Source organism: Staurois parvus, unplaced genomic scaffold, assembly GCF_062004578.1.
Source record: "Staurois parvus isolate SC_StPar_1 unplaced genomic scaffold, SC_StPar_1.0 ptg001919l, whole genome shotgun sequence".
Taxonomy (NCBI): domain Eukaryota; kingdom Metazoa; phylum Chordata; class Amphibia; order Anura; family Ranidae; genus Staurois; species Staurois parvus.
The window spans coordinates 212692-284780 of NW_028319715.1; the positions used below are offsets into that span (position 1 = coordinate 212692).

Sequence of the window (72089 nt, forward strand, 5' to 3'; positions counted from 1 at the left end):
CTAGTCACTGGGCTGATGAATACCTGAAAAACAGGAGGCTAACTGAGCCCGCCATTCCCCTTGCACCTCATCCACAACCAGTGGTGCCCACTCAGGTCACTCGAGAATGCCTCAAACCACACATACCTTCTGACCCAAAGCGGTCGGGCCCATGCTGTTATGGCTGCAACCAAACAGGGCATATCCGCATTCATTGCCTCCGGAATCCACCAGACCAGTCAACCCCCTCGGGGCACTTCCAACTGACCTACCACTCCCTATGGCCGAGCCTCTGCCTACTCCCTACAGGACCATCCCAGTGACACAGCCTCTTCATGGAGGAATTTTACAACTGAGGATGAGGACATCGGGGTCTTTCACGAGGCTAACCCTCTCCAGACTGCCACCCCAGACAATCACCAACATCACCAACAGGTTGTCCATGTTAACGGCCATCGGGTCAAAGGATTACGGGACACTGAGGCCACACTCACCCTAGTTCAGCCCCAACTGGTACCAGACTGGGTCAGGACTGGTGGTCTGTGGCCATATGGGTAGTGGGAGGGCATGTCTACCGGATTCCTACCGCAAGGGTTCATCTGGACTGGGGGGCTGGGGCCAGGGACGTTGAAATTGGAGTAATGCAGAACTTGCTGGCTGAGGTTCTCCTTGGAAATGATCTGGGAGTCCTGGTCTCCACTTTTGTCACCGAGACCCCTGCTGAAGCTCATCCAGTCACCACTCGCCACCAAGCTAGAGAGCATGCTGCCGCTTCACCTGCTGAGGTTGCTTCAAGAGTCGAATACCCACCCTGCTGAGCTTCTCCCTGCCCTGACCTGGGATTCCCCCGCTGAATTCGCTAAAGAAACAGCCAGTGACCGGACCTTAGACCCCTATAGACAGAGGGCTGGGAGTGATCCTGGGGGAATGGGAGATGTGAGGTATGAGTGGGACCAGGGCAAGTTATACAGGGTCCATGGGGGAGCAGGGGTTGGTGCTGCCCAAATACCTCATCGGCACATGGTAGTACCGAGGAAGTATCAGCGTGATCTCCTCCAGATTGCGCATGATATTCCCCTTGCTGGGCATTTGGGCAAGCGACGGATCCTGCATCGCTTAACACAGAGTTTCTTCTGGCCAGGAGTATCGGGGGACGTTCGGGACTACTGTCGGTCTTGTGAGGTCTGCCAGAAGGTAGGGAACCCGGGAGACAGGCCCAGGGCCACTCTGAGGCCCCTACCTATAGTCGTGGAACCTTTCAGTCGTATCGCCGTGGACCTAGTAGGGTCCCTGAAATGGCCTAGTCCCATGGGCAAGAAGTATATCTTGATCATTGTCAACTACGCCACCCAGTATCCGGAGGCCGTAGCGCTGAGAGATGTGCAGGCAGAAACAGTTTCTGAAGCCCTACTGCAGATCTTTACTCGGGTAAGATTTCCTCGGGAGATCCTGACCGACCAAGGCACGCAGTTCACGGCCGAGCTTACCCAACAACTTTGGAAGTTGTGTGGGATCAGACCGCTGTACAGCTCTCCCTACCACCCCCAGATCAATGGGCTCTGCGAACGGTTTAACGGTACACTGAAACAGCTCCTCCGAATGTTCACCATGTCCCATAAGGACTGGGAACAGCATCTACCCCATCTCCTGTTCGCCTACCAAGAGGTACCACAGGAGTCCACTGGGTTCTCTCCCTTTGAGCTGCTGCATGGCCGGAGGGTTCGGGGACCCCTAGATCTCCTACGCAAAGCAAACACTGGGAGGGAGCAGTGGCCGACCTTGGTGGTGGCCCATGTGCTGGAGCTCAGGGAGAGGCTACAAGGGTTGAAGACCCTAGTACGGGACAACCTTGAGGCCACCCAGAGCCGACAGAAATGGTGGTACGACCTGTCTGCTCGAGACCGAACGTTTCACTTAGGACAGAGAGTGTTGGCCTTGAAACCAGTCAGGCATGACAAATTACAGGCTGCCCTGCGGGGCCCGTACCAAGTGGTGGAGCAACTCTGTGATACCACGTACATTGTAGCTTGCTGTTCGGATGGAAGGATCCAGCTGTAACGGAACCAGACCCGCACTAGGGTATTTCCTCCCGCTTCCCTGTTCGAACACGGCTCCACGGACACCACCGCTGGCCATACAAGACGAAACAGCACCAGGTTTGTATTAAAACAGGAAATGGACTGATTTACTTTAACATAGATACAAGATATATACACAGGGTGGGGAAATACACCCAGTAACAAGAAAAACATCGGCAGGCCGTCCCATCAGGGGGAAGGGCTGCTGGAAACACCCCCCCCCACCAAGCCAGTACAAACACATATATGCCATAATAGTTTGCTCCCAAGCAAGACACACAGTAGAACAATGGGATACACCACCTGGCAGTAGACAATACACAAACCCATACATCTCATAATAGTTTACTCCCAAGCAAGACACACAATAGATCAATGAGATGCAGCCACATGGCAGTGAACAATGAACACCCCCACCCCAATATTAGAACATTCCACCCTGTACCCCTAACAGGCACAGAGTGACATACACATAAGAGGGATATGGGGAGCTGAGATGGGGGTCTCCCCACCTTTCCAAAGGGGACTGTGTTCCATGGGCCCCCACCCAAAGTCACTCCCGTCACATATCTCCCCTTTTGGCAGGAGACTAACGCAGGAGTAAATCCCAGGCGGATGGACTCCAAAGTTAGTCTGTACTTCCAGTCTCCCAATGCCAGTGTTTGCAAAGTAAGGCTGACATCCTCTTGTCTCAATGCCAGACCGTTTTCTGGGAATCTGTCAGTGGAGACTGAAGTCCCATCCATGGACATCAGCTCAAGCTGCTGTTGTGAGGTGTCGATTGCATGCCCTTCCTGTAGCTTCTGTGGTGCTGATTGTTGTGGGCAGAGGTCAACCACACCATGTCCTGATGCCAGCTCTTCTGCTGGAGGCATGCTGGCTGGTTCCTCCTCAGCAGAAAAGTCAATCAAATCCCCAGTCTCTGGAACTGGTGTCTGGGGATAGGGGTTCACCATCTCCTGTCCATGGAACTCAGAAGATGTTAGCAGTGCTGGGCAGAGTTCAGTAATGTTTGGCCCTGTTGCCAGCTCTTCTGCTGGAGGCTTACCAGGTTGTTTTTCCTCAGCAGAGAAGTCTATCAAATCCCCAGTCTCTGGAATTTCCACTGCTGATTCTCGGGCATGCTGCCGAACATGTTTTAGCAGTTGCCTGTATGCCCTTTCCAGATGCAGTTCTTTCTTCAGCAGGTATTCCAGATCTGGTACAAGCTCTGAGACCCCTTTGAGACCGAACATAGCCTCTCTGTCTTCTCGCAGGTCCTCAAGGGTAGGTTCTCCTTCATCGCCAAACACAAAAAGATCTGTAAGGCTCTCCCACAGCAATTCAAGGCCACCAAAGTCATATCCCTCTGGAGAGCATTCTGTTGTCACCCCTAAATATTCCTGCTCTGCGTACCATTGCAGAGCCCGATATCTGTTGTCCAGCTCTATCTCCTGCTGGACCAGTCTGTCCAACTCAGTCACCCATTGCTCCTGGGGTCGCTCTCTCAGGATGTCAAGGTCCTACCTTTCTTGTGCATCTCCATGTGCTGGCGTCCATCTTGGGTTTCTGCAAAGCATGGTGGGAACCTTTATGCCTTCAGGCTTTTGCGGCTCCTCCTCAGAAGGGTGTGGCTGAGCACATTTAAACCTGCTGTCTGCAAGTGCCCTCTGCATTCGTGTCCTGTATGTTCCCTTGTGTCAAGTTCTTGTTCTGTTCTCGTTGCTCTCCTGGTAACTGACTCGGCTTGGACAAGACTATTCGTTACATTGACCCTTTACTTGACCTCCCGTTGCTGAATCCGGCCCGTGACCTGATTATTCTTTGCCTACCTAGTGCTGTCTGCTCCGTTGTTATTGACCCGGCCTGTCTGACTACGCTACACGTGTTCCCATCTAGCTCCCACCAGCTGTACGCCATTGGCGGCAGTCGTTACCGCAGCTGGAGTCACTCGGGGGCTGCAACCTGGTCTCAGGCTGCGTCCATTCCATCCCCACCATCAGGGGCCCTGGTGAAGGGTAGCCTGGGGCTTAGACTCCACGCCCTGAGGGACTCTGGTCTGTGGGTAGTGGCTGTCGTCAGTCGCGGCGTGACCGTACCATAGGCCTGCCTGCCCATTCCATTGTTCCTGCCCTGACACAGGACTGGCATCCGTAACTTCCGATGGTCCCTGGCCCATTCCCCTGGGGTTGGATAGCACTTGCCCTTGTCCATACCAGCAACCTGGAGGGCTCCTCTCCAAATCATCTCCCAAATCCTCTGCCTGAGCTCCAGGTACTGATCCGCAGACACAGTCCTGGGGTATGTTGCAAGAACAGTCTGCAGCAGCACTGGGAACTCTGATGCCAGGTCCACATCTCCACTGGGGTGACTGATGTCTCCTTTCCTCATCTTGAATCCCGGTGGTGGCTTGGACGTGTTCACAGCTTGGAAGCACAATCCCACCGCTTGCCACCAATGTAACAGAATTGGACCCCAACTGCACTAGGTTATTTCCGTTAGAATCCCGATGTGGCAGAACCGTTCTGCCTGGGCTTCCTCGAGCGGAGCGATGCATCTCAGTCAATGGTCCCCTTTTCCGGCAAGTCTTGGAGTCAGCGCTCTGCCAAGGCAGGTATTAGAGCTCAAAAACAATCCTTCCCTGATATCCCAAACCACGAGTCGAAACTTCATGTAGGGTGAAATGAATGAATCTTTATTGAACACAGCTCAGTATATACAGCTTCACCCCCACCAGACAGCCTGGCATCTGGTTTTCCCCACCCACAATAAAACCCTACAACCAACAATACAGTATGAACTCTATAGAAGTGAAAGACTACAAGTTCAAATTACCGTAAACAAACAGTGTAGAATGTCTGTCTATATAACAGCTGCTAAACATATACAGCTTTACAAAGGGGACAAAACTGTAACAGAAAGAGCAAAATGTTATCACAAAGGGACAGTTCATCACAAGGCTCCCCCGTTGCATAACACCCGCCAGACCCGGCGAGACCTTTAAACGGGTCCGCTTGGGGCTGGTCGCTTCAGAGGGTTACTTCTCCAACTCGGTTTGCCGGGACAACCCATCCACATTGGCATTTTGCTTCCCGGTCAGTACTGGATGGTAAAGTTATAGGGTTGGAGGGCCAAGCTCCACCTCAGCAGACGGCCATTGTCCCCCGAGACCTGGTTTAGCCATACCAGGGGGTTGTGATCGGTGAAGGAGTGCCCATACAGGAAGGGCTGCATCTTCTTGAGGACCCATACCAAGGCAAGATACTCTTTCACCACAGCAACGTAGGCCAACTCCCGGGGTAACAACTTTCTACTTAGGTAGGCCAATGGATGGTTATTCCCGTCGTCCCCGATTTGGCTCAGAACAGCGCCCAATCCAAAGGTGGAGGCATCGGTGTGAACACAAAACCGTTTGGAAGGTTCAGGGGCAGCCAAAACGGGAGCATGGATCAGATAATGTTTGAGCTTTTGGAAAGCCGTTTCACACTCTGGGGACCACACAACCTGTCGGGCAGATTCTTCCGGGTCAGATCTGTTAGGGGTTTAGCAATGGCGCTGTAGTTGGGGATGAATTTACGATAGTACCCCACAGTGCCTAGGAAGTCAAGGACCTGGGTCTTGGTTCAGGGAGTGGGTCAATTTGCTACCGCTTCCACCTTTGCCGGTGCCGGTCGTTGCTTCCCACATCCTACCCGATGTCCTAGATATTGGACCTTGGACACCCCAACATGGCATTTGTCAGGTTGGATGGTCAGCCCTGCTTCCCCCATGCGATCAAGCACTTCCCAGAGGTGTCGGAGGTGATCCTCCCAACTATCACTGTAGATAGCTATATCGTCTAGATAGGTGCAGGAGAAGTCCTGCAGTCCATCCAACAGCTTATCTACCATTCTCTGAAAGATAGCCAGGGCATTCTTTATCCCAAACGGCATGACCCTGGACTGGTACAAGCCGAACGGGATGATGAATGCCGACTTTGGTACCGCGTCTTCATTCAGTGGAATCTGTCAGTACCCCTTGCAAAGATCGATAGTGGTAAGAATATTACCTCTGGCCATCCGGTCCAGCAGCTCGTCTATCCAGGGCACGGGGTATGCATTGTCACGGTCCGATCATTGAGCGTGCGGTAGTCCACACAGAACCGGACGGTTCCATCCTCCCTGGGTACCAGGACCACCGGGGAGGCCCAGGGACTGTCAGAGGGTTCTATCACACCTAAATCCAGCATTTCCTTAATCTCTGTTCTCATCCCTTCTCTGACGGACTCGGGCACTCGGTAGGCCATCTGCTTCAGGGGGGCCTGACCCTGCATGTCTACCCGGTGGGCAGTTGTGGTGGTGTAACCGGGCAGAGACGAGAACAGCCCTCGACGCTCTTGGAGCAGTTGGCGGGCCTGTTCCTGGGCCTTGGGAGGCAGCCGGGTGCTGATATCTACGTTCATTATACTCAGCTGGGACTGTCCATCCCCCGGCAGCCCCGGCAGAAGAAGCGTTTCTAAGTCATCGGTAGCCGGAGCGCAAATAGCAGCTACACTCTTCTCCTGTCGTTCGATGAACGGTTTCAGCATATTCACATGGAAGGTTCGCCGGATCCTTCCATCCAAACAGCGAGCTACAATGTATGTGGTATCACAGAGTTGCTCCACCACTTGGTACGGGCCCTGCCAGAGAGCCTGTAATTTGTCATGCCTGACTGGTTTCAAGGCTAACACTTTCTGTCCTAAGTGAAATGTTCAGTCTCGGGCAGACCGGTCGTACCACCATGCCTGTCGGCTCTGGGCGACCTCAAGGTATTTCTGTACTAGGGTCATCAACCGTTGTAGCCTCTCCCTGAGCTCCAGCACCTAGGCCACCACCGAGGTCCCCTCCTCGGCCACTGCTCCCTCCCAGAGTTTGCGTAGGAGATACAGGGGTCTCCGAACCCTCCAGCCGTACAGCAGCTCGAACAGAGAGAACCCAGTGGACTCCTGCAGTACCTCTCGGTAGGCTAACAGGAGGTGGGGAAGATGCCGTTCACAGTCCATATGGGACATGGTGAACATTCGGAGGAGCTGTTTCAGCGTACCGTTAAACCGTTCGAGTCCATTTGTCTGGGGTGGTAGAGAGAATTGTACAGCAGTCTGATCCCACACAACTTCCAAAGTTGTTGGGTAAGCTTGGCCGTGAACTGCATGCCTGGTCTGTCAGGATCTCCCAAGGAAATCCTACCTGAGTAAAGATCTGCAGCAGGCATTGAGCAACTGTTTCTGCCTACACATCTCTCAGCGCTACGGCCTCCAGATACCGGGTGGTGTAGTCGACAATGGTCAAGATAAACTTCTTGCTTGTGGGACTAGGCCATTTCAGGGGCCCCACTAGGTCCATGGCGATACGACTGAAAAGTTCTCCGACTATGGGTAGGGGCCTCCAAGTGGCCCTGAGCCTGTCTCCCTGCTTCCCTACCTTCTGGCAGACCTCACAAGACCGACAGTAGTCCCGAACGTCCTTTGATACTCCTGGCCAGAAGAAACTCTGGGTTAAGCGATGCAGGGTCCCTCGCTTGCCCAAATGCCCAGCAAGGGGAATATCATGCGCAATCTGGAGGAGGTCATGCCAATACTTCCTCGGTACTACCATCTGCCGATGGGGTATTTGGGGAGCGCCCACCCCTTCTCCCACTTGGACCCTGTACAACTTGCCCTGGTCCCAATCATACCTCGCATCTCCCAATCCCCCAGGATCACTTCCAGCTCTCCGTCTATAGGGGTCTAAGGTCCAGTCACTGGCTGTTTCTTTAGCAAAGTCAGTGGGGAATCCCAGGTCAGGGCAGGGACAAGCTTAGCAGGGGGTGGGTATTCGATTCTTACCGCAACCTCCAAAAGTGGAGACCAGGACTCCCAGATCATTTCCAAGGAGAACCTCAGTAGGCAAGTTCTGCATTACTCAAATTTCAACATCCCTGGCCCCGATCCCCCAGTCCAGGTGAACCCTTGCGGTAACAATCCGGTAGACATGGCCTCCCGCTACCCGTACTGCCACAGATGGCTCGGTCTTGGCCCCTTCTGGTACCAGTTGGGGTTGGACTAGGGTGAGTGTGGCCCCAGTGTCCCGTAATCCTTGGGCCCGATGACCGTTAACATGGACAACCTGTTGGTGATGTCGGCGATTGTCCGGGGTTGCAGCCTGGAGAGGATAAGCCTCATGAAAGACCCCGATATCCTCATCCTTGGTTGTAAAATTCCTCCATGAAGAGGCTGTGTCACTGGGGTGGTCCTGTAGGGAGTAGGCAGAGGCTCGGCCATAGGGAATGGTGGGTCGGTTGGAAGTACCCCGAGGGGGTTGGCTGGTCTGGGGCCTTGGTGGATTCCGGAGGCAATGAATGCGGATATGCCCTGTTTGGTTGCAGCCATAACAGCATGGGCCAGACCGCGTTGGGTCAGAAGGTGTGGGTGGTCTGAGGCATTCTCGGGTTACCTGAGTGGTCACCACTGGTTGTGGATGAGGTGCAGTGGGAATGGCGGGCTTGGTTAGCCTCCTGTTGTTCAGGTATTCATCAGCTCAGTGACTAGCGTCGGCTAAGGTTAGGGGGTGTCTGTTCCGAACCCAATGTCTAACATCCCCTGGAAGTCCATTGTAAAACTGCTCCAGTAACAGCAGTTGCAGCAGTTCCTCCAGCTTGGTGAACTGACACCCTCGGACCCAGCTGCGGGCAGCGTGTTGTAACTGAGGTCCCCATTCAGTGAAGGTGTCCTGGGGTTTCTTCTTGAGTGCCCGGAACTTTAAGCTGTACGCCTCTGGGGTGAGAGCGTAGCAGGCCAGCAAGTGTTCCTTAACAAAGTCATAATCCAAGGAGTAGCTGTCAGGTACAGTCCTGAGTGCGTCTTCAGCCCGACCGGCTAGCTTGCTGCTCAAAATGGGGACCCGGTCTTGGGTTGCCACACCATGGATGGTGCACAACCATTCAAAGTCCTGAAGAGAGCTGTCAATGTCCCCATCCACCTCTGAGAAAGTTTTAAATGCAGCGTAGGGAATTTTCTTTGGTCCAGATGCAGTCTGGAGAAGGCGGGAGGTAATCCCCTCCCAGACCGAGCCCTCGGTTGATGACCGGGAGTGACTAAGCTGCAGTTGGGTGGCATCATCCAGGAACTCGGAATCTGTTCGGAGGTGGGAGCGCTGCCGAACAGAGCCAAAACGCCACTCCACCTCTTGTCATAAATCAGAATGGTATAGGGGTCTCCCTATGGTGCTAGGTGGACCTGGCATTTCAGGGGCCGATGAGCTGCTCTGTTCCTCCAACTCCTTCTGTGAAGCAGAGTTCGCTTCTGGCGGAGCAGTGTTCGCTTCAAGCGTAGCGGAGTGTGCATCAGGTGAAGTGGGGTGCACATCCACTTGGTCCAGGGCCATAATCTCATCCAACAGTTCCTCTCTGGTCTTGGAGAGCGATATGTACCCGAGCAACAAGCAGGCTTTGGAGAGCTGGCTTCCGGAGGTCCCGTATATCCATCTGGCTGAGCAGGGACGTCTCCGTGAAAAAGATGGGGTCCCGGTTGGTGGTTTGGACTTTCTCCGAAATGAGAAAAGATTCCACTGCTCCAAACCAGTTGTGGCGGAACTGTTCTGCCTGGACTTCCTCGTGCGAAGCGATGAGTCTCAGCCAATGGTCCCCTTGTCCTGCAAGTCTTCTAGTGCTCTGCCAAGGCAGGTATTTGAGCTCAAAACCAATCCTTCCCTGCTCTCCCAAACCACGAGTCGGAACTTCCTGTAGGGTGAAATGAATCAATCTTTATTGAACACAGCTCAGTATATACAGCTTCACTCCCACCAGACAGTCTGGCACCAGGTTTTCCCCACCCACAACAAAACCCTACAACCCAACAATTCAGTATGAACTCTATAGAAGTGAAAGACTACAAGGTCACATTTCCCTAAACAAACAATGTAGAATGTCTGTCTACATAACAGCTGCTAAACATATACAGCTTTATCAAGGGGAGGAAACTGAAACAGAACGGGCAAAATGTTATCACAAAGGGACGGTTCATCACACCATTTATAATACACAAAGGGGGATATGATCTCCATGTATAATACATAAGGGGGGGATATGATCTCCATGTATAATACATAAGGGGGGGATATGGTCTCCATGTATAATACATAAGGGGGGGATATGATCTCCATGTATAATACATAAGGAGGGGATATGATCTCCATGTATAATACATAAGGGGGGATATGATCTCCATGTATAATACATAAGGGGGGATATGATCTCCATGTATAATACATAAGGGGGGGATATGATCTCCATGTATAATACAAAATGGGGGATATGATCTCCATGTATAATACATAAGGGGGGATATGATCTCCATGTATAATACATAAGGGGGGATATGATCTCCATGTATAATACATAAGGGGGGGGATATGATCTCTATGTATAATACATAAGGGGGCATATGATCTCCATGTATAATACATAAGGGGGGATATGATCACCATGTATAATACATATGGGGGGATATGATCTCCATGTATAATACATGAGGGGGGGGGGTATGATCTCCATGTATAATACATGAGGGGGGGGTATGATCTCCATGTATAATACATAAGGGGGATATGATCTCCATGTATAGTACATAAGGGGGATATGATCACCATGTATAATACATAAGGGGGGATATGATCTCCATGTATAATACATAAGGGGGGGATATGATCTCCATGTATAATACATAAGGGGGGATATGATCTCCATGTATAATACATAAGGAGGATATGATCTCCATGTATAATACATAAGGGGGGGATATGATCTCCATGTATAATACATAAGGGGGGATATGATCTCCATGTATAATACATAAGGAGGGGATATGATCTCCATGTATAATACACAAAGGGGATATGATCTCCATGTATAATACATAAGGGGGGATATGATCTCCATGTATAATACATAAGGGGGGGATATGATCTCCATGTATAATACATAAGGGGGAATATGATCACCAAGTATAATATATAAGGGGGGAATATGATCTCCATGTATAATACATAAGGGGGGATATGATCTCCATATTTAATACATAAGGGGGGATATGGTCTCCATGTATATTGCATAAGGGGGGAGGGGTATGATCTCCATGTGTAATACATAGGGGGGGAATATTATCTCCATGTAGAATATATAAGGGGGGATAAGATCTCCATTATAATACATGAGGGTAGATATTATGTCCATGTATAATACATAAGGGGGGGGGATATGATCTCCATGTATAATACATAAGGGGGGGTATGATCTCCATGTATAATACATAAGGGGGGGATATGATCTCCATGTATAATACATAAGGGGGGATATGATCTCCATGTATAATACACAAAGGGGGATATGATCTCCATGTATAATACATAAGGGGGGATATGATCCCCATGTATAATACATAAGGAGGGGATATGATCTCCATGTATAATACATAAGGGGGGATATGATCTCCATGTGTAATACATAAGGGGGGATATGATCTCCATGTATAATACATAAGGGGGGGATATGATCTCCATGTATAATACAAAATGGGGGATATGATCTCCATGTATAATACATAAGGGGGGATATGATCTCCATGTATAATACATAAGGGGGGATATGATCTCCATGTATAATACATAAGGGGGGATATGATCACCATGTATAATACATAAGGGGGGGATATGATCTCCATGTATAATACATAAGGGGGGGATATGATCTCCATGTATAATACATGAGGGGGGGGGTATGATCTCCATGTATAATACATAAGGGGGATATGATCTCCATGTATAATACATAAGGGGGATATGATCTCCATGTATAGTACATAAGGGGGATATGATCACCATGTATAATACATAAGGGGGGGATATGATCTCCATGTATAATACATAAGGGGGGGATATGATCTCCATGTATAATACATAAGGGGGGATATGATCTCTATGTATAATACATAAGGAGGGGATATGATCTCCATGTATAATACATAAGGGGGATATGATCTCCATGTATAGTAAATAAGGGGGATATGATCACCATGTATAATACATAAGGGGGGGATATGATCTCCATGTATAATACATAAGGGGGAATATGATCACCATGTATAATATATAAGGGGGGAATATGATCTCCATGTATAAAACATAAAGGGGGATATGATCTCCATGTTTAATACATAAGGGGGGATATGGTCTCCATGTATATTGCATAAGGGGGGAGGGGTATGATCTCCATGTGTAATACATAGGGGGGAATATTATCTCCATGTAGAATATATAAGGGGGGATAAGATCTCCATTATAATACATGAGGGTAGATATTATGTCCATGTATAATACATAAGGGGGGGGGATATGATCTCCATGTATAATACATAAGGGGGGGATATGATCTCCATGTATAATACATAAGGGGGATATGATCTCCATGAATAAAACCTAAGAGGGGAATATGATCTCCATGTAGAATATATAAGGGGGATATGTTCTCCATGTATAATACATAAGGGGGGGGGATATGATCTCCATGTATAATACATAAGGGGGGGTATGATCTCCATGTATAATACATAAGGGGGATGTGATCTCCATGTATAATACATAAGGGGGATATGATCTCCATGTATAATACATAAGGGGGGGGGGATATGATCTCCATGTATAATACATAAGGGGGGGGATATGATCTCCATGTATAATACATAAGGGGGGATATGATCACCATGTATAATACATAAGGGGGATATGATCTCCATGTATAATACATAAGGGGGGATATGATCTCCATGTATAATACATAAGGGGGGATATGATCTCCATGTATAATACATAAGGGGGATATGATCTCCATGTATAATACATAAGGGGGGGGTATGATCTCCATGTATAATACATAAGGGGGATATGATCTCCATGTATAATACATAAGGGGGATATGATCTCCATGTATAATACATAAGGGGGATATGATCTCCATGTATAAAACATAAGGGGGGGATATGATCTTCATGTATAATACATAAGGGGGATATGATCTCCATGTATAATACATAAGGGGGGATATGATCTCCGTGTATAATACATAAGGGGGATATGAACTCCATGTATAATACATAAGGGGGGATATGATCTCCATGTATAATACATAAGGGGGGATATGATCTCCATGTATAATACATAAGGGGGGATATGATCTCCATGTATAATACATAAGGGGGATATGATCTCCATGTATAATACATAAGGGGGGATATGATCTCCATGAATAATACATAAGGGGGGATATGATCTCCATGTATAACACATAAGGGGGGGATATGATCTCATGTATAATACATAAGGGGGATATGATCTCCATGAATAAAACCTAAGAGAGGAATATGATCTCCATGTAGAATATATAAGGGGGGAGGCGTATGATCCCCATGTGTAATACATAGGGGGGATTATTATCTCCATGTAGAATATATAAGGGGGGATAAGATCTCCATTATAATACATGAGGGTAGATATTATGTCCATGTATAATACATAAGGGGGGGGGGGGATATGATCTCCATGTATAATACATAAGGGGGGGGGGGGGTATGATCTCCATGTATAATACATAAGGGGGATGTGATCTCCATGTATAATACATAAGGGGGATATGATCTCCATGTATAATACATAAGGGGGGGGGTTATGATCTCCATGTATAATACATAAGGGGGATATGATCTCCATGTATAATACATAAGGGGGATATGATCTCCATGTATAATACATAAGGGGGATATGATCTCCATGTATAATACATAAGGGGGGGGGGGATATGATCTCCATGTATAATACATAAGGGGGATATGATCTCCATGTATAATACATAAGGGGGGATATGATCTCCATGTATAATACATAAGGGGGGATATGATCTCCATGTATAATACATAAGGGGGGATATGATCTCCATGTATAATACATAAGGGGGGGATATGATCACCATGTATAATACATAAGGGGGGATATGATCTCCATGTATAATACATAAGGGGGATATGATCTCCATGTATAATACATAAGGGGGGGGGGATATGATCTCCATGTATAATAAATAAGGGGATATGATCTCCATGTATAATACATAAGGGGGGATATGACCTCCATGTATAATACATAAGGGGGGATATGATCTCCATGTATAATACATAAGGGGGGATATGATCTCCATGTATAATACATAAGGGGGGATATGATCTCCATGTATAATACATAAGGGGGGATATGATCTCCATGTATAATACATAAGGCGGGATATGATCTCCATGAATAATACATAAGGGGGGATATGATCTCCATGTATAATACATAAGGGGGGATATGGTCTCCATGTATAATACATAAGGGGGGATATGATCTCCATGTATAAAACATAAGGGGGATATGATCTCCATGTATAAATACATCAGTGGTTCATATAGTGAACTCGGTGTAGTTATTCCCCCTGAGGTCATCACAGAGGACAAGGGGGTGCTCTTCACGTTTTGAGGAAAAGAAATGTAATCTCCAAACACGGAACGGTTTCTTCACAGTAAGAGCTGTGAGAATGTGGAATAGACTCCCTCCAGAGTTTGTTGTGGCCAGCTCAGTGGATTGCTGTAGGAAAGTCCTGGATTCTTTCTTGGATACACAGAATATAACTGGATATAACATTTATAGGGAACGTTGATCCAGGGAACATCCAATTGCCTCTCGGGGATCAGAAGGGTTTTGTTTACCTGCAGGAGCAAATTGGATCGTACTTTGCTGGGTTTTTTGCCTTCATCTGGATCAATTGTGAGTGTAGGATTATAATTTTTTTTCTTTAATTGTTTAACTGGATGGACTTTTGTCTTTTTTCAGCCAGACTAACTATGTAACTATCATGTGAATTGGTAGTAAACTTGTTAAAAAAAAAAACAAGTTTCCTGCTGCAAGGTAATATTATAATGTGGTCGGGTGCATTACATACTAGTACATTCTGAAGAGTGAAGCCCTCCAGCGGCACGCTGTCTCCGGTGCAGAAGGGTTCCATCTTCACCCGGACTTCCTTCCGTGTTCGCGGGTTGCAGCTGCTTGGATGGCTGAGCAGCTGATGACACCACGGCACACAGCTCTGAAGGAATGACACGGGTATGCCGTACCTTCACAGCGCATGCATCGGGGATGTCACTGGCTGCTGCTCTGCAGAATGTCTCCTATACAGCGAACCTTTAGGAGATATTGGTTTTACCTACATGTGTGAGGATTGTGAATGGTCATTGTTCATGAGGGGTCACAGAGGCTCATCAGTCCTGTCCCATAAAGAAAATGGTATTTAGAATGGAGAAATCCCTTGTAGCTCTTCCATGACAGGTTCTTTTACAGCGGACTGACACCAATATTTATTTATTTCAGGTACTTATATATTGCTGTCAATTTAGGCAGCGCCCTACATATATATTGTACATTCCCATCAGTCCCCTCCCCCGAGGAGCGTACAATCTAAGGTCCCTAACTCACATTCATACATACACATACTTGGAACACTTTAGACTGGAGCCAATTGACCTCCAAGCATGTCTTTGGAGTTTGGGAGGAAACCAGAGTACCCGGAGGAAACCCACATAGGCACAGAGAGAACATGCAAACATGCATACACAAATGGTAAAATGTTACAATTAATTTCCATTTCTGAGCTCAGGGCATAACATTACTGCATTGATATATAGCATTCTTACACTGATACATTGTATATTGGGAAGTTACTGGCCAGTGCAGAGTTCCCCTCATCAGTTGTTCGCTCTTTTGTGCAATGTTTAACTCCATCCAGACTTTCGTCATATTTGTTGGGTCGGGTCATTGTGACCTCGCAGTGGATCTGATTAGCGAACCTTTTCATGAGCAATATAAGTGTCAGACTCTCTGAGATTTGTGCCGTTCAGAGGACAGGTGAGCGCAATTATAACGGTAGGTTGTACTTCATTCTACATAGATTAACAGATAGATAGATAGATAGATAGATAGATAGATAGATAGATAGATAGATAGATGATAGATAGATAATAGATAGATAGATAGATAATAGATAGATAGATGATAGATAGATAGATGATAGATAGATATTAGATAGATAGATAGATAGATAGATAATAGATAGATAGATAATAGATAGATAATAGATAATAGATAATAGATAGATAATAGATAGATAATAGATAGATAATAGATAGATAGATAGATAGATAATAGATAGATAGATAGATAGATAGATAATAGATAGATAGATAGATAGATAGATAGATAGATAGATAGATAGATACAGTGAAGGAAATGTGTATTTGCTCCCCCCTGATGCTGAATGTTCGCCCCTCACACAGAAATGATCGGTCTAACAATGGAATGTTCGCCCCTCACACAGAAACGATCGGTCTAACAATGAAATGTTCGGTGTAACACTGAGAGACAATACAACAACAAATTCAGCAGAAATGCGTCTAACAAATGATGACTGATCTGCATGTTCATGAGGGAAAGAAGGATTTGATCCCCTATCATTCAGCAGGATTTCTGGCTCCCAGGTGTCTCTCATACAGGTAACAAGCTGAGATTAGCAGTCTCTTAAAGGGAGTGCTGCTAATCTCATTGTGTTACCTGTATAAAAGACACCTGTCCACAGGAGCCATCAAACCATCAGATTCCAAACTCTCCACCATGGCAAAGACCAAAGAGCTGTCCAAGGATGTCAGGGACAAGATGGTAGACCTACACAAGGCTGGACTGGAAATAGACTTTTCCAAAGCATAGGATAGGAAAGAAAAATGTTTCCGAGGTCCCTAGGAGCTCCTATCAGTCTAAATTGCCCAGGCTATCAGCAGCAAGAATACATCTTTCAGCCTGGATCTTGCACCCCTTGAGATGGTCGGTGGTGACCTTTTCATGACAAGAGATATGTAGGATAACTTGCATAAGATCCAAATTTTTTTGGTACTGACCCTTTATTTTTACACAGGTGTGAAACACGTGAAAGAACGATGAAGATTCTTCTTCTCCTCCAGTTGTTCGTCTCGTTGGTTCTTGCAAAACCACATGGAGATCACGGCCAACACTCTAAAAGGAGCATTCAGAGATATCCGAAGCTGAAATTGACTTTGCTTTGAAGCTTTATAAAAGAGTAGCTCCACTTATAGAAAGGCCCCCACCAAACCTATTCATTTCACCGGTCAGCATCTACACCACCCTCTCCATGCTGGCCCTCGGTGCACGATCAAAAACTCGCAAGGAAATTCTTCAAGGCATGGGCCTGGATGACACCAAGACAGACAAGGAGCTGCATGACAGCTATAGCAGATTCGTTGAAGCCATAAATCAGCACAGCAAAGACGTAGAATACCAGCTTCGTAATCAGATCATCATAGAAGAGTCGGTCCACATGTTACCATCATACAAACATAGTGTGACTAAGTACTACAACGCCTCCATTCACACCATCAGAAGCAATGACCCTCAGAATCCTGAGAAGACAAACAACAGGAGTGTGAGCGATAAAACAGACCATACGATCCAGAATATAATTAGTAACTTGGAAACTATGCCCTCGATGAATGTCGTAGATCATGCAGTCTATCAAGGTAAGTCCATTTTACTTGGGGGACGGCTGTTATCATTAGGATTTAAAAAGGAGACAAACAACGATGTGATCATAAATGGCGTCATATCATCACTGGCCTTCAATAAAAGAAAGTCAGTCATATTTTCAACATCAGTAGCAAAATGTCACCATTTCTGTCAAGATGCAAACTTCTGAACACACTTGTTTGATAAAGTGGCCAGGAAGTTCCTTCATCTGTTCCAGATCTTTGCCCCAGATGAGGGTCTGATATTATTGTTAATGGGGGACTCCCACAAAAATAAAACAATACGGGGAAACTAATACAAATTCTTGAACAAGAAAACAACATGGGGTTCCCCCTAAAACATATACCAGACCTTATCATTGATGAGAGCCTTGTATGGGTATAAAAAGGGACCCCACACAAAAAAAAAGGGACATTGAGTCCCCCCAAATTCCAAACTTACATAATTACATAGTCTGGCTGAAAAATAACCATCCTGCTCGATCTTAAATTTAAAAAAAAAAAATCTATAAATGTTCTATCCAGTTATATTCTGTGTATCCAAGAAAGAATCCAGGACTTTCCTACAGCAATCCACTGAGCTGGCCACAACCAACTCTGGAGGGAGTCTATTCCTCATTCTCACAGCTCTTACTGTAAAGAAACCTTTCCGTGTTTGGAGATTACATTTCTTTTCCTCCAGACATAAAGAGCGCCCCCTTGTCCTCTGTGATGACCTCAGGGGGAATAACTACACCGAGTTCACTATATGAACCACTGATGTATTTATACCTGGAGATCATATCCCCCCTTATGTATTATACATGGAGATCATATCCCCCCTTATGTATTACACATGGAGATCATATCCCCCCTTATGTATTATACATGGAGATCATATCCCCCTTATGTATTATACATGGAGATCATATCCCCCTTATGTATTATACATGGAGATCATATCCCCCCCCTTATGTATTATACATGGAGATCATATCCCCCTTATGTATTGTACATGGAGATCATATCCCCCCTTATGTATTATACATGGAGATCATATCCCACTTTATGTATTATACATGGTGATCATATCCCCCTTATGTATTATACATGGAGATCATATCCCCCCTTATGTATTATACATGGAGATCATATCCCCCCTTATGTATTATACATGGAGATCATATCCCCCCTTATGTATTATACATGGAGATCATATCCCCCCTTATGTATTATACATGGAGATCATATCCCCCTTATGTATTATACATGGAGATCATATCCTCCCTTATGGATTATACATGGTGATCATATCCCCCATTATGTATTATACATGGAGATCATATCCCCCCTTATGTATTATACATGGAGATCATATCCCTCCTTATGTATTATACATGGAGATCATATCCCCCCTTATGTATTATACATGGTGATCATATCCCCCTTATGTATTATACATGGAGATCATATCCCCCTTATGTATTATACATGGAGATCATATCCCCCCTTATGTATTATACATGGAGATCATATCCCCCCTTATGTATTATACATGGAGATCATATCCCCCCTTATGTATTATACATGGAGATCATATCCCCCCTTATGTATTATACATGGAGATCATATCCCCCTTATGTATTATACATGGAGATCATATCCTCCCTTATGGATTATACATGGTGATCATATCCCCCATTATGTATTATACATGGAGATCATATCCCCCCTTATGTATTATACATGGAGATCATATCCCTCCTTATGTATTATACATGGAGATCATATCCCCCCTTATGTATTATACATGGTGATCATATCCCCCCTTATGTATTATACATGGAGATCATATCCCCCTTATGTATTATACATGGAGATCATATCCCCCCTTAAGTATTATACATGGAGATCATATCCCCCTTATGTATTATACATGGAGATCATATCCCCCTTATGTATTATACATGGAGATCATATCCCCCCCCCCTTATGTATTATACATGGAGATCATATCCCCCTTATGTATTGTACATGGAGATCATATCCCCCCCTATGTATTATACATGGAGATCATATCCCACCTTATGTATTATACATGGTGATCATATCCCCTTATGTATTATACATGGAGATCATATCCCCCCTTATGTATTATACATGGAGATCATATCCCCCCTTATGTATTATACATGGAGATCATATCCCCCCTTATGTATTATACATGGAGATCATATCCCCCCTTATGTATTATACATGGAGATCATATCCCCCCTTAAGAATTATACATGGAGATCATATCCCCCTTATGTATTATACATGGAGATCATATCCTCCCTTATGGATTATACATGGTGATCATATCCCCCATTTATGTATTATACATGGAGATCATATCCCCCCTTATGTATTATACATGGAGATCATATCCCTCCTTATGTATTATACATGGAGATCATATCCCCCCTTATGTATTATACATGGAGATCATATCCCTCCTTATGTATTATACATGGAGATCATATCCCCCTTATGTATTATACATGGAGATCATATCCCCCCTTATGTATTATACATGGTGATCATATCCCCCCTTATGTATTATACATGGAGATCATATCCCCCCTTAAGTATTATACATGGAGATCATATCCCCCCTTATGTATTATATATGGAGATCAAATCCCCCCTTATGTATTATACATGGAGAACATATCCCCCTTATGTATTATACATGGAGATCATATCCCCCTTATGTATTATACATGGAGATCATATCCCCCCCCCCCCTTATGTATTATACATGGAGATCATATCCCCCTTATGTATTATACATGGAGATCATATCCCCCCTTATGTATTATACATGGAGATCATATCCCCCCTTATGTATTATACATGGAGATCATATCCCCCTTATGTATTATACATGGAGATCATATCCCCCCTTAAGTATTATACATGGAGATCATATCCCCCTTATGTATTATACATGGAGATCATATCCCCCCTTAAGTATTATACATGGAGATCATATCCCCCTTATGTATTATACATGGAGATCATATCCCCCCTTAAGTATTATACATGGAGATCATATCCTCCATTTATGTATTATACATGTAGATCATATCCCCCCTTATGTATTATACATGGAGATCATATCCCTCCTTATGTATTATACATGGAGATCATATCCCTCCTTATGTATTATACATGGAGATCATATCCCCCCTTATGTATTATACATGGTGATCATATCCCCCCTTATGGATTATACATGGTGATCATATCCCCCATTTATGTATTATACATGGAGATCATATCCCCCCTTATGTATTATACATGGAGATCATATCCCTCCTTATGTATTATACATGGAGATCATATCCCCCCTTATGTATTATACTTGGTGATCATATCCCCCCTTATTTATTATACATGGAGATCATATCACCCCTTATGTATTATACATGGAGATCATATCCCCCTTAAGATTTATACATGGAGATCATATCATCCCTTATGTATTATACATGGAGATCATATCCCCCCTTATGTATTATACATGGAGATCATATCCCCCCTTATGTATTATACATGGTGATCATATCCCCCCTTATGTATTATACATGGAGATCATATCCCCCCCCCCCTTATGTATTATACATGGAGATCAAATCCCCCTTAAGATTTATACATGGAGATCATATCCCCCCTTATGTATTATACATGGTGATCATATCCCCCCTTATGTATTATACATGGAGATCATATCCCCCCTTATGTATTATACATGGAAATCATATCCCCCTTATGAATTATACATGGAGATCATATCCCCACTTATGTATTGTACATGGAGATCATATCCCCCCCTTATGTATTATACATGGAAATCATATCCCCCTTATGTATTATACATGGAGATCATATCCCCCCCTTATGTATTATACATGGAGATCATATCCCCCTTAAGATTTATACATGGAGATCATATCCCCCCTTATGTATTATACATGGTGATCATATCCCCCCTTATGTATTATACATGGAGATCATATCCCCCTTATGTATTATACATGGAGATCATATCCCCCCTTATGTATTATACATGGAGATCATATCCCCCTTATGTATTATACATGGAGATCATATCCCCCCCTTATGTATTATACATGGAGATCATATCCCCCCTTATGTATTATACATGGAGATCATATCCCCCCTTATGTATTATACATGGAGATCATATCCCCCCTTATGTATTATACATGGAGATCATATCCCCACTTATGTATTATACATGGAGATCATATCCCCCCTTAAGAATTATACATGGAGATCATATCCCCCTTATGTATTATACATGGAGATCATATCCTCCCTTATGTATTATACATGGAGATCATATCCCCCATTTATGTATTATACATGGTGATCATATCCCCCCTTATGTATTATACATGGTGATCATATCCCCCCTTATGTATTATACATGGAGATCATATCCCCCCTTAAGTATTATACATGGAGATCATATCCCCCCTTATGTATTATACATGGAGATCATATCCCTCCTTATGTATTATACATGGAGATCATATCCCCCCTTATGTATTATACATGGTGATCATATCCCCCCTTATGTATTATACATGGAGATCATATCCCCCCTTAAGTATTATACATGGAGATCATATCCCCCCTTATGTATTATACATGGAGATCATATCCCCCCTTATGTATTATACATGGTGATCATATCCCCCCTTATGTATTATACATGGTGATCATATCCCCCCTTATGTATTATACATGGAGATCATATCCCCCCTTAAGTATTATACATGGAGATCAAATCCCCCCTTATGTATTATACATGGAGAACATATCCCCCTTATGTATTATACATGGAGATCATATCCCCCTTATGTATTATACATGGAGATCATATCCCCCTTATGTATTATACATGGAGATCATATCCCCCTTATGTATTATACATGGAGATCATATCCCCCCCCCCTTATGTATTATACATGGAGATCATATCCCCCTTATGTATTATACATGGAGATCATATCCCCTCTTATGTATTATACATGGAGATCATATCCCCCCTTATGTATTATACATGGTGATCATATCCCCCTTATGTATTATACATGGAGATCATATCCCCCTTATGTATTATACATGGAGATCATATCCCCCTTAAGTATTATACATGGAGATCATATCCCCCCCCCCCTTATGTATTATACATGGAGATCATATCCCCCTTATGTATTATACATGGAGATCATATCCCCCCTTATGTATTATACATGGAGATCATATCCCCCCTTATGTATTATACATGGTGATCATATCCCCCTTATGTATTATACATGGAGATCATATCCCCCTTATGTATTTTACATGGAGATCATATCCCCCTTATGTATTATACATGGAGATCATATCCCCCTTATGTATTATACATGGAGATCATATCCTCCATTTATGTATTATACATGTAGATCATATCCCCCCTTATGTATTATACATGGAGATCATATCCCTCCTTATGTATTATACATGGAGATCATATCCCTCCTTATGTATTATACATGGAGATCATATCCCCCCTTATGTATTATACATGGTGATCATATCCCCCCTTATGGATTATACATGGTGATCATATCCCCCATTTATGTATTATACATGGAGATCATATCCCCCCTTATGTATTATACATGGAGATCATATCCCTCCTTATGTATTATACATGGAGATCATATCCCCCCTTATGTATTATACATGGTGATCATATCCCCCCTTATTTATTATACATGGAGATCATATCACCCCTTATGTATTATACATTGATATCATATCCCCCTTATGTATTATACATGGAGATCATATCCCCCTTAAGATTTATACATGGAGATCATATCATCCCTTATGTATTATACATGGAGATCATATCCCCCCTTATGTATTATACATGGAGATCATATCCCCCCTTATGTATTATACATGGTGATCATATCCCCCCTTATGTATTATACATGGAGATCATATCCCCCCCCTTATGTATTATACATGGAGATCAAATCCCCCTTAAGATTTATACATGGAGATCATATCCCCCCTTATGTATTATACATGGTGATCATATCCCCCCTTATGTATTATACATGGAGATCATATCCCCCCTTATGTATTATACATGGAAATCATATCCCCCTTATGTATTATACATGGAGATCATATCCCCACTTATGTATTGTACATGGAGATCATATCCCCCCCTTATGTATTATACATGGAAATCATATCCCCCTTATGTATTATACATGGAGATCATATCCCCCCCTTATGTATTATACATGGAGATCATATCCCCCTTAAGATTTATACATGGAGATCATATCCCCCCTTATGTATTATACATGGAGATCATATCCCCCCTTATGTATTATACATGGAGATCATATCCCCCTTATGTATTATACATGGAGATCATATCCCCCCTTATGTATTATACATGGAGATCATATCCCCCCCTTATGTATTATACATGGAGATCATATCCCCCCCTTATGTATTATACATGGTGATCATATCCCTCCCTTATGTATTATACATGGAGATCATATCCCCCCTTATGTATTATACATGGAGATTATATCCCCCCTTATGTATTATACATGGAGATCATATCCCCTATTAATCTCCTTTTCTCGGAAGAGAATACATTCAGTTCCTCTAATCTCTCCTCATAGCTGATCTCCTCCATGTATCAGTTTAGTTGCCCTTCTTTGTACTTCCTCCAGTTCCCCAATGTTCTTTTTGTGAAACGGAGCCCAAAACTGAACTGCATATTCCAGATGAGGTCTTACTAATGATTTGTACCGGGGGGGGGGGGGGGGGTGATATCTCTCTCTCTGGAGTCTATACCTCTCCTAATATAAGAGAGGATTTTGCCTGCTCTAGAACCCGCAGCTTGGCATTGCTGCCATTATTAAGCTAGTGATCTACCTAAACTCCCATATTTTTCTCCACCATTGCCCCCCCAGATCCTTCTCCATTGTCCCCCCAGATCCTTATCCACCATTGATCCCCCAAGATCCTTCTCCACCATTGACCCCCCCCAGATCCCTCTCCACCATTGACCCCCACCAGATCCTTCTCCACCATTAATCCCCCCACCTGATCCTTCTCCACCATTGATCCCCCCAGATTCTTCTCCACCATTGACCCCCCCAGATCCTTCTCCATCATTGACCCTCCCCAGATCCTTCTCCAGCTTTGATTCCCCCAGTTGTACTCCCCCAGTATGTATGATGCATATTCTTAGCCCCCAAGTACATAACCTTACATTTATCACCATTAGCCCTCATTGGCCCCATAGCCCCCCAATTACAAAGAGCATTGAGGTCGGCTTGTAAGTTGGAGACATCCTGTAAGGACGTTATTCCCGGCACAGCTTGGTGTCATCTGCAGAGACTGAGATCCCCGACCCCCCGTTTATAAGTATATTAAAAGGTAAGGGTCTGAACACTGAACCTTGGGGTACCCCACTAATCACACTGAATCTTGGGGTACACCAATAACAACCCTAGGCCCTTTAGATCTGGTATGAGTTTTAAGCCGGAATCAAAAACAAAAAGTGTTGGATATCCCAAAATAATTGATAGCAGATTCTTGTCGGAGCATGCCGCGTGACAGGCCAGGAAGGGGGAGGCAGTGTGTGCACCATCATCAACATATCAACCAGCAATGCAACCCCTCAGCCCGCCTCTTCAACCAACCCCTCAGCCCGCCTCTTCAACCAACCCCTCAGCCCACTTCTTCTGATAACCCCTCTGCTCTTCTGCCTACCCCTCAGCCCGCCCCTTCTGCCTACCTCTCAACCCACCCCTTTTGCCTACCCCTCAGCCCGCCCCTTCTGCCTACCTCTCAACCCACCCCTTCTGCCTACCCCTCAGCCCGCCCCTTCTGCCTACCTCTCAACCCACCCCTTCTGCCTACCCCTCAGCCCGCCCCTTAGCTCACCCCTTCTGCCTACCCCTCAGCCCATCTTCTATCTAACCCTCAGCCCACCTCTTCTGCCTACTCCTCAGCCCAACTCTTCTCCCATCCCTCAGCCCACCTTTTGTCTTCCCCTCATACCGCCTCTTCTGCCCACCCCTCAGCCCACCTTCTGCCTACCCCTCATACCGCCTCTTCTGCCTACCCCTCAGCCCACCTCTTCTGCCTACCCCTCAGCCCACCTCTTCTGCCAACCCCTCTGCTCTTCTGCCAACCTCTCAGCCCACCTCTTTTGGTAACCTCTCTGCTTTTCTGCCTAACCCTCAACCCGCCTCTTCTACCTACCTTCTGCCTACCCCTCAGCCCACCTCTTCTGCCAACCCCTTAGCCCACTTCCTCTGCCAACTCCTCTGTTCCCCTGCCTTCCTCACAACCCGTCTCTTCTGCCTACCCCTCAGCCTACCTCTTCTGCCAACCTCTCTGCTCCTCTGCCTACCCTTCAGCTTTTCAACCTGCCCCTTAGCCCACCTTCTGCTTACCCCTCAGTCCACTTCTTCTGCCAACCGCTCTGCTCTTCTGCCAACCCCTCAGCCCTCCTCTTCTGCCTACCCCTCAGCCTGCCCCTTCTGTTTACCCTTCAGCCCACCTCTTCTAACAACCCCTCAGCTCGCTTGTTCTGCAAGCCCCTTTGCTCTTCTGCTTACCCCTCAGCTCGCCTCTTCTCTCAACCCTTAAGCCCACCTCTTCTTCTAACCTTCTCAGCCCACCTCTTCTGCCAACCTCTCTGCTCAGCTCTGCCTCTTCCAGCATGTGAATAGCAAAAAAGTTGCACAAACACTTTCTTTAACCATTTCCAGTCCGGACACTTTCCCCCCCTTCCAGTCCGGACACTTTCCCCCCCTTCCAGTCCGGACACTTTCCCCCCCTTCCAGTCCGGACACTTTCCCCCCCTTCCAGTCCGGACACTTTCCCCCCCTTCCAGTCCGGACACTTTCCCCCCCTTCCAGTCCGGACACTTTCCCCCCTTCCAGTCCGGACACTTTCCCCCCTTCCAGTCCGGACACTTTCCCCCCTTCCAGTCCGGACACTTTCCCCCCTTCCAGTCCGGACACTTTCCCCCCCTTCCAGTCCGGACACTTTCCCCCCCTTCCAGTCCGGACACATCCCCCCCCCTTCCAGTCCAGACACATCCCCCCCCCTTCCAGTCCAGACACATCCCCCCCCCCTTCCAGTCTGGACACTCCCCCCCCCTTCCAGTCTGGACACTTTCCCCCCCTTCCAGTCCGAACACTTTCCCCCTCTTCCAGTCCAGGCCAATTTTCACCTTTCAGCGCTGTCACACTTTGAATGCCAATTGTGCAGTCATGAGAATTTTTTAGCATTTTTTTGAGACAGATAAAGCTTTATTTTGGTGGTATTTATTCACCGCTGGGATTTGTTTTCTTTTTGCTATGTAATTTAAAAAGTCCAAAAAATTTTCTTATACCATTTTGCAAATAAATAGTATTTCACCATAAATCTTGGCCAACATTTATTCCGTTATATTTTTAGTAAAAAAAAAATATATTTTTTTTACATACTGTCACCCTAGCAGTACAGGTCACCATGGTGACACTGTACTACTTGTGGGGGGTGATGAAGATTTTTTTTTTTCTACACTGATTGCTTTTACACCCATAAAGGCTGTAAAAGCAATCATTTCTCCTCTCTGGCTGCATTCTTGCAGCCATTGAGAAATACTGTGATAGCTGTGATTGGTCACAGCTTGTCACATGGTACACGGCTGTTGTGAATAGCCCTGTACCATGTGATCTCTGTGATCATTCACAGATTTCACATGTAGTAAGCAATGATGTCAGAAGTGACATCTTGCTTACTACTCTTCATGTGATCACTGATTGGCCAATCAGTGATCACATGATCGGGACCTCGCACAGAGGTCCCGTCCGACGATCGGTGTTCCACTGTGTCCGGAGGACACAGCGGGCACCGGATCGTGGTGGTGCACGCTCCCAGGGAGCGTGCACAAGCAGGGGCGGGGAGGCCGTTTATAAACAGCCACCCAACTCTACACTGCCACCGTCTGGCCGTTTATATACAACAACCGGATGGGAGGTGGTTAAAATGCGAGCAGCTTGGAGACTTAACCAATTTCAGTTTTAAAGCAACAAACATCCCAAAAAATGGTGTCTGGTTTAGATAAATCAAAAGATACATCTGAAAACTTTCTCTTGGCTAAAGTGGACGTTTCAAGACTGAAGAGAATGTAAAGTGATTTCATACATATTTTCTTCTATAGAATGCTCAAAAATATAGTTTCTTCTTTATTAGTAAATATAAAAATATGGAATAATTTCCCCGGCTCCTCTGTTGTTTACAGAGCTCAATAGCTCAAGAGGACATACATACACATACCTGAAAGAGTTGGAGCATTGCCTCCTCCCGCTTCATTTTGATAATTCCATAAGATGTTTAGAAGCCTAAAGATAAACATTATTAGTATAATTACATTAATTACATGAATATATTGCAACTTAGCAGATCTTAGATGTGTTGTTTCAGAATTTGTTTTTCCTTATTTTTCTTTATATTCTTTATTTCTCTTTTTTTTTATCTGGTGATCCGGCCAGACATGACTGCAATGCGGAATTGTAAATGGGCTCTAACACATTTTTTTGTTTTTATTCTAGTGTATTCTATTATAATTTATTCTATTCTTTTCTATTCTATTCTATTCTGTTTTATTCAATTCTTTTCAAAATTTTAATTTTGGAAGACGGCTATATTTTTTCTATTTTATTTTATTCTATTCTATTCTGTGTTATTTTGTTCTTTTCTATTCTCATTTATTAAATCCTATTCTTTTTGAAGTTCGAATTTTGAAAGACTGCTCTATTCTTTCATTTTTTATTCTATTCTATTCTTTTCTATTCTGTGTTAATTAGTTTTTTTCTATTCAATTTATTAAATCATATTCTTTTTGAAGTTTGCATTTTGGAACACTGCTCTATTCTTTCATTTTTTATTCTTTTCTATTTAAAAATTCAAATTTCAAATGAAATGGGTATATTCTTTCTATTTTATTCCATTATATTCAAATTTCGGAAGACAGCTTTATTTTTTCTATTCTATTCTTTTTTTTTCTGTTCTGTTATTTTCTATTTTAGCTATTCCTTTATTTTCTATGCTATTATTTTATTTTGAATTCTATTCTGTTTTTATTTTATTCTTTTGAAATTCAAATTTCGGAATATAGCTATATGATTTCATTTTTTATTCTATTCTACTTAAAATTCAAATATCAAATGACGGTTATATTCTTTCTATTTTATTCCATTCTATTCAAATTTCAGAAGACAGCTATATTTTTTCTATTCTATTCTATTTTTTCTGCTCTATTATTTTCTATTCTATCTATTCCTTTATTTTCTATTCTATTATTTTATTTTCAATTCTATTATTTTTTTTATTTTATTCTTTTTGATATTTGAATTTTGGAAGATAGCTATATTCTTTTTTATTCTATTATATTTAAAATTAAAATTTCAAATGACGATTATATTATTTCTATTTTATTCCATTCTATTATATTCAAATTTCAGAAGACAGCTATATTCTTTCTATTCTATTCTATTTATTTCTATTCTATTATTTTATTTTAAATTCTATTCTGTTTTTATTTTATTCTTTTCAAAATTTGAATTTCGGAACATGGATATATTCTAACACTAACACAGTCTTTGAGGGAAATCAGCAATAGTCAGCAATATGTTTACAGTTTAAATTTGTTTTTCCGAATTTGATTTCAAATTCTTTTTTAAATCAACTTTGAACTCTTTTGGAATTCGATTCGATTCAAGTTTTTGCCAAAATTTCCTTTTTGTTATTTCGTATTTTTTATAATTTGCCACTTTTGTAGTTTGGAAATTCAGATACCTCTCAATCTCCGAATAACGACAATTTTGTCCAAATTTCTATTCGGATCAAACCGAACCGCGCATGTCTATAGAATACAACGATCCCAAACCACTATAGTTTACCTTTAAAGGAAACATTTTTTTTTCTGTTCCTCCAGGGAAATGGAAAGTACAGTTTGACAAACAATATACAGAAGAAAGAGAATTTATGGGTGGATTTCCATTAATCCTAGCGCCAACGATGCGCCGGAGGGGACTCTATAAGACATTCAGGGACAGAGAGCTGGATGTCAATGTGCTGGAGATGCCGTACGCCGAGAACACCGCCCTTCTCCTCATCTTACCGAGACTGGGTGACCTGTTCCGCGTGGAGCAATTACTGACCCCCCAGCTGATTAAACTATACTTGAGCTCATTGAGTACCAGGTATGCATGACAGTTGTTTACAACACAACTCAGCAGTTTGAATGTTGTTAGAGGGATCAGCCAAATGATCATACAAAGTGCAACGTGCAGCCTGATGTCTGCTGGGTGAACGCAGGATCAACTGACAACGCCAGCAGGATGGTGACGGGGTATACCCACTATGGGCTGTAGGTGGCAGGACAGCAGCTGATTTGTATGGAACAAACCCCGGACCCCGCATTCACTATATCCGCTCTCCCCGGACCCCGCATTCACTATATCCGCTCTCCTCGGACCCCGCATTCACTATATCCGCTCTCCCCGGACCCCGCATTCACTATATCCGCTCTCCCCGGACCCCGCATTCACTATATCCGCTCTCCCCGGACCCCGCATTCATTATATCCGCTCTCCCCGGACCCCGCATTCACTATATCCGCTCTCCCCGGACCCCGCATTCACTATATCCGCTCTCCCCGGACCCCGCATTCACTATATCCGCTCTCCCCGGACCCCGCATTCACTATATCCGCTCTCCCCGGACCCCGCATTCACTATATCCGCTCTCCCCGGACCCCGCATTCACTATATCCGCTCTCCCCGGACCCCGCATTCACTATATCCACTCTCCCAGGACCCCGCATTTACGATATCTGCTCTCCACGGACCCCGCATTCACTATATCCGCTCTCCCTGGACCCCGAATTCACTATATCCGCTCTGCCCGGACCCCGCATTCACTATATCCGCTCTCCCTGGACCCCGAATTCACTATATCTGCTGTCCCCGGACCCCGCATTCACTATATCCGCTCTCCCAGGACCCCGCATTCACGATATCCGCTCTCCACGGACCCCGCATTCACTATATCCGCTCTCCCCGGACCCCGCATTCACTATATCCGCTCTCCCCGGACCCCGCATTCACTATATCCGCTCTCCCCGGACCCCGCATTCACTATATCCGCTCTCCCCGGACCCCGCATTCACTATATCCGCTCTCCCCGGACCCCGCATTCACTATATCCGCTCTCCCCGGACTCCGCATTCACTATATCCGCTCTCCCCGGACCCCGAATTCACTATATCCGCTCTCCCTGGACCCCGAATTCACTATATCTGCTGTCCCCGGACCCCGCATTCACTATATCCGCTCTCCCAGGACCCCGCATTCACGATATCCGCTCTCCACGGACCCCGCATTCACTATATCCGCTCTCCCCGGACTCCGCATTCACTATATCCGCTCTGCCCGGACCCCGCATTCACTATATCTGCTCTCCCAGGACCCCGCATTCACTATATCTGCTGTCCCCGGACCCCGCATTCACTATATCCGCTCTCCCCGGACCCCGCATTCACTGTATCCGCTCTCCCCGAACCCCGCATTCACTATATCCGCTCTCCCCGGACCCCGCATTCCCTATATCCGCTCTCCCCGGACCCCGCATTCACTATATCCACTCTCCCAGGACCCCGCATTCACTATATCCACTCTCCCCGGACCCCGCATTCACTATATCCGCTCTCCCAGGACCCCGCATTCACTATATCCCCTCTCCACAGACCCCGCATTCACTATATCCGCTCTCCCCGGATATACAGAACCAGACGGTTCCATCCTTCTTGGGGACCAGGACCACCAGGGAGGCCCAGGGACTGTCAGAGGGTTCTATCACACCTACATCCAGCATTTCCTTAATCTCTGTTCTCATCCTTTCTCTGACGGACTCGGGCACTCGGTAGGCCGCCTGCTTCAGGGGGGCCTGACCCTGCATGTCTACCCGGTGGGCAGTTGTGGTGGTGTAACCGGGCACAGATGAGAACAGCCCTTGGCGCTCTTGGAGCAGTTGGCGGTCCTGTTCCTGGGCCTTGGGAGGCAGCAGGGTGCTGATATCTACATCCGCTACACTCAGCTGGGACTGTCCGTCCCCCGGCAGCCCCGGCAGAAGAAGCGTTTCTGAGTCATCGGTAGCAGCTACACTCTCCTTCTGTCGTTCGATGAACAGTTTCAGCATATTCACATGGAAGGTTCACTGGATCCTTCCATTTGAACAGCAAGCTACAATGTACGTGGTATCACAGAGTTGCTCCACCACTTGGTACGGGACCTGCCAGGCAGCCTGTAATTTGTCATGCCTGACTGGTTTCAAGACCAATACTTTCTGTCCTAAGTGAAACGTTCGGTCTCGAGCAGACCTGTCGTACCACCATTTCTGTTGGCTCTGAGCGGCCTCAAGGTTGTCCCGTACTAGGGTCATCAACCATTGTAGCTTCTCCCTGAGCTCCAGCACACAGGCCACCACCGAGGTCCCATCCTTGGCCACTGCTCCGTCCCAGTGTTTCCGTAGGAGATCCAGAGGTCCCCGAACCCTTCGGCCATACAGCAGCTCGAAGGGAGAGAACCCAGTGGACTCCTGCGGTACATCTCGGTAGGTGAACAGGAGGTGAGGGAGATGCCATTCCCAGTCCTTATGGGACATGGTGAACGTTCGGAGGAGCTGTTTCAGTGTACCGTTAAACCGTTCGCAACGCCCATTGGTCTGGGGGTGGTAGGGAGAGCTGTACAGCGGTCTGATCCCACACAACTTCCAAAGTTGTTGGGTAAGCTCGGCCGTGAACTGCATGCCTGGTCGGTCAGGATCTCCCGAGGAAATCTTACCTGAGTAAAGATCTGCAGTATGCGGCTTGAGCAACTGTTTCTGCCTACACATCTCTAAGCGCTACGGCCTCCGGATACCGGGTGGCGTATTCGACAATGGTGAGGATATACTTCTTGCCTGTGGGGCCCCACTAGGTCTATGGCGATATGACTGAAAGGTTCCTTGATTATAGGTAGGGGCCTCAGAGTGGCCCTGGGCCTGTCTCCCTGCTTCCCTACCTTCTGACAGACCTCACAAGACCAACAGTAGTCGCGAATGTCCTCCGATACTCCTGGCAAGAAGAAACTCAGTGTTAAGCGATGCAGGATCCGTCGCTTGCCCAAATGCCCAGCAAGGGGAATATTATGCACAATCTGGAGGAGATCACGCCAATACTTCCTCGGTACTACCATCTGCCGATGAGGTATTTGGGCAGCGCTCCCACCCCTGCTGCCCTGTGGACCCTGAACAACTTGCCCTGGTCCCACTCATACCTCACATCTCCCAATCCCCCAGGATCACTCCCAGCCCTACGTCTACTGGCTGTTTCTTTAGCGAAATCAGTGGGGGAATCCCAGGTCAGGGCAGGGACAAGTTCAGCAGGGGGTGGGTATTCAACTCTTGCCGCAACCTCAGCAGGTGGAGTGGCAGCATGCTCTCTAGCTTGGTGGCGAGTGGTGACTGGATGAGCTTCAGCAGGGGTCTCGGTGACGAAAGTGGAGACCAGGACTCCCAGATCATTTCCAAGGAGAACCTCAGCCGGCAAGTTCTGCATTACTCCAATTTCAACGTCCCTGGCCCCGGCCCCCCAGTCCAGATGAACCCTTGCGGTAGGATTCCGGTAGACATGGCCTCCTGCTACCCATATGGCCACAGGCTGCCCGGTCTTGGCCCAGTCTGGTACCAGTTGGGGTTGGACTGTGGTGAGTGTGGCCCCAGTGTCCCGTAATTCTTGGGCCCAACGGCCGTTAACATGGACAACCTGTTGGTGATGTTGGCGATTCTCTGGGGTGGCAGCCTGGAGAGGGTTAGCCTCATGAAAGACCCCGATGTCTTCATCCTCGGTTGTAAATTTCCTCCATGAAGAGGCAGTGTCACTGGGGTGGTCCTGTAGGGAGTAGGCAGAGGCTCGGCCATAGGGAATGGTGGATCGGTTGGAAGTGCCCCGAGGGGGTTGGCTGGTCTGGGGCCTTGTTGGTTTCCGGAGGCAATGAATGCAGATGTGCCCTGTTTGGTTGCAGCCATAACAGCATGGGCCAGACCACTTTGGATTAGAAGGTGTGGGTGGTCTGAGGCATTCTCGGGAAACCAGTGGGAACCACTGGTTGTGGATGAGGTTCAAGGGGAATGGCGGGCTTGGTTAGCCTCCTGCTGTCCAGGTACTCATCTGCTCAGCGACTAGCGTCGGCTAAGGTTAGGTGTTTGCCCCGGACCCAATGTCTAACATCCCCTGGAAGTCCATTGTAAAACTGCTCCAGTAACAGCAGTTGCAACAGTTCCTCCAGCTTGGTGATCTGACACCCTCGGACCCAGCTGCGGGCAGCGTGTTGTAACTGATGTCCCCATTCAGTGAAGGTGTCCTGGGGTTTCTTCTTGAGTGCCCGGAACTTTAAGCTGTACGCCTCTGGGGTGAGAGCGTTGCGGGCCAGCAAGTGTTCCTTAACATAATCATAATCCAAACAGTAGCTGTCGGGTACAGTCCTGAATGCGTCTTCAGCCAGACCGGTTAGCTTGCTGCTCACAATGGGGACCCGGTCTTGGGCTGCCACACCATGGATGGTGCACAACCGTTCAAAGTCCTGAAAAAACTGTCAATGTCTCCATCCACATTTGAGAAAGTTTTAAAAGCAGCATAGGGAATTTTCTTTGGTCCATTTGCAGTCTGGAGAAGGCGGGAGGTAATCACCTCCCAGACCGAGCTCTCGGTTGATGATCGGGAGTGACTAAGCCGCAGTTAGGTGGCATCGTCCAGGGCCTTGGAAATCTGTTGGGGGGTGGGAGCGCTGCCGAACAGAGCCAAGCACCACTCCACCTCTTGTCGTAAATCTGAGTGGTATAGGGGTCTCTGTATGGTGCTAAGTGGGCCTGGCGTTTCAGGGGCCGATGAGCTGCTCTGTTCCTCCAACTCCTTCTGTGAAGCAAAGTTCACTTCTGGCGGAGCAGTGTTCGATTCAAGCATAGTGGAGTGTGCATCAGGTGGAGCGAGGTGCGCATCCGCTTGGTCCAGGTCCATAATCTCATCCAACAGTTCCTCTCTGGTCTTGGAGCCAGCAATACCTCCCCGAGCGACAAGTAGGCTTTGGAGAGCTGGCTTCCTGGAGGTCCCGTATATCCATCTGGCCAAGCAGGGACGTCTCCGTGAAAAAGATGGGGTTCCAGTTGGTGGTTTGGACTTCCTATGTAATGAGGAAACATCCCACCGCTGCCAACCAGTTATGGTGGAACCGTTCCGCCTGGACTTCCTCGTGCGGAGAAATGTGTCTCAGCCAATGGCCCCTTTTCTGGCAAGTCTTCCAGTGCTCTGCCAAGGCAGGTATCAGAGCTCAAAACCAATCCTTCCCTGATATCCCAAACCACGAGTCGGAACTTCTTGTAGCGTGAATGAATGAATCTTTATTGAACACAACTCAGTATATACAGCTTCACCCCCACCAGACAGCCTGGCACCTGGTTTTCCCCACCCACAACAAAACCCTACAAAACAACAATACAATATAAACTCTATTAGTAGTGAAAGACTACAAGGTCACATTTCCCTAAACAAACAGTGTAGAATGTCTGTCTACATAGCAGCTGCTAAACATATACAGCTTTACCAAGGGGAGGAAACCGAAACAGAAAGGGCAAAATGTTATCACAAAGGGACAGTTCATCACAATCCCCCCCCCCGAAATGTCCCCCATGTTGTCATGTTACAATATATCCCCCCCCGAAATGTCCCCCATGTTGTCATGTTACAGTGTATTCCCCCTCTCCGTGAAATGCCCCCCATGTTGTCATGTTATAATGTATTCCCCCCCAAAATGTCCCCCATGTTGTCATGTTATAAAGTATTCCCCCCCTGAAATGTCCTCCACATTGTCATGTTACAATTTATCCCCCCCCCCGAAATGTCCCCCATGTTGTCATGTTACATAATATTCCCCCCTGAAATGTCCTCCACGTTGTCATGTTACAATTTATCCCCCCCCCCGAAATGTCCCCCATGTTGTCATGTTACAATGTATTCTCCCCTGAAATGTCCCCCATGTTGTCATGTTACAATGTATCCCCCTCCCCCCTGAAATGTCCCCCATGTTGTCATGTTACAATGTATTCCCCCCTGAAATGTCCTCCACGTTGTCATGTTACAATTTATCCCCCCCTGAAATGTCCCCCATGTTGTCATGTTACAATGTATCCCCTCCTCCCCCGAAATGTCCTCCATGTTGTCATATTACAATGTATTTATTGGGATTGGATATGATAGACCAACACAAAGTGGCACAGAATTGTGAAGTGGAAGGAAAATGAGAAATGGTTTTCAAAATTTTTTACAAATAAATCTGTGAAAAGTGTGGCGGCATTTGTATTCAGCCCCCTTTACTCTGATACCCCTAACTACAATCTAGTGGAAACGATCGCCTTAAGAAGTCACCTAATTAGTACATAGAGTCCCCCTGTGTGTCATGTGATCTCAGTATAAATACAGCTGTTCTGTGAAGCCCTCAGAGGTTTGTTAGAGAACATTAGTGAACAAACAGCATCATGAAGGCCAAGAAACACACCAGACAGGTCAGGGATAAAGTTGTGGAGAAGTTTAAAGCAGGGTTAGGTTTTCCTTCCACTTCACAATGATGTGCCACTCTGTGTCGGTCTATCACATAAAATCCCAATAAAATGCATTGACGTTTTTGCTTGTAACATGACAAAATGTGGAAAATGTCAAGGAAGAGGAAGACTTCTTCAAGGCGCCGTATCTCTGGTTTCCTTCAATTCAGCTTTGAACCTTAGAATCAAATCAGATTGACTCATTCTGATTGGCTGATGGGGTTTCTGTAGCTTACACTTTTTTTTTGCCTCATTGGGAGAGCCTGGGATGGTTGGTGTCACAGTTCACCCACACGCCACGCCCACAGCGACTAGCTAACCGAGGCGCGCACGTGCGGCAGTGACTTGGGGTAAGAGGGAATAAGGGGGACCCAACTTCTAATATATAGAACCGTATATAAGATCGGCCGCGATACACTTTCACAGACCGCACTACCTCTGGCCACCACTGGAGGGAGACTCCACTCCAGTCCAGATGGCTAACCACACACACAGGCAGACACAAATTTTACATACAATCTGTGCACACTAAGGGTTGAGGAGCAGCCTAGCAATTGGCACACCCTTCTAGGATCCCACCATCTATCCTACAAGCCAGAACCCCGGTGTTATCACTCTTCCACTGTCCTCACACCCGCATACCAGACACACCACAAACGGTAGCCTGCCACCACCCAACAGTTTATCTGCAGAACGGTCTGCTGAGACACCACACACACACAGATCTCTGTCTGGCAGATCTGTTACCTTTACAATCTTCACGCAATCTGCCAACACGCAGTGCAATTGCATACAGATTGGTAATGAGCTTGACCGAGCGTATAAAGACACTAAAATACAATACAATCTAATCTCTCCGGAGATATGAGCCCGAGCTTAAATACACAGAAGTCACTTATTAATTTTATGATTTACTTTCCCGAAAGTGGGCGGAGCATAAAATATGTACAAAGTATAAAAAGTTACAGAAAATACAAGAAGACACACAATTGACTATTCACTATACAATAAAAGGGAACAAAAAACAGAAATAAAACTTTTACCAAGATTTATCCTGCGACTGGAGCAAGTCAGAAAAAGTCTGTAATCCGTTAGTCGATCGAACCAGCTCCATATGAATCACAACGTCTATACCTCCAGTCCTCAATTTATGGGGATATGGAAGGGGGCTGGACATCAGTCCTCGTCCAATTCAACCCTGGGGGGGTGTTCCCGTACCAGCCCACAGCATTCTGGGTGCTGAACTGCCCAAAGTCGATTGGACCAGGAACGGCTTGAATCATCAAGTCGGGGATTGAATTTCCGACACCAGTGCATCAGTCCAATCACGAGAGTACCAATCACTGTTCATCTGTCGCGCTCCTGCACCACATGATCATTTCCTGCATTTTTCTGGTATTCTACATAGGCCACAAATACGGTTTTTACATGCAGATGCAACCCACAGAGTGCCCAATCCGAAGGAAGTATTTTCATCTCTCTGTAACTAATATTTTAGCTTTTATGAGGGATGAAACATACTCCTTTGATCTATGTATTTACTTTAGAGCTCCCCAGACAGATCGGAGCCACCCTGGTGTCATGAAGCCGAAACGTCTGTGGTCCTCTTTTAAACTTCAGGAAGATGGCAAAGTCTGATTATATATAGGTGACAAAATCTTATTGGCACCCAGGTGTCACTTCCAGCCTGAGGAAGCTCTGTCTCTTTTCAGATGTTAATGGGTGACCATCTGTCTCTGCCTTAAGTCTGAACACATCTTATTATAACATGGAATGCTAAATCTACATTGTCATATTTTCTACAGGTCACATCTTATCTACTCAAATCTGTACATTTATGTCACAGTTGGTATGATTAATACAGACACCGATGTGTGTTTCCCTTCACAGTATGGTGGACCTCTTCTTACCCAAAATGACCTTCAACACTGAGATCAACGTGGGTCGTGCATTGCGAAGCATGGGCATGAACATTATGTTCGATGAGAACAGCGCCAACTTCACCGGGATCTCAAAGAGAGGGAGGCTCAGCGTTTCCACAGTGAGTATCTTCCTTTTATATTTAATATGTGGATGAAGTATGGTAATCCTATAACAGGCGCCATCCCTATAGAGCGGGGGGGGGGGCTCCAGACTTGTCATTCAAAGGGCCAGTTTGCCGTACTTCAGGCTTCAGGGGGGCCGGATTGTGGTCAGTGGGGGTAGAATATGTCCCAGGCCCAGCATCAGTGAGAATAAACATGGCCTCAGGGGTGGTGGTCAGTAAAAGGAAGAGTATTGCCCCATCATTGGTGTCAGTGGGAGGAATAGTGTCCCATCATTGGTGTCAGTGGGAGGAATAGTGCCCCATCATTGGTGTCAGTGGGAGGAATAGTGCCCCATCATTGGTGTCAGTGGGAGTAATAGTGTGCCATTGTTGGTGTCAGTGGGAGGAATAGTGCACCATCATTGGTGTCAGTGGGAGGAATAGTGCACCATTGTTGGTGTCAGTGGGAGTAATAGTGTGCCATTGTTGGTGTCAGTGAAAGGAATAGTGCCCCATCACTGGTGTCAGTGGGGGGAATAGTACCCCATTGTTGGTGTCAGAAGGAGGAATAGTACCCCATCATTAGTGACAATGGGGGGATAGCGCCCCACTGTTTATGTCAGTGGAAGGAATAGTGCCCCATGATTGGTGTCAGTGGGGGGAATAGTGATCCAATGTAGATGTCACTGGTATATAAAAGCTGCAAGTCCTTGTGTACGGCCCATAGATGATAGAGCACTCGGGCAGCTGGTCCTCTCTGCTCACCTCCACGCCCCAAACACCCCTCTCTGCTCACCTCCACGCCCCAAACACCCCTCTCTGCTCACCTCCACACCCCAAACACCTATCTCTGCTCACCTCCACACCCCAAACACCCCTCTCTGCTCACCTCCACACCTCAGACACCCCTCTCTGCTCATCTCCACACCCCAAACACCCCTCTCTGCTCATCTCCACACCCCAAACACCCCTCTCTGATCACCTCCACACCTCAAACAACCCTCTCTGCTCACCTCCACACCTCAAACCGCTCTCTGCTCACCTCCACACCTCAAACACCCCTCTCTACTCACCTTCACACCTCAAACACCCCTCTCTGCTCATCTCCACACCTCAAACACCCCTCTCTGCTCACCTCCACACCTCAAACAGCTCTCTGCTCACCTCCACACCTCAAACACCCCTCTCTACTCACCTTCACACCTCAAACACCCCTCTCTGCTCACCTCCACATCCCAAACACCCCTCTCTGCTCACCTCCACACCTCAAACCGCTCTCTGCTCACCTCCACACCTCAAACACCCCTCTCTGCTCACCTCCACACCTCAAACACCCCTCTCTGATCACCTCCACACCTCAAACACCCCTCTCTGATCACCTCCACACCTCAAACACCCCTCTCTGATCACCTCCACACCTCAACCCCTCTCTGCTCACCTCCACACCTCAACCCCTCTCTTCTCACCTCCACACCTCAAACACCCCTCTTTTCTCACCTCCACACCCCAAACACCCCTCTCTGCTCACCTCTGCATCCCAAACCCCTCTCTGCTCACCTCCACACCTCAAACACCCCTCTTTGCTCACCTCCACATCCCAAACACCCCTCTCTGCTCATATCTTCATCCCAAACCCCTCTCTGCTCACTTCCAAATCCCAAACCCAACTCTGTTCACCTCTACATCCCAAATTCCCCTCTTTGCTCACATCCCAAATCCCCCTGCTGCTCACCTCTATACCCCAAACCTCCTCTCTGCTTACTTTCAAACTCCAAATTCTCCCCTTTGCTCACTTCCAGACTCAAAACCCCCCTCTTTGCTTACCACCATACAGCAAACCCGCCAACTCTGCTCACCTCCATACCCCAAACCTCTCTCTGCTCACCTCCACACCTCAGACACCACTCTCTGCTCACCTCTACATACCATACCCCTCTCTGCTCACCTCCACACCCCTCTCTGCTCCCCACATCCCAAAATCCCTCTGTGCTCACCACATCCCAAACCCCTCTCTGCTCACCTCCAAATCCCAAAATCCCCTCTCTGCTCACCTCCACACCCCAAACCCCCCTCTCTGCTTACCTCCACACCCCAAACACCCCTCTCTGCTCACCTCCACATCCCAAACCCCTCTCTGCTTAGCTCCACATCCCATATACTCTCTCTGCTCACCTCCACCGCCCAAACCCTCCCTTTCTGGTCACCTCCACATCCCAAACCCCTCTCTGCTCCCCTCCACATCCCAAACCCCTCTCTGCTCACCTCTACATCCCAAACCCTCCTCTCTGCTTACCTCCATATTCCAAACCCCTCTCTGCTCACCTCCACCACCCAAACCCTCCCTCTCTGGTCACCTCCACATCCCAAACCCCTCTCTCTGCTCACCTCCACATCCCAAACACCCCTCTCTGCTCACTTCTACATCCCAAACACCCCTCTCTGCTCACCTCCACACCTCAAACACCCCTCTCTGCTCACCTCTACATCCCAAATGCCCCTCTCTGCTCACCTCCACATCCCAAACCCCTCTCTGCTCACCTTCACATCCCAACCCCACCCCCCGCTGCTCACATCTACACCCCAACACCTCCTCTCTGCTCACCTCTATACCCCAAACCCCCTTCTCCGCTCACCTCCACACCCCAAACACCCCTCTCTGCTCTTCTCTACACCCCAAAACCTCCTCTCTGCTCACTTTCACACCCCAAATGCCCCTCTCTGCTCACCTCCACACCCCAAATCCCTCTCTGCTCTGTTTGTGGCCAGGTAAGGGGACATATAGCTGGCTGCCAGGTGTAAGGGGGGTGCTTTGGGGTTGGGGGCTCCTCCCCAAATCACCTTGTCTCCATGTTGATCGGGATAAGGGCCTCTTCCCCACAACTGTGGCCTTTGGTTGTGGGGGTCTGCGGGCAGGGGGCTTATCAGAATGTGGAAGCCCCAGATCCTGACCTCCCCCCCATGTGAATGAGTACGGGGGACATGGTACCACTAATCATTCACAAAAAAAAGTGTAGTGTAAAAAAAGACAGAAGACAGTCTTTGACAAGTCCTTTATTAAAAATAAAAATTAAAAAAAATGTCCCCTGAAGTAGATCCAACATCAATCACGATGCCCGCCGCCGCTACCCCATAAAAGAAAAACCGCTCTGCTCTCCACGCCGTCTCCCGTCGTCTTACAGCTGCGCCCGCGATGACAGTTCTTATATATTGTCATGACGCCCCGACCCCTTGTGTCCTCATCACAGGTCAAAGCACGGGTCAGGTTCGTTCCTTTGACCAATCACAATGCACTGTCAGGGCGCAGTGCATTGTGGGGCGTGGCGGGCGAATAACCTGCTGAACGCCTGTACTGTTCGTGTATTCAGCAAACACATGAACATCCCATGCAGGGAGAGTGATCAGCACGGCAGGGGGAGGGGCAATTACAGGAACCGATCCCCTGTATGGCTGTCTCTGCAGCAGCTGAAATCCGGCTTCTTCTCCTCCCCCTCCCACCTGCTTTTATCAGCTGCAGAGAGAGCCGTACAGGGGATCAGTTCCAGTCATTGCCCCCATCGCCACACTGATCACCCTCCTAGTGCACTACAAGGCCCCCCCGTGTACCCCCACCCCCACCCCACCCTGCAGTGCTGCCTGTTTCAGTCCTTTCCTATCTACCGGTAGCTGCAAGCACACAATAGGCTCCTTCAGAATGGAGAGTGGGGGAAGGGTCCAGTAAATATGTCACATTTACCAGCCATATCCTTTCTGGAATGAACACAGTGAGTGATCAGCATTAATCACTTGCTGTGTTCATTCATAACTGAAGTATAGTAAACAGTGTGTATTTGGGGGGGAGGGTCAGGTTGGCCCTATATGGGTTCCAACAGCAGCCCTGCCTCTAGCCCTCCAATTTCCCTCTCCCGGCACAAATTCCCTCTCTCTTAGCACTAATCCCCACCCCCACCCCCTCCCCACACACAAAACCTTCCACCCCCCAAATCTCTCTTCCTAACAGAAATCCACTCTCCTAGTACAAATCCCTCCGAATCCCCTCTGTTAGCACTAATCCGCCCCCCCCCAAAAAAAATTCCCCTTCTAGCACAAATCCCTTCAATCACCCCTAGTAGCACAAATCCCCTCCCAAATCCCTCTTCATAACTGAAATCCACTCACCTAGTATAAATCCCCCCCCCCAAAATCTCCCCAAATCCCCCTCCCTCAGCACAAATCACCTCCCCAATCCCCCCTGCTAGCACTAATCCCCTCCCCAAATTTCCCCTACTAGCACAAATCCACTCTGACTCCCAAATCCCTTTTCCTAACAAAAATCCCCTCTCCTAGTATAAATCCCCCCTCCAAAAATCCCCCAAACCCCCCTCTCTCTCAGCACAAATCCCACCCAATTCCCCCCTGCTTGCACTAAACTCCCCCCCAAAAATTTCCCCCTCTAGCACACATCCTGCCCCCCCCCCAAATCCCTCTTCCTAACAGAAATCCATTCTCCTAGTACAAATTCCTCCTCCAATTCCCCCCTTCTAGTACAAATCCTCTCCAAATCCCCTTCTTTCAGCACAAATCCCCCCAAATCCCCTCTGCTAGCAATAACCCCCCCGCCCCCCAAAAAAGTGTCCCCTCCTTGCACAAATCCCTTCAATCACCCCTACTAGCACACATCCTGCCCCTCCCCCCCCAATCCCTCTTCAGAAGTCCACTCTCAAAGTGTCTTTAATTTATCTTAGTCCCCAAATCTTTTTTTTTTTAAAGGTTTGTTTTTTTTTTTTTAACTTTTTTAAGGTTCATTTCTTGACTTTTTTGTGTTGACAGATTTTCCACAATTCTTATCTCACCTTGGAGGAGAGAGGAACGGCGGACAGCTCTGCGACTTCTGCCGTATTAGACTTGGCCTCCCCTTCAATTCCCGAGTTCAATGTTAACCGCCCGTTCATCATGATGATGTACCACAGAGTCACCAAAACCATCCTCGGGATTGGCCGATTCATGGAGCCCGTGTGGCCCCATGTGGTCGGGGATATAATCGGATGAAGCAGATATAAAGTGCTGAACAAAATGAAACCATCCTGCTGAGAATAAAGGGGATGTGCTGAACAATTTCTGTGTTGTTGTTTTCCCCCGGATTGCCTTTGTGTTAATGAGTGAGAGATACCAGCCGGTAATGGGGGACCAATAGGGTGGTGTGGGGGAGTCACAAACTGAGCTCTGATAGACATGTGCATAACATTGCAGCCAGAATTATTGGGAACCTCATCATTGGTGACTCAACAGGCTCACGGGGACTCAACGGGGCCTTGACTATGGGGTCTGACCTCAGCACAGCTCCCACACAGCTTTCTAGGGACAACAACAGGCTCACGGGGACTCAACGGGGCCTTGACTATGGGGTCTGACCTCAGCACAGCTCCCACACAGCTTTCTAGGGACAACAACAGGCTCACGGGGACTCACCGGGACCTTGACTATGGGGTCTGACCTCAGCACAGCTCCCACACAGCTTTCTAGGGACAACAACAGGCTCACGGGGACTCATCGGGACCTTGACTATGGGGCCTGACCTCAGCACAGCTCCCACACAGCTTTCTAGGGACAACAACAGGCTTACGGGGACTCAACGGGGCCTTGACTATGGGGTCTGACCTCAGCACAGCTCCCACACAGCTCTCTAGGGACGACAACAGGCTCACGGGGACTCAACGGGGCCTTGACTATGGGGTCTGACCTCAGCACAGCTCCCACACAGCTCTCTAGGGACGACAACATCAGGCTCACGGGGACTCAACGGGACCTTGACTATGGGGTCTGACCTCAGCACAGCTCCCACACAGCTCTCTAGGGACGACAACATCAGGCTCACGGGGACTCAACGGGACCTTGACTATGGGGTCTGACCTCAGCACAGCTCCCACACAGCTCTCTAGGGACGACAACATCAGGCTCACGGGGACTCAACGGGACCTTGACTATGGGGTCTGACCTCAGCACAGCTCCCACACAGCTCTCTAGGGAAAACATCAGGCTCACGGGGACTCAACGGGACCTTGACTATGGGGTCTGACCTCAGCACAGCTCCCACACAGCTTTCTAGGGACAACAACAGGCTCACGGGGACTCATCGGGACCTTGACTATGGGGTCTGACCTCAGCACAGCTCCCACGCAGCTCTCTAGGGACAACATCAGGCTCACGGGGACTCAACGGGACCTTGACTATGGGGTCTGACCTCAGCACAGCTCCCACACAGCTTTCTAGGGACAACAACAGGCTCACGGGGACTCATCGGGACCTTGACTATGGGGTCTGACCTCAGCACAGCTCCCACACAGCTTTCTAGGGACAACATCAGGCTCACGGGGACTCATCGGGACCTTGACTATGGGGTCTGACCTCAGCACAGCTCCCACACAGCTCTCTAGGGACAACATCATGTTCACAGGGACTCAGCGGGTAGCAGTGGCTCAAGCACTCAGGGGGGCAGTCCAGGTAGCTATACTCCGGGCACGCCATGGGGCAGTTCATGACAAGGGTGGTCTAAGCACACAATAGGGGCAGTCCAGGGCACTCCGCAACATGCAGCTTGTAGGGACACTCACAGTAGGTGGCTTGCAGACACTCAGAAGCAGGCGGCTTGTAGGGACACTCAGCAACGGACAGCTTCCAGGGACACTCCCAGCGGTCAGCTTCCAGGGACACTCGGCAACGCACAGCGGCCCTCAAAGCGGTTAGCTTTCCAGGGACAGCAGCGATCAGCAGACCAAGATCCTCACAGGGCTCAGCTTTCCAGGGACAGAGCGATCAGCAGCCCAGGGCCCTTACAGCAGTCAGCTTTCCAGGGACAGTAGCAATTAGCAGCCCAGGGCCCTCACAGCAGTCAGCTTTCCAGGGACAGTAGCGATTAGCAGGCAGGGGCCCTCACAGCGGACAGCTTTCCAGGGACAGCAGCGATTAGCAAGCAGGGGCCCTCACAGCGGTCAGCTTTCCAGGGACAGCAGTGGTCAGCGGACCGAGATCCTCACATCGGTCAGTTTTCCAGGGACAGTGGCGATTAGCAGGCAGGGGCCCTCACAGCGGCCAGCTTTCCAGGGACAGCAGTGGTCAGCGGACTGAGATCCTCACAGCGGTCAGCTTTCCAGGGACAGCAGCGATTAGCAGGCAGGGGCCCTCACAGCGGCCAGCTTTCCAGGGACAGCAGCGATCAGTGGACAGGGTCCTCGCAGCGGCCAGCTTGCCAGAGACAGCAGCGGGAGTCCTGGCTGTGGGATCTGACCTTTGAGGAGGGGGATCTGCTGCAGAATGCTCAGCGGGGATAGCTGCAGAGGCCCGGTCCCCACCCAGAGCTCCCAACGGAACAGCTGCGGCAGACAGCACAGGAGGAAGAGACCGTCCGGCTCCCGCGCCGGCCTTTTAAACCGCCCAGGACTCTTCTGGGTTGCTGGGGCAATGAGGCATGCCCCTTTGACTCGGGCCGCGCTCTCGTGAGCGCGACCTTTGTCACTGGTGGGCGCAGTGCGCGGGAAGCCCCTGTGCCTGTGCTGCATCTGCTGGGCCGCGCAGAGATGTCTCGGCGGTCTGCCACTGGGGGTCTCCTGGCGGGGGTCACAGCTTCTCCGCCTAGATTGCCGGATAAGCTGTGATCCTCGCCGCAGGGGTCCCCTCCCCCCATCCTGCACAGCCTGGCTTCAGAGGCTGTGTGCAGGATGAGAGGATGCGGCAAGGGGGGAGGAGGAGGGAGGGTGAAGGGACAGCAGGGCACACTATGACAGCCAGATACAGGCAAGCAAAGGGCCCCATCCGGCCCCAGGGCCGCAGTTTGAAGACCAGAAGAGATGAAAATGTCGTCATTTCTTGTAATGTAAACAGAGCCTTTATTATCTCATGCTTTCAGGGGTAGAGGAGAGATTTGGGAGCTTTTAGACCCCAGATGTCTCCATAAAGAGGACCTGTCATGCTTTTTGCTATTACAAGGGATTTTTACATTTCTTGTGATGGCAATAAAAGTAAAAAAAATAATAAAATAATAAAGGTCCAGTGTAAAAATGAGAAATATTTTAATAAAACAAATCATTTTTTAAAATTTTAATGTGCCCCATCCCCCCATGCTTGCATGCAGAGGCATAACTTGGTCACGCCCACATATACGTAAACGGTGTTCGCAGCACACATGTGAGGTATCGCCACAAACGTTATAGCGAAAGGAAAAATTGTACCACCCGACCTCCTTCCCAGCTAGTAACCTGTAAAAATGTTAAAGCATCACCGTCATTTGTCGCCATTCCATGAGCGTGCGCAAATTTGAAGCGTGATATCTTAGGTATCTATTTGGTAAAAAAAAAAAAACACAAAAAAAAATCTAAAATCTCAAACGCAGAAAACTGCCACTAAATGCTAATGCAAAAACACTAAAAAAAGCTGAAAAACTCAAGTTATTAGCATGCTTTACACAGCTATTGCTACCAGCGTTGTCAAAACGCCCCTCCCTCCCCCCCCCCCAGTGTGCATGGAAACGTAAGTGAAAAAAATGTAAAAATGTTTGCAACAAACTAAAGTTACACCCAAGAACATAGCATCCCCCCCCAAAAAAATGTGAGGCCCCCCACCCCCATATATATGTTCATACAAATGCAAATGCAAGCACTGGGGCACCTACTGTACAAGTGAAAACGACAATTGCGACACACATGTGACATCAGGGGCATTCCTAGGCAGATGCGGGGGGTGCGCGCCGCACCGGGTGACACCTACCGCACGGGGTGACACCGGACCCGCTCCACGAAAAGGTAAGTTGTAAAGCAAGCTGACGATCCCCGCAGGATGGATGGGATCTGCGGATTGAGCATATTGGATCGGAGTCCGATCCATTATGCTCCCCAATTCGCAGATCCCATCCATCCTTCACGGATCGTTGGCTTGCTTTACAACTTACCTTTTCGTGGAGCGGGTCCGGTGTCACCCCATATAGGTTGCACGCTGACGATCCCCGCAGGATGGATCTGCGGATTGGAGAGGCTAATGGATCCATTATGCTGAATCCGCAGATCTGATCCATCCTGCAGGGATCGTTGGAGGGGGTGTCACCCAGTGTTACCCCACTGGGTGACACCAACCCTAGGGACGCCCCTGTGTGACATATTGCCGCGCACGCCGAAGGGAGAGCGATAATTCTAGCAGCAGACTTTCTCTGCAACACTGAACTGATGACCTGGAGGGGCTTTTGAAGCATCGCCTATAGAAAATATAGGGGACTGAAGTTTGTCGCCAATTCACAGCCCCGCCCCAAGCAAATTTAAAGTTTGACATGTTGGGTGTCTATCTGCTCGGTGCGACCTCGTCTTTTATACTTAATGAACAATTTGGTTAATTTATTGTGTTTCTTTGCCATAAAATTCACTTTAGTCTGTTTTTTTACTGACATTTTGCGTTTCCTAGACCTTTGCAGTAATATCGTGTGACATAAAAAATTGGAACTGCCGCTATTTTATTCTCTAGGTTCTCTGATTTCAGAAAATATATCGTGTTTAGGGGGTTTTGTGTCATCTTCAGGCCTAAAATATTTGAAACGTGTGCAAAAAAATGCAAAGGGGTGCTTGTAAACCTCAGACATGAAATATGAACAAAGTATGTCCCTCTCTAGTGTGCACTTGTCTCAGTCCAGAGCACTAAGCCCGGGTTCTCACTGATGCGGTGCGGAATATGCAGCGTTTTCTGTACGAATTCCACACCGCATTTGAATCGCACCCCGTTCATGTGAACCGCTGCGGGTGTGTATGTTACGTGAACAACACCCCGAAAGCAATCCGCAAAACGCAGTGCGATGTGCAGAATCGGATCGCATAGGTGTGAATACTCATGCAATCCGATTCTAGTGCGGACCAAATAAAGGGTCCTGCATGTTTTTGGTGCGGGTGCGGTGCGAATAGAGCCACACAAAATGTACAACTCCGATCGCACTGCACACAAATCGCATGTGATCTGCAGGGAATGCGGTGCGGTTCCTGTGTGAATCACATGCGATATACCGCACTGCATGTATGCAAACCTGGGCTGAGTGTCATTTCTGTCTGCTGCCTCCTTCCTCTGTTATCAGTCACAAGTTCTGACCAGTTTTCCTGACCAAGAGATTAAGAAAAAAGTGACACGAGAGGGATCTCCAGCACACAACCTGTGACTGACAACCTCAGCCTTGTTCCTGTGAGCTGTGTGAAGGGGGTGTGTCCCTTCCCTCCAATCAGCTGTCAGCCCTCTCCTCACTGAGCGCAGCAGAGTGTAATTTCAGCCTCCCAACCCCTGCTTTCTGAAAGCTCAGATAAGCTGTATAAATTCTGGATTTAAATGGCTGAGGAGGAGATAGGGCTTCAGATAAACAGGTACAACATACGTGGGAGGATTTGTTTCATCTCCGTACATCAGTCACTTCACTGGGTATATAAAAGGACTTACAACCACTATAAGGAGGACACAGGTACACTGTCACGGATAAATCTGAGCCGCCACGTGACCCCAGAAGAAGCCACGGAACTTTGTGCAACTTTACTGCCACGTTAAATATGTTGTTATCTCCTCTTACCAATCCTACTGGGGTGCCACCTATTGCATTCATTCCAGAACTCCCCCCCCCCCATTGTCAATTAATCTCCATACTTCAGAAGATACCTGACCTACATGTGCACCATGAACGCTGCTAGCACACCCTCAACATCTCTTGTCCGGTGCACCGGTTCCCACCCACCACTTGCCGGTGCACTTAATCCCGGCCACCTCTTTCCCGGTGTACAGGTCCCCACCCTCCTCTTTCCCGGTGCACAGGTTCCCACCCACCCTTTCCCGGTTCCCACCTACCTCTTGTCCGGTGCACTGGTCTCCACTCACCTCTTGCCCTGAGCAGTGGTTCCCACCCATCTCTTGCCCGGTGCACCAGTTCCCACCCACCTCTTTCCCGGTGCACCGGTTCCCGCCCCTCTTTCCCGGTGCACCGGTTCCAACCCACCCTGTTTCTTTCTGGCATATTACTTGTAGGCAGCCTTCCTGGAGCACTTAATCCCACCCACCTCTTGCTCGGTGCACTTAATCCCACCCACCTCTTGCCCGGTGCACTGGTTCCCACCCACCTTTTGCTCGGTGTACTGCTTCCTACCCACCTCTTGCCTGGTGCACCAGTTCCCACCCACCTCTTTCCCAGTGCATCGGTTCCCACCCACCTCTTTCCCGGTGCACCGGTTCCCACCCATCTCTTGACCATTGCACTGGTCTCCACTCACCTCTTGCCTGGTGCACCGGTTTCACTCACCTCTTGCCCTGAGCAATGGTTCCCACCCATCTCTTGCCCGGTGCACCGGTTCCCACCCACTTCTTTTCTGGTGCACCGGTTCCCACCTCTCTTTCCCGGTGCACCGGTTCCCAGCCACCCTGTTTCTTTCTGCCATATTACTTGTAGGCAGCCTTCCCGGTGCACTTAATCCCACCCACCTCTTGCCCGGTGCACCGGTTCCCACCCACCTCTTGCCCGGTGCACCGGTTCCTACCCACCTCTGGCCCGGTGCACCGGTTCCCACCCACCTCTTGCCCGGTGCACTGGTTCCCACCCACCCTGTTTCTTTCTGCCATACTACTTGTAGGAAGCCTTGCCCCAGTTACTTAGGCGCCCTTATCAGCCTGTATCTGGATGGCCTTTGGCAGGACATGCACTTTATGACGCCCCATCCTTTCCCCTCCTCAGCTCTGCTTTCCTGCCATCAGGAACACTGTAAAAAGAAGAGGCTGCATGGAACGTTGGCCAGCGACCAGAGGGTTTGGCTATCAGCAGGTCCAGACCAGGGGTGAGCTGACAACTCATGGGGCCCCCGGGCAATAGGGGATCATGGGGCCCCTGTGTCCTTGCCCAAACTCAAAAAAGCCTATGAAAAAGGTACCAGGGGCATCTCTTGGGGCCCTCTACTGACCCCAGGCTCTCGGGCAGTGCCCGAGTTTCCAAATGGTCAGTCCGCCCCTGGTCCAGACTATCGGATCATGTGTGCTCCTTCCACGTCCCAACCAGCCTCTTCTCGACTTCCGGTTTCCTGGAGCCTTAGTCACCAGCATCCTAGGCCTGGGGAGACGTCACCTTCTGCGGTCCAGGCAGGATCATCTTTAGAAGATGGCTACATGGGAGATGCGGTTTCAATTGCTTCTCTTGTGAGTCGCCTTATTTATTAATAAATCTTTTTTTACTTTCATACTACACTCAGAAAGTGCTGCTGTATCCCTTCTTTTCTGCCTACCACAGAGGAGATTCTACTCTGACAGCTTGCAGCTTCCTCACCATGAGTCCATGTGGGACATAGTCAGCTGGACCAGTATTGGGACAGGTCCATCATGTGCCCAGGGCAAGGTTACAGAAACTGCACCCCGTCCCCCACTACTAACGCATGTTGTAGAATGGGTGTACTGACCTGCGTTAATTCTCTGCCCCCCTTGCTCTGCTGCGCCAAGGGCAACTGTCCCTCCTTCCCACCCCTTGTCCCGACCCTGAGTTGGACTGTTATCTACAAGGACTATGGTCTATTATATCCTCCGCTACAATACATCAGACTGCGACATCTCAGCTAGCCGCAGACACTGGTATGTATTTAACAGACCGTCCAACGTACTTTGGCACCAACAGAGTACCTCCTAGCAAATGCACTACTCTACAAACCAACATGCCAATAGACTTTACGCCAGCTCTGGCATTGAATGCCTTAGCAGCAACATATGTTCCCAAATCACTCAATGGAAATCCACCAACCATCACAACCAACTCTGTTCCACATGCAGTCATGCACTCAAAATATGAAAACACGTACATGTCACAGTTTGCTAAATACATGCTCTGCAGAGAGTTTGTTAAGACAGGCCTCACCAAGTTTGATGACAAGGCTGGAAATCCACTTTTAAGGCCACAATGAATGACCTGGACATCAATGCCACAGAGGAATTAGATCTACTCATCAGTTGGCTAGGTCCCCAGTCTACCGAACGCATCAAGAGACTCAAAGTAGTTCATACTGACAACCCTGACAAGGCCTTGATGCTGCTTGGGGCAGACTTGAACATACCTTTGCAGTCCAGAGGCCATTGAAGATGCTTTATTCAAAAGGTTGCAAAGCTTCCCAAGGATTTCGCTAGCGACAATCTAAAGTTTCAAGAACTCAGTGATGCTCTATTAGAGCTTCAACTTGCTAAGGCTGACATCAACTTACCTGGTCTCAGTTACCTCGACACCTCTCATGGCATCAAATCTATTGTTCCAAAGCTACCATATGGAATTCAAGAAAGATGGGCAGCGCTTGGATCAAAGTATAAGGAAGAACATAGAGTTGCCTTTCATCCTTTTTCTTACTTCTGTGAGTTCATCAAAAGAATTGCAGACACTAAGAATGACCCAAGTACTCATATGGGGACTGTAACCTTCTCAGTACACTCTCTCCAAGACCCACAAACACACGTATGTCGCACAGAGACCGTAGAGGTCCAGCGTTAGTGAAAAGGACTAATGTTCTACCTGCACCTGCTACAGTTCTTGAAAAGAGATCAAAACAAGAGAATTGAGGACCCAAATCGCCAATGTCCAATACATACCAAACCACATCCACTTAAGAAATGTATCGGCTTCAGAAAGAAAACCCTCCAAGAATGTAAGGAACTTTTGAAGAAATTTGGGGTTTGCTACAAATGCTGTGCCTCCACAGAACACTTTGCAAAGCACTGTAAAGCGATCATCAAATGTATAGAGTGTGACAGTGATGACCATGTGCAAGCTCTTCATCAATATTCGCACAACTCTACTACGCTCACAAACAATCTTCCTGAGGCAAAGCAAGGCGGGGAGCGCCCAGATCAAGCAGCACCTACCACCCCAGTGTTCTCTACATGTACAGAGGTCTGTGGAGAAGGATTCTGCGACAAATCCTGTGCAAACATATGCTTGGTCCGTGTATACCCCAAAGGTCAACCTGAAAAGGCCATAAGACTGTATACTATTCTGGATGATCAGAGTAACAGATCTCTTGCAAGAACTCAGTTTTTTGAACTGTTGAACATAACTGGAGATGCTCTGCCTTATACTCTAAGCCAGCAATGGGCAAACTACGGCCCGGCGGACCTTTTAATCCGGCTCGCGGAGCTAGGCTCCCGCTAGGTTCCTCTCACAGTCCGCCCTGAAGACCGGTGTAGCATGAAAATCTGTCTCCTATGAGGATCTGTCCCCCTCGACGTATCTGCGCATGTGCCGGAGATCGCCGATCGGCTGCTAATGCCTGAAACTGGCACATGCGCAGATACGTCGAGGGGGACAGATCCTCATAGGAGACAGATTTTCATGCTACACCGGAACGGCGCGGGACACGGCGAGAGGAACGCACGGAGCAAAGGTAAGTGAATTGACACAGGGGGGACTTGGGGACTTAATATGGGGGATGAATTTATATGGGGGATGAATTACTATATGGGGGATGTATTACTATGGGGGCTGAATTACTATATGGGGGATGAATTACTATATGGGGGATGAATTACTATGGGGGATTAATTACTATATGGGGGATTAATTACTATGCTTACTATGGGGGAATATTACTATACTTACTATGGATGACACATACACATCATTCATCTACTCTTGGTCCGGCCCCCGGGTCCAATATATGAACCCATTGCGGCCCTCAAGTCAAAAAGTTTGCCCACCCCTGATCTAAGCACTTGTTCCGGCACTGCAGAAGTCTTAGGTAGAAGAGCCAGTGGTCTTGTAGTTGTTCCTCTGAATGACAATGTGGAAATATCTTTGCCCACTATCACTGAGTGCAACCAGATTCCAAGCATCAAGGAGGAGATCCCTACTCCTGAAGCTGCTTTTCACCATTCTCACTTAAAGCACATAGCCAACCAAATACCAGCCCTCGATGAAAGTGCCGATATCCTGCTGTTACTTGGTCGAGACATCCTAAGGGTGCACAACGTTCGTCATCAAATCAACGGTCCACACAATGCACCATATGCTCAATGTCTGGATCTAGGATGGGTCATCATAGGCAATGTCTGCCTAGACAAGGCCAGGAGGTCCTACTCAGTCGCCTCCTTTAAAACACATGTTCTATCAAATGGACAAACAACTTGTTCTGCACAACGACCTCACAAATATATTGTGGAAGAAAGAATGTTTAAAAAAGGTGCACAACAGCACATCATACAAGACAATAAGAAAGCTCTTAATCTCTGGGATGAAACATCGGCAACACAATGTTCGAGGTAACCACTAAAGACAATGAGTTAGCAGCTACCATAGAAGACAAAGAATTCTTGAAAACCATGAGTAAAGAGTTCTACCAAGATGATTCCAACAGTTGGGTAGCACCTCTACTATTTCGTACCCCAAGAAAGAGACTACCAAACAACAGGGTACATGCAGAATCACAGTTTGTTTCTTTTAATCGCAGTTTGAACCTGAAGCCTGAGATGAAAAGGCACTTTGTGGACTTTATGCAGAAGGTGTTTGAGAGAGATCATGCTGAGCCTGCACCTCCTCTTACAGAAGGAGAAGAATGTTGGTATCTACCATGCTTTGGTGCTACCATCCTCCCAAGCCTGATCATATTAGGGTGGTCTTTGAGTCAAGTGCTCATGAAGGCATCTCCCTCAATGACAATCTTCTCACTGGGCCTAATCTGAACAACAATCTCATAGGAGTTTTACTTCGCTTCAGACAAGAGCCAATTGCTGTTATGGCTGACATTCAGCAGATGTTCCACCGTTTCATAATCCAAGAAGACTACAGAAACTTCCTCAGGTTCCGATGGTACCGCAGTAATGATGTCAATGATGAAGTCATAGGCTATCGAATGAAGGTACATGTTTTCAGTAACAGTCCTTCTCCTGCAGTAGCAATTTATGGACTAAGAAAAGCAGCTCAAGAGGGTGAGAAAGAATTTGGATCTGATGCAAGACAGTTTGTCGAAAGGAATTTCTATGTAGACGACGGACTCAAATCTCTGCCCAATGAAGAAGAAGCTATTGACCTTCTTACTAGAACCCAGAACATGCAAACCTCAGACTTCACAAAATCATCTCTAACAGTGACAAGGCCATGACAGCCTTTCCTTCTGATGACCATGCTGTCAGTGTGAAGAAATTCCAAATAGGATCTGACCTTTCTGTTACACCACGCAGTCTTGGATTGCTTTGGAATGTTAAACAAGACACATTCACATTTCAAGCATCAGCCTGTGACAAGCCCTTCACAAAGCGAGGAGAATTGTCTACAGTGAACAGCATTTATGATCCGTTAGGTTTCATTACACCTCTCACCATTCAGGGTAAGATACTGCTGAGACAACTTACTTCTGAAAGCTCAGACTGGGATACCCCCTTACCCAAGGAGAAACAACAAAGGTGGGGATCCTGGAAACAGTCTCTAAAAGCATTAGAACAACTCCAGATACCACGCTCTTACACCCAAGCATCCTTAAAGATTGCCACCAGAAGAGAGATACATGTCTATGCCTGAACAATGGCACTATGTTCCCACAAGCCTCAACCCTGCTGACCGCGGCAGTCCTGAAGTACCTACTACTGCATTTTGAGACACATCTTGGCTATATCCAAAGGCTTTACCTCTGATAATGTTTTCGAACCTGCACAAGACAATGAATCAAGTCCTGGAGGATTACGAGTTCCTCGGCCCAATAGTTTGGAGAGCAGCAGAAGTGCATCAAACAGCAGCTCCCCACTGACCCTAAAAGGCAAGGGAGACCTTTGGCCGACTTGCGCTTTTAAAGTTACCACTCCATCCCCCACAGCTGTTTCCTCCTGTACCATTTTCCCCTCCCTCCTAGATTGTAAGCTCCAAGGAGCCGGGCCCTCGAACCCCTCGTGTATTGTATTGTTACTGTACGGTCTCATGTACTGTCCCCCACTATAATGTACAGCGCTGAGTAAACTGTTGGCGCTATATAAATCCTGTATAATAATATCCACCATGAAAGAAGGTTCTGCACACCTTTACTTCAGGCCTATAAAGGAACTGGTACTTCATTGCCCAAAGAGGAAGACAAGTCATCAACCTGATTTAAAGGGAGGTAAGAAGGAATGTGCATGTTGCTGTCTTCCCCTCTGAATATGGATTTCCATGTCTCAGCCTGGACTTTCAAGACCAACATCTGCAAGTATTCTGCTAAATGTTTGCATTGTTTTCCCTTGTTCTTCCCTTCCCTCTTGTTTTGCAGATGTTCCTGGAAAGAAATTTCACTATTTATATTGGACTTGAACTAAAGTTTATTGTAATAGAAAGCATAGATTTCGATGGGAAGTGTCATGTTTCACATGACTGTCATATGCCTTTAAATGTTTTCTATATTTTGTCTCTGCTCCTCCCTTTCCTTTGGTTAGTTAATGTTGCATAGGTAGCAGGGGCGGACTGACAACTCATGGGGCCCCCGGGCAATAGGGGATCATGGGGCCCCTGTGTCCTTGCCCAAACTCAAAAAAGCCTATGAAAAAGGTACCAGGGGCATCTCATGGGGCCCCCTACTGACCCCGGGCCCTCGGGCAGTGCCCAAGTTTCCAAATGGTCAGTCCGCCCCTGATAGGTAGACCTCCCCCTTTTCCCAGAGATGCATTGCAGCTAGCCTCATGGCATGGAGCAAGACACAGTATGTTCTTTTGACCTATGGAATTTCATTGTAAGATTCTCCCAGTTTATTGATTAAACTTCACAAGATGTCATTCTCATTGAGTCACTGACTGTGTTATCCAACAAAGGTTGAAGTTATCGCTATCTAATCACAACTGTAAGTTACAGAGATCACATTATCAATGCTTAGATTAGAGACACAGAACAGATCACATCCCCCTTATGTATTATACATGGAGATCATTTTCGCAGCTCTTACTGTGAAGAAACCTTTCCATGTTTGGAGATGACATTTCTTTTCCTCCAGACGTAAAGAGTGCCCCCTTGTCCTCTGTGATGACTGTGATGTGATGCCCCCATAGTGCTGTGTGCCTGACCACGAGAAGGGTGACATCTACTGTACACTCCACATCTCTTCTTGAGTACATTGCTCTGCCCATTGGATTGAATGACTGATCCACCACCTGCTGTGACCTCAGAGGGACAGTGTCTGGATAGAGCGGGCCCCGAGAGTTCTCCACTTCCTCCTTATGCTCTGCCTTGAGTGCCCTTTCCACGATGCCACGCAGTGAGCACTCCAACAGGAACATGATTGGTACAATGCAGCTGATGCATGCCTAGTCATGGTTCATGGGGGGGGGGGGGGGGGGGGGGGGGGGACAGTGGCGCTCCGGGAGTCAGGACTAAGGGGGAGAAGAACAACTAAAAATCAAAAATTGTCCCAAGCAAACATATGATAAAGGGTTAATGGTCCATGCCTATCTAGTCCTTGGAGATAACAGTGCAACTCAGGGTCGGGACAAGGGGTGGGCAGGAGGGGCAGTTGCCCTGGGCGCAGCAGAGCAAGGGGGGGCAGAGAATTAACGTAGGTCAGTACACCCATTCTACAACATGCATTAGTAGTGGGGGAGGGGGTGCAGTTTCTGCATCCTTGCCCTGGGCACATAATGGACCTGTCCCAATACTGGTCCAGCTGACTATGTCCCACACGGACTCAGGGTGAGGAAGCTGCCAGCTGTCAGAGTAGAAGCTCCTCTGTGGTAGGCAGAAAAGAAGGGATACAGCAGCGCTTTCTGAGTGTAGTATGAAAGGAAAAAAACGATTTATTAACAAATAAGACGACTCACAAGAGAAGCAATTGAAACCGCATCTCACATGTAGCCATCTTCTAAAGATGATCCTGCCTGGACCACTGAAGGTGACGTCTCCCCGGGCCTAGGACGCTGGTGATGACCAAGGCTCCAGGAAACCAGAAGTCGAGAAGAGGCTGGTTGGACCGTGGAAGGAGCACGCATGATCCAATAGTGTGGACCTGCTGATAGCCAATCCCTCTGGTCGCTGGCCAACATTCCATGCAGCCTCTTCTTTTTACAGTGTTCCTGATGGCAGGAAAATGAAGCTGAGGAGGGGAAAGGATGGGGCGTCTTAAAGTGCATGTCCTGTCAAAGGCCATCCAGATACAGGCTGTTGAGGGCGCCTAAGTAACTGGGGCAAGACTGCCTACAAGAAATATGGCAGAAAGAAACAGGTAGGGTGGGGACCGGTGCAGCGGGAAAGAGGTGGGTGAAAACCGGTGCATTGGGCAAGAGGTGGGTGGGAGTCGGTGCAATGAGAAAGAGGTGGGAGGGAGCCGGTGCACCGGGCAAGAGGTGGGAGGGAACCGGTGCACCGGGCAAGAGGTGGGAGGGAGCCGGTGCACCGGGCAAGAGGTGGGAGGGAACCGGTGCACCGGGCAAGAGGTGGGAGGGAACCGGTGCACCGGGCAAGAGGTGGGAGGGAACCGGTGCACCGGGCAAGAGGTGGGAGGGAACCGGTGCACCGGGCAAGAGGTGGGAGGGAACCGGTGCACCGGGCAAGAGGTGGGAGGGAACCGGTGCACCGGGCAAGAGGTGGGTAGGAACCGGTGCACCGGGCAAGAGGTGGGTAGGAACCGGTGCACCGGGCAAGAGGTGAGTAGGAACCGGTGCACCGGGCAAGAGGTGGGAGGGAATCGGTGCTCCGGGCAAAAGGTGGTGGAAACCAGTGCACCAGGAAAGAAGTGGTTGGGTGTAAGCCGTGTACCGGGGTGGGCTCCCCAGGATACAGTGAATGTGTAAGCCGTGTACCGGGGGGGCTCCCCAGGATACAGTGAAGTCACGAACGAGGAAAGCAACTCCAACACCAGCTTTTGTCACAACAGAATTTTACTTAGATGTGGCAAATAAACACAACCACAAATGCTGGGAACATACAATAAATTTACATACACCCAGCCCAAAGGCTGAGACCCTTGTGCTGCACAGCACGGCGCCTCCTGATGGATGAAGGTAGAAAGTGAAGTAATTTACCTACTGGGGGGCACAACTAAGCTGCCACACCTTACCTGTTATTACCCTACAGAGCAGGAATCAGTGTATGGGGGTACGGTATGGGCTAGCCTGCGGTGCAGCACAACAGCTTACAATCTTACACAAATCTACAGGATTCCCCCTCCCATAACTGGTCCTGTAGCACGTGCCTGAGTATTCCTTCTGAGCAAAACGCCAGTCTGGGGTGAGTTTGTGGGATTTTATCAGCTCTCCAATGTGAAATGTCACTTTAAGTTGTGGAGTCCTTCCAATAATCAGTAACAACACTTGTGGCCTGACACAAACAGAGACCCTAACTAACTATAGGCCTGGACTCAGTCTCAAGGCACCAACACTGAAATGAGGTGTGTGCACAATCTTACCGACCCGGGTCTGCTTTGTATCCGCTGGTGACTCTGAACAGAACAAATGTCTCTCCAACAAGCATGCGGTCTCGCTGTATATGTTGCTTAGTTCCTCTGCTCTCATCAGCAATCTCATCAGCTTCCTGGCAGCAATCTCATCAGCATCACTTAGCTGCAGCTCTGGTTACGGAGGGATGCTCTCACACCTGGATGCCATCAGATTCTCAGCTCACACAGCCCCTCTCATTCACCATTCTCCAGAACATGGCTGCTCTCTCTTCTTCCTGTTCTCTCTCAACTCTGTGTGAAAACTCCACCTCTTCATGAATATAGAAATATCTATGAAGTCTGAGGCTGTGTTAGAAAAACAGTGACATCTTGTGGCTTAACTGCAGAATGTCAGTCAAAACATTTAATTTACTCCACACAAGCAGTATTCAAACGACAGCTGTTCCCCCCCATCTCACATGGGAACCAGTGAACCGGGCAAGAGGTGGGTGGGAACCGGTGAACCGGGCAAGAGGTGGGTGGGAACCGGTGCACCGGGCAAGAGGTGTTGAGGATGTGCTAGCATGTGTTCATGGTGCACATGTAGGTCAGGTATCTTCTGAGGTATGGAGATTCATTGACAATCCCGGGGGGGGGGGGGGTTCTGGAATGAATGCAATAGGTGGCACCCCAGTAGGATTGGTAAGAGACGATAACAAAATATTTAACGTCGCAGTAAAGTTGCACAAAGTTCTGTGGCTTCTTCTGGGGTCACGTGGCAGCTCAGACTTATCCGTGACAGTGTACCTGTGTCGTGCTTATAGTGGTTGTAATTGAGATGAGCGAATTATTCAAAAATTCGATTCGGCTGATTCGCCGAATTTGAGGAAGAAATTTGATTCGATGCGAATTTATTCGCTGCAAAATTAACTTATAAAAAGGGTTTCTAGGCTTTAGAGAGCCTTTATATTAGTGCAGAACACTGTACCTTTAATTTAAATGTCCTTGGAGAAGAAGAAATGAGAAGAAGAAATGAGAAGAAGGAAGAAGAAATGAGAAATGAGAAGAAGGAAGAAGAAATGAGAAGAAGGAAGAAGAAATGAGAAGAAGGAAGAAGAAATGAGAAGAAGGAAGAAGAAGGAAGAAGAAGGGAGAAGAAGGGAGAAGAAGGGAGAAGAAGGGAGAAGAAGGGAGAAGAAGGGAGAAGAAGGGAGAAGAAGGGAGAAGAAGGGAGAAGAAGGGAGAAGAAGGGAGAAGAAGGGAGAAGAAGGGAGAAGAAGGGAGAAGAAGGGAGAAGAAGGGAGAAGAAGGGAGAAGAAGGGAGAAGAAGGGAGAAGAAGGGAGAAGAAGGGAGAAGAAGGGAGAAGAAGGGAGAAGAAGGGAGAAGAAGGGAGAAGAAGGGAGAAGAAGGGAGAAGAAGGGAGAAGAAGGGAGAAGAAGGGAGAAGAAGGGAGAAGAAGGGAGAAGAAGGGAGAAGAAGGGAGAAGAAGGGAGAAGAAGGGAGAAGAAGGGAGAAGAAGGGAGAAGAAGGGAGAAGAAGGGAGAAGAAGGGAGAAGAAGGGAGAAGAAGGAGGAAGGAGGAGGAGGAGGAGGAGGAGGAGGAGGAGAAGGAGAAGGAGAAGAAGGAGAAGGAGGAAAAGGAGAAGGAGAAGGAGATTTTCTGACAGTTCCTTCACATTTACAGCGGTTGAAACATTGTATCTGTTTCCGAATAAAAACATCTGGATCCTAAATGGAAACAAATAGATACAATGTTTCAACCGCTGTACATGTGAAGGAACTGTCAGAAATAGCGGAGCTCTCTGCAGGGACACTTTTGCCGGCTGATCGGGAAAAATCCGATTCGAGCACCCGAAGTATGCTAATATTCGGATTCGCCGCAAATCAAATTTTTCCTGAAATTCGAAACGAATTCCACTTCGCCTGGTTCGATTCGCTCATCTCTAGTTGTAACCCTTTCATATACCCAGTGAAGTGACTGATGTAAGGAGATGAAACAAATCCTCCCACATGTTGTACCTGTTTATCTGATGCCCTCTCTCCTCCTCAGCCATTTAAATCCAGAATTTATACAGCTTGCCTGAGCTTTCAGAAATTAGGGGTTGAGGAGCTGAAATTACAGTCTGCAGCTCTCAGTGAGGAGGGCTCTGACAGACGATTGGAGGGCAGGGACACACCCTCTTTACACAGCTCACAGGAACAAGGCTGAGGTTGTCAATCACAGGCTGTGTGCTGGAAAGCCCTCTCTTTTTTCATCTCTTGGTCAGGAAAACTGGTCAGAAATTGTGACTGATAACAGAGGAAGGAGGCAGCAGACAGAAATGACACTTAGCCCGGGTTTGCATATATGCGGTGCGGTATATCACATAAGATTCGCACAGGAACCGCAATGCATTCCCTGCAAATCACATGCGATTTGTGTGCGGTGCGATCGGAGTCGTACATTTGGTATGGCTCTATCACACCGTACCTACACCAAAAAGATGCAGGACCCTTTTTTGGTCCGCACTAGAATTGCATGAGTATTCACATCTATGGGATCCGATTCTGCACATCGCACCGCGTTTTGCGGATCAATTTTGGGTGGTTGTTCAATTAACATACACACCCGCAGCGGTTCACATGAACGGGGTGCGATTCTGATGCGGTGCAGAATTCGCACAGAAAATGCTGCAAATTCCGCGCCGCATCAGTGTGAACTCGGGCTTAGTGCTCTGGACTGAGACAAGTGCACACTAGAGAAGGACATACTTTGTTCATATTTCATGTCTGAGGGTTACAACCACTCCTTTGCATTTTTTTGCACACGTTTCAAATATCATTTTAGGCCTGAAGATGACACAAACCCCCTAAACACGATATATTTTCTAAAATCAGAGAACCTAGAGAATAAAATAGTGTCAGTTCCAATTTTTTATGTCACACGATATTACCGCAAAGGTCTAGGAAATGCAAAATGTCAGTAAAAAAAAAAACACACTAAAGTGAATTTTAGGGCAAAGAAACGCATTCAATTACCCAAATTGTTCATAAAGTATAAAAGACGAGGTCACACCGAGCAGATAGACACCCAACATGTCAAACTTTAAATTTGCTCGGGGCAGGGCTGTGAAACGGCGACAAACTTCAGTCCCCTATATTTTCTATAGGCGATGCTTCAAAAGCCCCTCCAGGTCATCAGTTCAGTGTTGCAGAGGAAGTCTGCTGCTAGAATTATCGCTCTCACTTCGGCGTGCGCGGCAATATGTCACATGTGTGTCGCAATTGTCGATTTCACTTGTAGGTGCCCTGGTGCCTGCATTTGCATTCGTACGTATATATGGGGGTGGGCGGGGGCATTTTTTTTTTTTTTTTTTTTTTTTTTAGGGGGGATGCTATGTTCTTGGGTGTAACTTTATTTTATTGCAAACATTTTTTTACATTTTTTTTTACTCCATGCACACTGGGAGGGGGGGAGGGGGGGGGCGTTTTGATGTAAAGCGCATTAAAAACCTGAGTTTATCAGCTTTTTTTAGCGTTTTTGCATTGGCGTTTAGCGGGGTTTTGCCACGTTTAGTGGCATTTTTCTGCGTTTTAGATTTTAGCATTTTTTAGTGTTTTTTTTTACCAAATAAATAGATACTTATGATATCATGCTTTAAATTTGCGCACGCTTGTAGAATGGTGACAAATGACAATTCATAAAAATCTCCATAGGTGATACTTTAAAATTTTTACAGGTTACTAGTTGGAAAGGAGGTCAGGTGGTGCAATTTCTGCTTTCGTCGTAACGTTTGCGGTGATACCTCACATGTGTGCTGCGAACACCGTTTACGTATATGTGGGCGTGACCAAGATATGCCTCCGCCTCTGTGTGCAAGCATGGGGGGATGGGGCACTTTAAAATTTAAAAAAAAAAAAAATTATTTTATTAAAATGTTTCTCATTTTTACACTGGGCCTTTTTTTTTTTTTTACTTGCCATCACAAGAAATGTAAACATCCCTTGTGAGAGCAATAAAGCATGACAGGTCCTCTTTATGGAGACATCTGGGGTCTAAAAGCCCCCAAATCTCTCCTTTACCCCTGAAAGCATGAGATAAAAAAGACCCCATTGATCTCATGATTTCCAGACATAATGGCTCTGTTTACATTACAAGAAATGACAACATTTTCATCGCTTCTGGTCTCCTAGACCAGTGGTCTTCAAACTGCGGCCCTGGGGCCAGATGGGGCCCTTTGTTTGCCTGTATCTGGCCCTTTGGGCACTATTCCTCCCACTAACATTAACAATGGAAACTATTCCTCCCACTGACACCAATGATGGGGCACTATTCCTCCCACTGACACCAATGATGGGGCACTGTTCCTTCCACTGACACCAATGATGGGGCACTGTTCCTCCCACTGACACCAATGATGGGGCACTATTCCTCCCACTGACACCAATGATGGGGCACTATTCCTCCCATTGACACCAATGATGGGTGTGGCAGGAGTGACTTTGGGTGGGGGGGCCCACGGAATACTGCCCCCTTTGGAGAGGCAGGGAGACCCCTGTCTCAGCTCCCCATACCCCTTTATTATTATACAGTATTTATATAACGCCAAAGGATATGCTCAGCGCTGTACAGTAGCAGGGGGGACAGAACATGAGACAATACAGTAACAATACAATACACGAGGGGTTTGAGGGCCCTGCTCCTTGGAGCTTACAATCTAGGAGTGAGGGGAAGGTGGTACAGGAGGGAATGGCTGTGGGGAATAGAGTGGTGGGAGGAGTGGAGGAGGTTGTTAGGTGAGGTCAGGTGTTAGGTGAGGTTGGGGTAGGCTTCTCTGAAGAGGAGGGTTTTCAGGGTGCGCCTGAAGGTGAGGAGGGTAGGTGACAGTCTGATGGATTGGGGGGGAGGGAGTTCCAGAGCATGGGGGAAGTCCTGTAGAAGTCCTGCAATCGGGCATGGGAGGAGGAGACCAGGGAGCTAGAGAGCAGGAGGTCCTGCGAGGAGCGGAGGGCACGGGTAGGGTAGTATTTGGGTATCAGGTCAGTTATGGAGTTTGGGGCGGCGTTGTGAATGGCTTTGTAGGTCAGGGTTAGCAGCTTGAACTTGATGCGTTGGGCAATCGGGAGCCAGTGAAGGGATTGGCAGAGGGGGGGGGGGGGCGGATGTGGACGGGTTGGTGAGGTGGATGAGTCTAGCCGCTGAGTTTAGGATAGACTGGAGTGGGGATAGCGCTCGTTTGGGTAGGCCGGTGAGGAGGGAGTTGCAGTAGTCCAGGCGTGAGATGATGAGGGAGGCCAGTGAGGAGGGAGTTGCAGTAGTCCAGGCGTGAGATGATGAGGGAGGCCAGTGAGAAGGGAGTTGCAGTAGTCCAGGCGTGAGATGAGGAGGGAGTGTACGAGTTGTTTGGTGGTGTCTGGGGTGAGGAATGTACGTATCTTGGAGATGTTGCGGAGGTGGAGCTTGCAAGATCTAGATAGCAGTTGGATGTGCGGTAGGAAGGAGAGGTGGGAGTCCAGGGTGACATCCAGGACTAAGGCGTGTGGGGTGGGACTGATGGTGGCATTGTTAGTAGTGATGGAGAGGATGGGGGGGGGGCACGGGGTGGGGGGAGACCAGGAGCTCGGTTTTGGAAATGTTAAGTTTGAGGAAATGGAGTGACATCCAGTCTGATATGTCGTTTAGGAGGTGGGCGATGCGGGCAGAGAGTGAGGGGGTGAGGTAGGGGGTGGAGAGGTAAATTTGGGTGTCGTCAGCATAGAGGTGGTAATTGAAGCCATGGGAGTGAATAAGTTTGCCAAGGGAGGAGGTGTAGATGGAGAAGAGGAGGGGCCCGAGGACAGAGCCTTGGGGGACCCCGACAGAGAGGGGGAGGGAGGGGGAGGTGGCAGTGTTGTAGGTGATGCTGAAGGAGCGTTGGGAAAGGTAGGAGGAGAGCCAGGAGAGAGCAGCATCCCTGATGCCAAGGGAGTGCAGTTTGGCAAGGAGGAGAGGGTGGTCAACAGTGTCAAAAGCCGCGGAGAGGTTGAGGAGCAGGAGGATAGAATAGTGGCCATTGCCTTTGGCGGTTAGGAGGTCATTGGCGAGTTTGAGTAAGGCGGTTTCGGTGGAGTGTAGGGGACGGAAGCCAGACTGTAGGGGGTCAAGGAGGTTGTTATCAGTGAGGTGGGTGCTTAGGTGATTGTAGGCCAGGCGCTCAAGGAGCTTGGAAGTGAAAGGCAGGTGTCACGGTCTGGGTCAGGTTCAGAGACCAGTTGCTACAGCAGTTGTAAGGCTTACCTGAAACCAGCAGGATTGGTACACCAGCGGCCCACCCTGGGAATGACGCAGGCTCACCTGAGGTGCGGGGTCTAAGCATCCACCGGTCTTCCCCAGAGCTCTTAATGGTGGAGATGGATTTGGCTGCGTGTGAATGCCAGGTCGCAGATCTCAGGATCACCCCACCAGGGAATGAGTAGGCTGGAAACCAAAAGCGGATCAAACAGTTCAGGGATCAAACAGAAGCGGAGTCAGACACAAGCCAAGGGTCGGTCACCAATGGTAGTAGATAGGATGAGGCAGAATCGTAGTCAGTAGCAAGCCAAAGATCAGTAACGTAGATGAAGATGGCAGCAGGAACAGTAAGCGGGATATTGGCTGGTAAGGCACAATAATCTGGCAACCAGGAAGTGCAGAGACATGGCTTTTATAGGAAGTTCATGGGAGGAGCAAGGAGGAGTTCAAGGTTCAAGACAAAACAACAGGGCAAAGGCAGGATCATCCAAAGGATTGTCAAGGGAGCTGTCCAGCATTCCAGGTGGCTCAGCGAGAAGAAACACCATCTCCCACCGCAGAAGGCCCAGGTTCGATTCCAGGCTCTGACAGTACTCCCCTCCTCACAGGATGTCCCCTGGACATCTTAGGACCAGGCTTGTGGGGAAACCTCTGGTGGAATTCTCTTGTTAGTCTAGGAGCATGAACATTTTCCTCTAGCCCATATCCTTCCCATTGGACCAGATATTGCAACTTTCCTCTAAACATCCTAGAATCAAGAATCTTCTCCACCACATATTCTTCTTTGCCCTGTACCTCTGTAGGTGGAGGAGGTGGAAGAATTCTTCCAGAGAAAGGATTTTCATGAACTGGTTTGAAAAGCGATACATGAAAAACCGCTTGAATCTTCATACTGTCAGGAAGTTTTAAGCGAAAGGTAACTGGGTTGATCTGAGCAGAAATATGAAAAGGACCAACAAACTTTTGACCCAACTTAGCAGATGGCACATGCACCTTCAGATTCTTTGTTGATAACCAAACTTTGTCACCCACATGAAACGTAGGAAGTGCTCTCCGGTGTCTGTCAGCAGCCTTTTTGTAATATTCCTGAGCTTCCCTCAAAGTCTCAATCAATGTCTCCTGAATCTCCTGCAATGTAGTTAGTCTGTTGGTAACAGCAGGAATTGGAGTTGTGATAGGGAGATCAGGAATAAAAACTGGATGATAACCGTTGTTTAAGTAAAAGGACTTTGAGAGGTGGAACTATGTTTAGAATTGTTGTATGCAAACTCTGCAGTGGGAAGACAGTCCACCCAGTCATCCTGAAGATAAGTGACAAAGCATTGAAGATACTGCTCCATTGTTTGATTAGTTCTCTCAGTCTGACCATTAGACTGGAGATGAAAAGCAGAGGACAGATTGATTGTAACACCCAAGGCTGAGCAAAAGCTTTTCCAAAATTTCGAAGTAAACTGCACACCTCTGTCAGACACCACCTCATCAGGGATTCCATGCAGTTTAAAGACTTCTCGAACCATTAGTTCTGCAGTCTGTTCAGCAGAGGGAACCCCCTTCGCTGGAACAAAATGGGCCATCTTTGTGAGACGGTCAACCACCACCAAAATGGTGGTCATTTCTTTTGAGGGAGGTAGATCTACCACAAAATCCATAGAAATAGACCTCCATGGTCTCGATGGAACAGGGAGTGGCTGAAGCAACCCCAAAGAAGAGGCTCGGGGAGTTTTATTGCGTGCACAGGTCAAGCATGAGGCCACATAGCGTTTGACATCCTTCTTGTACCCCGGCCACCAAAAGGAACGTGACAACAGTTCTTCGGTCTTAGTAACTCCAAAATGCCCAGCAAGTTTGGAATCATGAACCAACTTGAGAGCTTCCACTCGAACAGATTCAGGTACATAAAGATGATGTCCTTGAATCCAAAAACCATTTTTGTACACCAGGTTCATGTTCCTAGAAGGATCATTGAGAAGTGGGTCATTCTCATACCCCTCTTTGAGAAGACTCAAGAATGTCTTTGCACTTGTGGCCCCTAGGAAGTTCTTTTGCGTTAGGATGGAACATTCGGAGTTGCCCTCCAGGGGATGCTCGGACAGCATCCTTGATAAGGCATCGGCCTTACCATTCCTCGATCCCGGTCGATATGATATAACAAAATTAAATCTGGAAAAGAATAGAGACCAGCGAGCTTGTCTAGAAGACAATCTCTTGGCCGAACGAATAAATTCCAGATTTTTATGGTCTGTGAGAACAGTTACAGGATGATTAGCTCCTTCTAGCAGATGCCTCCATTCAGAAAAGGCTTCCTTAATTGCCAGTAGCTCTTTATTCCCAATGTCGTAATTTCATTCGGCTGAGGACATCAAACGGGAGAAGAAGGCACAAGGATGAAGCTGCATCTTTTCACCACTTCGCTGAGACAGGATCGCTCCCACGGCAGAATTGGAGGCATCCACTTCCACTGTAAAGGGTAGTTCAGGATCCGGATGTACCAAAATTGGTGCAGAAGTGAAAAGAGTTTTTAGTTTTTCAAACGCAGCTTGTGCCTCAGAGGTCCACACAAAGGGTACCCCTTTCTTTGTAAGCTGTGTGATTGGAGCTATCACTTTAGAAAAGTTTCTTATAAATTTTCTGTAAAAGTTGGCAAACCCGACGAAACGTTGAATTTCCTTAACATTTCCAGGTGCTGACCAATCTATCACTGCTTTGATTTTCTCGAGATCCATGCTCACTCCTTCTGGAGAAATGATATAGCCTAAGAACTGGATCTGGGTTTGTTCAAACTCACATTTCTCCAATTTAATGTAGAGTCTATTCTTCCTTAATCTTTCAAAGACTGTGCAAACATGTTTGCGGTGCTCCTCCCAATTATTGGAAAAGATAAGCATATCATCTAGATAGGCAATTACAGATTGGTCCAACAGATCATGAAAAACATCGTTGACAAAATGTTGAAATGTTGCAGGGGCATTGCAAAGTCCAAACGGCACCACCAAGGATTCGAAATGCCCATACCTAGTTCTGAAGGCAGTCTTCCATTCGTCTCCTTGACGAATGCGGACAAGGTTATATGCCCCTCGTAGATCAAGCTTGGTAAAGATCTTGGCAGAGCGAAGTCTTTCCAACATTTCAGAGATCAAAGGTAATGGATAGCGTTTTTTAATAGTAATTTTATTCATGTCTCTGTAGTCAATGCATGGACGCAAGGTGGAGTCTTTCTTCTCAACGAAGAACAGGGCTGCCCCCGCTGGAGAAGTTGAGTGTCTAATAAAGCCCTTCTCCAAATTCTCATCGATCCACACCCTGAGTACTTTTAATTCAGGTTCCGACAGATTGAAGAGGCGGCCAAAAGGTATTTCTGCCCCTGGGAGCAGCTCAATGGGGCAATCATATGGGCGATGAGGGGGTAATAGATCTGCATTCTTCTTGTCACAGACGTCCCGGAACTCATGGTAATGTGTGGGCAAGTTGTCATATGACTGGGTAGCCACTATATCACCTTGTGCTTCCTTGGTCGGCGATGAACTTGGTTGGCAAGGTTTTTTTGCAATGTTTTTCACAGTGGGAGGACGTAAAATCTATAGTCCGTGCTCCCCAGTTGATGTAAGGATTGTGAGTGGAGAACCAAGGAATGCCCAGGATGATGGGAAACTTGGGTGATGTAATCAGCTGAAAGCTGATGGCCTCACAATGGTCAGCCTCAAACAGCAGTTTTAGAGGGACCGTTTTATGGGTAACAGGTCCTGAAGATAAAGGTGACCCATCAACTGTCTCCATATCAATAGGGGTAAATGTGTTTCTCGCTTCAATATTATTGCTGTTGGCAAACTCTATATCCATAAAGTTCCCCCCTGCCCCGGAGTCCAGCATAGCTGAGCAGGAGATTTCACGGCCCTCAGATACAAGTTTAATAGGGATAACAAAGTGAGAAAGTAGTGAGTTCACTTTATTCTCTTCAGGAATCAGTGGGGAGACAGACTGGCTTATGGAGTTTATGTGTTCCGGCCAATCACATCAGTCACAGCAATAGTTCTTTTAACCTTGTTAGGACAATTAATTGCATAATGACCAGAATCCCCACAATAAAGACATAAGTTCTCTGAACGTCTTCTCTCTTTCTCCTGGATGGAAATGGATCTCTTGATCGCATCAACCTGCATAGGCTCAGGAGTGTTAGGACCCAGAGAGACTCTTGAATCCTGCTGAACAAATGGACTAGCAGAGAAATGCATGCCCCTATTACTTCCAAACATTCCCAACCTCTCCTTCCTCCTTTCTGTAAGCCTTTGATCGATTCAGATACACAATTGGATAAATTCCTCAAGATCATTAGGAGTATCACCTCATCCTTTACCTGTTCAGAAAGCCCTTGTCGGAACTGGCTCTTTTGTGCTGCAGGGTTCCAAGTGGTATCTGCCATCCAACTTCTGAATTCAGCTGTATATTCAGTGACCGAGCATCTACCCTGCCGCAGACTATGCAATTTTGCTTCGGCAGTAGCACAACGGTTGGGATCATCAAAAACCTGATTCATTGCGGTCAAAAAGGTATCAAAATTATTCAGAATGTTATGGTTCTGCTCTATATAAGGGGAGGCCCAAGCTAGAGCTTCCCCAGTCAGAAGCCCAATAATAAACACTACCTTCTTTTTCTCTGAAGGAAACGCAGCAGGGTACATTTGAAAATATACACGACATTGATTAAGGAAACCCCTGTAGTGGCGGCGGTCTCCATTAAACTTAGATGGTTGGGTCATATGTGAGCTAGGATCATCTCGGTTCTGCAGTTGTCTCTGCAGAGCCTGAATCTCTCCCTGTTGCCTTTCTACTACACCTTGCAGTGCAGAAAATTTTTCTTGGTAGGTAACACCAAACTCTTGCAGCTCTGAAATTTGCTGCCTGACAGGAGCCATGGCATTTGCTATAGCGGCCTCCATGTTTTAGGCCAGATTATTCTGTCACAATGTAAGGTCAGGTTCAGAGACCAGTTGCTACAGCAGTTGTAAGGCATACCTGAAACCAGCAGGATTGGTACACCAGCGGCCCACCCTGGGAATGACGCAGGCTCACCTGAGGTGCGGGGTCTAAGCATCCACCGGTCTTCCCCAGAGCTCCTAATGGTGGAGATGGATTTGGCTGCGTGTGAATGCCAGGTCGCAGATCTCAGGATCACCCCACCAGGGAATGAGTAGGCTGGAAACCAAAAGCGGATCAAACAGTTCAGGGATCAAACAGAAGCAGAGTCAGTCACAAGCCAAGGGTCGGTCACCAATGGTAGTAGATAGGATGAGGCAGAATAGTAGTCAGTAGCAAGCCAAAGATCAGTAACGTAGATGAAGATGGCAGCAGGAACAGTAAGCGGGATATTGGCTGGTAAGGCACAATAATCTGGCAACCAGGAAGTGCAGAGACATGGCTTTTATAGGAAGTTCATGGGAGGAGCAAGGAGGAGTTCAAGGTTCAAGACAAAAGAACAGGGCAAAGGCAGGATCATCCAAAGAATTGTCAAGGGCGCTGTCCAGCATTCCAGGTGGCTCAGCAAGAAGAAACACCATCTCCCACTGCAGAAGGCCCAGGTTCGATTCCAGGCTCTGACAGCAGGAGGGATATGGGTCTAAGGTTGTTAAGGTTAGTGGGGTCAAGGTAGGGTTTTTTGAGTATGGGGGTGATGTGTGCGTGCTTTAGAGGGGAGGGTAAGGTGCCGGGGGAGAGGGAGAGATTAAAGATGTGGATGAGGGAGTGAATGATGGAGGAGGAGGGGGGGGTGGGGTGACTGGAGGAGCTGTGAGGGGATAGGGTCCAGGGGGCAGGTGGTGAGGCGGGCTTCAGTGAAGACCTTAGAGACCTCCTCAGAGGTAGTTGGGCTGAAGGAGCAGCGTGTTGGGGAGGTGATGGTGTGGGGAGTAGTGTGGCTATGAGGTCGGTTGAGGGGTTGAAGGAGGGCGGGAGGCTGGGTGGAGAGGTGGATAGTGAGTTGACAATGTCCTTATGGATTGCGTCAATCTTGTTTTGGAAGTGATTGGCAATCTCGTGGGTGGTGAGTGAAGTGCTGGGTGGGGGTGGGGGGGGGGAGAGAGCAGGGATTTGAAAGTGGAGAAGAGCCGGCGAGGATTGGAGGAGAGGGTGTTGATAAGGGTCATGAAATTGGCTTGCTTGGCGACGTGGAGGGAGGTGGTGTAGGCGAGGTAGGTGGCTTTGTAGAGGGAGAACGAGGGAGGGGATCTGGTTTTGCACCATAAGTGTTAAAGCGCGCGACTGCGTCGTTTGAGGCATTTCGTGTGATCGTTTTGCCAGGGTTGGAGCGGTCGGGTCTAATGCTACGTGTGGTTAGGGGTGCCAGGGAGTCAAGGGCAGCTAGCAGTGAGTCATTGTATGCAGTAGTGGCCAGGTCGGGGCATGACAGAGGGAGGATGCTGTCATACAGACGGTCAGCTGCCAGGATGGGTCGGGTTCAGATTGCGGAGGTTGCGGGTGATGGTTAGATGCTTCGGGGGGGGAGTTGAGGGAGGGGGAGAATTTGAGGAGGTGGTGGTCAGAGAGGGGAAGGGGGTGTTAGTGAAGCTGTGGGGGGTGCAGAGGTGGGAGAAAACGAGATCCAGGGTGTTTCCGTTGGAGTGGGTGGAGGACTGTGTGTGCTGTGTGAGCGCGAAGGAGGAGGTTAGAAGGAGGAGTTGGGAAGTAGCCGGGCTGTTGGCGTTGATGGGGATATTGAAGTCGCCTAGGATGATGGTCGGTAGCTTGGAGGAGAGGAAGAAGGGAAGCCAGGTGGCAAAGTCCTCTAGGAAGGGGGATGCGGAACCAGGAGGCCAATAGATTACCGCAATCTGTAGGGGGGTGGGAGAGAAGAGCCGGATGCAGTGGGCCTCAAAGCAGGAGAAGGATAGGGAGGGGGGGTTAGGGAGAACCTGGAAGGTGCTCAGCGGGGGTAGGAGCATACCAACCCCTCCGCCTCTGCGCCTGCTCGGCATGGGTGAATGGGTCCAGACGAGGCCTCCATAGGAGAGGGCGGCAGGGGAGGTGGAGTC

General features: G+C 47.7%; 1 protein-coding gene across 1 annotated transcript; it reads left to right on the forward strand.

The window, feature by feature from the left end:
• Nucleotides 1-15987: 15987 nt before the first annotated feature.
• LOC149433271 (serine protease inhibitor A6-like) lies at nucleotides 15988-43597 on the forward strand. The gene is made up of 5 exons (XM_089664481.1): nucleotides 15988-16033; nucleotides 17076-17694; nucleotides 29783-30050; nucleotides 38371-38521; nucleotides 43313-43597. The coding sequence occupies exons 2-5, from the start codon at nucleotides 17310-17312 to the stop codon at nucleotides 43529-43531; spliced, it is 1023 nt and encodes a 340-aa protein (XP_089520607.1). The 5' UTR covers nucleotides 15988-16033; nucleotides 17076-17309; the 3' UTR covers nucleotides 43532-43597.
• Nucleotides 43598-72089: the final 28492 nt, after the last annotated feature.

Coding starts and splice junctions, on each gene's coding strand:
- LOC149433271 (XM_089664481.1), top strand. CDS start 17,310: ATGCTGGCCCTCGGTGCACGATCAAAAACTCGCAAGGAAATTCTTCAA. Junction 17,695..29,782: donor AGATCATGCAGTCTATCAAG/GTAAGTCCATTT, acceptor CTGTTCCTCCAG/GGAAATGGAAAGTACAGTTT. Junction 30,051..38,370: donor TTGAGCTCATTGAGTACCAG/GTATGCATGACA, acceptor TTCCCTTCACAG/TATGGTGGACCTCTTCTTAC.